This window comes from Lissotriton helveticus, chromosome 5_1 (genome assembly GCF_964261635.1).
Source record: "Lissotriton helveticus chromosome 5_1, aLisHel1.1, whole genome shotgun sequence".
Lineage (NCBI taxonomy): Eukaryota > Metazoa > Chordata > Amphibia > Caudata > Salamandridae > Lissotriton > Lissotriton helveticus.
This window is the reverse complement of record NC_136065.1, coordinates 491993013-492065101: the sequence shown is the minus strand read 5'-3', so window position 1 is coordinate 492065101 and position 72089 is coordinate 491993013.

The following is a 72089-nucleotide window of genomic DNA, read 5'->3' as shown; positions in this document are numbered from 1 at the left end:
CTGCGTTACCGAAAGAGCCGGATGATGTGCCAGTGGAAGTGACGGTGCATAGAGCGGTAGGCTGTTTGTTGCTTTGCCTATCAGCCTCCATGCCTCCGAAGTAGTATTAACTGGATTGATGTCACGGTCATGTTGTTTGGTGCGTTTGTGTGTCAATATATTGGCTAGTGGGATTGGGTCCGTGTCGCCTGCTTCCACGGCCACGTGTGTCAAGAAGGGCACCTCGTGGTACCAGAAATGTGCGTACTGCGCTTGCGCGCATAAGTAATATAGGTAGAAGTCTGGCACCTTGAAGCCCCCCCTAGCATACGGCAGTGTCATGGTGCGTAATTCCATCCTCGCCTGCTTCCCCGCCCACAGCAAATTGAGGACCAGTGTTTTTATATTACGGAATACAGCTGCCGGCGGTTTTATAGGGATATTGTTGAATAGATATAGAAACTTCGGCAGAAGCACCATCTTTACAATTGCCGCTCTGTCCGCCAACGAAAGTGGAAGTCTGTTCCATCTCTTAATCTTGTCTTCTAGGGATGATATGGTCCGCCCGTAATTCGTTCTTATCACCATTTCCGGGTCTCTGTGGAACCATATGCCCAGATATTTCGTGGGTTCCTCCTGCCACTCTAGTGGATAGTCTAATTTGGTCGGGCCAGTACTGTCTGTTAGGGATAGGACAAGGGATTTATCCCAGTTGATCTGCAGTCCGGAATGTTGGCCAAATTTTATGTACTCTCTTAGGAGTGGATTGAGGTGTTGCTCAGGATTTTTAACATATAGCACCATGTCATCCGCGTATAACGAGATATGTATGGGTCTGGAGGGCATTTGAATCGCCGAATAATGGTGATGCTGTCGGATTTTACACGCTAGCGGTTCAAGCACCAACGCGAAAAGCATCGGCGAGAGCGGGCACCCTTGTCGAGTGCCTCTGCATATTTGAATAGGTTCTGATATGTACCTGTTTACTCTGATGCGTGCCGTCAAGTTTGAGTATAGCATCGCTATCCACCCCAAAAATATCAACGGAAATCCCATACGCACCAGTACTGCTTGGATAAAGGGCCAGCCGATTGTGTCAAATGCTTTAGCTGCGTCTAGCAGCACTGCCACCGCTTTTGTCTCCGGTGCCAGGTAGTGAGCCAAAGCAAACAGCGTACGAGTGTTATGTGTGGTGGCCCTGTCGGGGATAAATCCAGACTGATCCGGCCTGATCAACAACGGCATAAGTGGTTTTAACCTGTCTGCTAGCAGACTGGCTATGATTTTAGTGTCCACATTTAGTAATGAAAGGGGGCGGTATGAATCGCATTTGTCTACCTCTTTACCCGGTTTCAACAACGTGATGAGAAGGGCTTCCCTCAGAGATGCTGGCAGCATCTGGGCTTCATGCGCCGCCCCGTATAGCCGTACCAAATGTGGAGCAAGGAGGTCGGCGTATTTTTTATAGAATTCTGTTGCGAAGCCGTCCGGCCCCGGTGCTTTTTTATTAGGTAATCGTCTAATGGTGTCGGTAACCTCTTCCACTGTAACCGGGCGTTCTAAATATTTCCTGTGCCCGTCGGCCAGCCACGCCATTTCTATATCCTCCATATATAGCAGTAATTCTTCCTGTGTTGGTGTTGGGCGTGCCTCATAAAGTGTGCCATATGTAGTCATAAATTCTTTCAATATTCCCTTGGTGTCTGTGATCACCTCCCCAGTGTTTGTACAGATGGATGCTATGTTTTGCGGTGTTCTACCTGCGCATATCTTCGCGGCCAGTTCCCTTCCCGGCCTACCTCCTTCCCCATATCTTCTCGCTGTCGCACGCTTTGTCACATAGTTAAGTTCATCCGTCGCGAACTCATTGTATTCTGTTAATAGTACCTGGATTTCCCCCAATACAGCAGTGTCTCCTGTCTGGGTGTATGTTTGCTCCAATGTTTGAATGGCCTTCTCTCGTGTGTGTAATTGTTGTCGGATGTCTTTGAGGATGCCCGAGGTTGTACTGATACAGACCCCCCGAATCGTGGCCTTAAAGGCCTCCCATAGTAAACCAGGGTCCTCAGTGGTCGGGCCGTTGAGATCGAAGTAATCTACTATCGCCCTATGGATTGTGTCAACATATGTGGGGTCCTGCAGTGCAGTTGCGTTGAAGCGCCAAGTGAAGGGTGGAGGGTCATAATATGGTATGGCAATGTCTAACATTACTGGACCGTGATCCGATAGTGTACGTGGTAAGTGTTTGATATCCTGAACCCATGAGAGTACCTCTTGTGTGCCCAGCCAGTAGTCTAGCCTAGACCAGCTGTTGTTTGCCGCATTTATGTGTGTCGCTATTGTCAACCCTGGGTTGCGTGTCCTCCAGATATCTACCATACTGAGGTCTTCCATGGCGTCCCGCAGCATTAATCTGGCATTTCCGTGTTGTTCCAGCGTATGCGCAGCCCTGTCCAGCGTGTCACGCAAGGTAACATTGAAATCCCCTCCCCATATTACGTGAGCTGTCTGCATGTCAATGATAGTGTGCCATATCTTACCAAAAAACCCCGGGTCATTTACATTAGGGCCGTACGTGTTCACTAAAAGTAACTTCTGCCGTCTAACCGTGCCAGCAATCACTACGCTCCTCCCGTCTGTATCCCTGTGTATGCTTGTAATCTCAAATCCCGTTCCCTTTCTGATCAAGATGCTCACCCCTCTAGAGTAAGACGAGAAGCTCGAGTTGGTGACAGACTCAGCCCATTTAGCACCCAGGGTGGATGGACTATCACGTTCCAAGTGCGTCTCCTGTAAAAAAACGATGTTAACTTGTAGTCTATCAAAATAAGCAAATAATCGCCTAATCTTTTTCGGGTTGCCCAGACCTCGTACATTCCAAGTTAGAAATTTCAGCGTATTATGTCCAGCCATGAGTGTGTATTTGGATATCGATGATGTGCGTCTGATAACGACATCGCTTTCTATAGAGTGCGTGCGGGTTGATACATATAATAGCGACTGAAATAGATTGTGGTATTCGTTGTACATAAGCGTCATTCGCACAATAAACCATGACTAAGGAGTTCGCCATGCTTCTCAGACACAGAGATTGCAGTTGGATACATTCTGAAGTTCCCACCCTCCCCCCACCCACTTTAGCACCCAAACTTTGCCAAAGCCATCCCTGAACAACCCTTAACAGTGGTAATGAGCATGTAGTGGGGTATACCCTCATGGGGGTGTCACCAGGTTCACACAACTCCATCCACATAGTGGATGTGGACAGTCGCATGCGTACGCTGCAGTATGAAATACGTGCTGGATTCCCCCCAACCCCCCAATCCCCCCAATTCAAGCAGTCTAGTCGAAGTGGCACGATGACAGTCCACCAACCACCCAACTATTAGGTGTGCCAGTGCATCCGTTAGGCGGAGCCGTGTCAAAGACAATGTCTCTCCTGCCAGTCAAAATGTTTTATCAACATGCCCATCCAGGGTGCCAGTCACCAGCCAGCGGTCTCTCAACCCCATCAACTGGCCAGCAGAGCTTGCCCCAATGCCCTCTTCACTATTGATACTCACATCCCGATTGTCTCTTCTGCGGCACACCTCCATCAAGGTCCGTACTTACAGTTAGTTCGTAAGTGCCTTACCGGTCCGTCATCTGCTACCTTCGTGAACGCCGAGTCGTGTCGAAGTGTCTACCCACGGTAGCAGTGCCTGTTATTTGCGTCGCACATGTGAGTACCGTAGTGCAGATCAGCCCGTCTTCATTCAACTGCAGTCATTCCACATCACTGGTAGCATCGTTCCGATCTTGCTGCTTTCGCCGTTTCAGTTGTTGCCGAACATAGTCCTGCGCCGCCTGGACTGTTGGTAGTATGACCGGTTTCCCGCCAGTGAAGATTTTGAGCTTTGCCGGATACAGCATGGCATACTCTTGACCAAGATCCCTCAGCTTTTTCTTCACTGGAGCGAATTCCTTCCGAGCCAGTTGCACCGCCATAGTGTGGTCTGGATAGAACTCCAGCGAATTCCCTTGATGAGTGATTTTACCCATTTCCCTGGCCAGCCTTAGTATCGTGTCTCGGTCTCGGTAATTAAGCATGCGGGCAATGACCATGCGTGGGGCAGCGCCCGGCTTAGGTACAGGCGCTAGCGAACGATGGGCACGTTCTACCAGGAACACTGAGGACAGTTTCTCGGGACCAAAAATCTCCTTCACCAGAGCTTCTATGTATGTTTCCATCTTCCCTGTGTTTGTGGATTCCGGCAAACCCGAAATCCGGACGTCATTGCGCCTGGACCTGGCTTCTTGGTCTTCCACTTTGGCACGTAGGCTCTCTACAGTCTTTTCTAGGCCACCGCAGGACCTGGACATGGCTATGTGGTCATCCTCTACTTGGGAGATCCGTTGTTCAGCTTCCGTTATGCGCCCATCGTGCTGTTCAATTTTCGCCGCCATGTTGTCCACCCTCTGCACCACGTTATCGAGTTTTCCGTTCATTTCCTGCAGGCTTTTTTGAATCGCTCGCAGTACTGACTCCATGCCCGTTCCGTCCGATTGTTCCTGGTTCCCTTCCACTTCGGGGTCAGTTGTGGCGTTTTTGCCCTGCTTTTGCGCTTCAAACTGGAGCTTGGTTTGCTGCCGGTCCGGTTTCCCCATTGCAAGCTGCTGTGGTGTGGTATGCCCTGACGATTTAGGGCTGCCAGCCGTTGTGCTACTGGTCTCAGAGTTGGCGCGATGTGATGTCGCTGCAGCCCCCCACCGAGCTGTACGTGTAGTCATCAGCCAGCCACTGTGGTTGTAAATAGGGTCTTATATCGGCGGTCAGTGTTATTTATTTATTTTTTTTTTTTTCTGCACACCCCTAGCCTGCCGTGTATTCCGCAGGTTGCCTCACCTCACCTCGCCGGCATCATGGCTTCAAAGTGCATGCACGCGGTGCCTCACACAGCAGCGGAGCGTGGGTGTGACATGGCTCCAGAGTCAATATTGCCCTGCAGGCTTAGCAGTTGTTGTCGTGCGTGGATCCCTATGGGCGCAATTTGGGCGTCCCGCCACTCTTCTCCCCTCTGTGTAGGAGTTATAGCCGCTGTATTGTTCGAGGAGCCAGAGCGGCCCTATGGGGCAATCCGCCACTCCCGCAGTGCAGTCGCAATCACTGAAACCCGCTGGCTCGCACAGTACCCCCTTTGAAATGGCAACTTCGCGCTCTTCTCATGGGGACCCAGTCCCCGGTTCGCAGTTCAGGTGCACAGTGCGCAGCTCGGTCATCAGCGACGGCCGGGAGCCCCCCTCAGATACCGACCTCCAATGCTATAAGTAGCCGCCGGGCAATTACCGTGGTTCACCTCCTGCAGGACGTATTTCGTGGTCGCTCACCGCCGTTAGTCCCGTGCGTTTCACGGGCGCCGCCATCTTGCCTCTGGTGGAACGCATGGTGACTCTCTGCGTTTCGTCGACTTTCTGCCGTCCTCGGTCTCCGCTTAGTTCCCGATGGTGTTAGGCATCCCCAGACCCTGTGGCGCCAGTTGCGTTCTCAGGTTCAGCCTACCTGGTCACCCCGCAATCACTGACCCGCCGAACATCGGGAGCGGCCATTTTGTGATGTCGCTGGTCAGTCTCCGGTAGTTGGGCTGGATCTGCCACACGCTGCCCGTTTGGCTCCCGATCATTGCAGGAGAGTGTCCGCCTCGGCCTCCGGCTGCTAAAACATCGTTCACTGCCGCATTATGTGGGGTTAAAGGGGGTCAAAGGCCGCTAATCACGCGACCGTCCGGCGGAGCTGACACACTAGTCAGCCATCCCGCAGTGCGCCCTCTAGCGCCCCCACAGTTCTTATTTCTTTGTCTCTCCCTTTCCCGCTGTGTATTTTTTATCCTCTTGTTTCTTTTCGCTGCCCTATATTTAATTCTACTCACCTTGCTTACTTTGTTTCTCCATTTCTCTTTTGCCTTTTATTCCTTTGTTTGTCTTTTGCTAGCCTTCGTTCTCTCTGTTCTCTTGTTCTCTTCTGTTGTATCCATTTCCGTCACTCGGTCCCTTTCTTTTCCTCTCCTCTTTCTTCCTCTGTCTCGCCTTATTTTTTTCTACTTCCGGCTCTCTACCTCCCCCCACCCCTATTGCTGTCAGTGTCAGTGTCCTTCCTCCTGTGCATGCATGTGCTGCATGGCTAAACACTTAAATGGTCCCAAAGGCGAGACCTATTGGCTATGCCAATGCTTGTTTATATTCTTATGTGTTTCAGTTCTATGTAAATTCAGACATTAAATGCAGTAATTGTGTTCCCAATCTGGAATTGTATTAGATTAGGTATAACAAACATAGGTTCAGGGGGGTAGATACATGCCAGACTTTCAGTGTATACAAAGAAAACAATGGTTCTGTCAGGCATGAAGCCTTTTCAAAATAACTACTGAAGTACCCGCTGGCAGCAAGGAAGCCCTGAAACGCGAGTTTCCACGCTCAGGAGTATTTATAGGTCAGAGGTGTCTAGGAATGAAGAACCGGGTTATTTAGGACCCGGCGGCGCCAGGGGCACGCCCAAAGTCTTCGGGTATCACCTGTCTTAGAACACAGAGACACGGAAACTTCTTGGTGGCGTCAAAGATCGAATTTATTGGCTGCAGCCAGTAACAGAAGTCCTAGAAGTCAACACGGTATGAGTTCTCAGGAGACTGCTCAATTTTACCAAGCAAGTCATCCCTTTTTATGCCAAAAATCACATTCCAGACAAATACCATACATTTACAAACTGTCCAATCACATGTATCCACACCAGAGGTATCGCATGACGGTAAAACCCACTTTTCAGTTGCCCAGCCCATGATCAATCATTGGTCAAACCCAACATTCTTCTTCAGACAGGTCGAACGAACCCATAATAAAAAAGGGCACATCCCCATCGTAAATAGACCATAAAGAGAGGAGCAGAAACAGGTGAGAGTAGGATAAGGCATATTTGTGTGCAATAAAGTTTTACGATGTCCTGTGCTTTGATCCTCAATCTTGATCAGCTACTGGGAAAGGAACTGGCCTAACAAGTTTGGCTTCAGGCAAGATGGTCAGTTCGCTCAGGTCATTCAGAAGTCAGCTAAAGTGTACGTGTGCTAAAGACTCGTTCGGCCGTGGTCATCGGCCTATGTGAAGGCAACCACAAAATGGCTGCCATACACAAAATGGAACCCAAGGGTTCAGAACGAAATCCCTAAATACGTAGTGAATCCATCGGTCTAGCGCGACGAAAACACTCATACTTGCCGCACTAACTAGTTACGGTTCGCCAATATCAAATTCGTAACGAAACCATGACCTTTATGAAACGGGTTCAGAATTCACGGAACCTCAGCCCTCCTTTTGCCCTTACATAGGCAATAACCTACACTCACGTCAATCTGAGTCCAGGTCTATATTCATCAGATCATCAAGATGTTGCTGGAGCATAATCCTATTACTTAGTACCTCTACTGGGGCAGGTCTCCTTACACACGTAGTAGCACAGAGGCCACATATAGCAGGAGCGCACTGCACACAAATACAGAACAGGAAAAGAATCGCTAAAGCCATCCCAATGATCATCAGAATCTTCCATCCCCAGGTCAATAACAGTTCCCAGAACCATCCAATCAACGACCAATCTCCTTTATCCACATGAGATCTTATGTAACTTGGAAATGGCCTGGTATACTGTCGGAGCATTGTCTGGAATGAAAACACAGCAGCTCGATTGAATCAGTTTACATACCCCTCCTCTATCTGCAAGTATGACATCTAACGCAACTCTGTTCTGGAGAGTCAAAAGACGATCCGACTGGAGCTCAGCAGTCAAGTTACTAAGGGCATCGGCAGTTTCAACTACGGTGGACTCAACCACTCTCGTTAATTGCCATATGTTCCTGCTGTTAACCATAGGTCCCCAAAACGGCAGAAAACCCTTCAAGAAATCTCCTAATTCTTGTCCTGCAGTATCTTCCTTACTGAAGACACCTCTAACAACTCTCGTCTTGTGGTAATCTGCCGCAGCTGTATAGGTGGGAGGCAACAGGAACGAGACAAAACAGGTGCCAGAGAAATCAAGGGGCAACCATGTGTACGCTCTATCGTAGCAGACAAAATAGGTACCCTTAGCTGCTAGAAACGATGGGGAAGTCTGGGATGCAAAAACATACGTCTCAGTGCAGATACTCTTCCCTAACTGAGCTCTCGGATTCTTGCCATTACCTTGCAGACGAAGGTGACCCTGATGGGGTACGATCCAAATCGGAGAGGATCTTTTCGCTCGCTGGTTCTCACTCAGACTAACTCCATATCCAGTCACGTTCCATCCAATATATGCTAGTGTCTCATCTCTCGGGCTCGTCTCATAGGAACTAACTCCTCTAATCATGTCGACTATACCCTTAACTAGAGCGCTATTCTTTGGATTGTCCTTCACAGAACGTAGGGGGTAGACTTCACGAGCATAGATGAACATCGTTCTGTATGCCCACACAGAACCATTATAGCTGAATGGCAGGACCAGGTAAGGAATACCTTTATCAGTAGTATGAGGCATAAGACCACACACCCAACAGTTAGTCGTGCTTACTACTAGCTGGTGTTGGTGCAGGAGCTGAACAAAGGAGTTATTAACAAATTCCAATCTTCTAATGGATCCATGTTCAGGCAGAGGATGAAAAGAATGCGAAGAAACAGTAGAAGAAGGTATGGGTTGTGTAGTGGGTGCAAACGTCACTTGAAAAGAGAATATAATATATCCCATCAAAAACATCATCAAGCTAAGTAACATAAAAAGACATAATATTAGGAAACACTTTCTACTCATAATTCGACACATTTTGCTCTTAAAACTCATTTCTTCAACAGGTCTCTCCATCTCGAAAAACTCCATCCTCTAACCGTACTGTTCGCAGCAGTTGGTTCTTCCTGTGCTAAGGAATGCGTCTGTCAGTCCAGGGAACGCCCTAGGACCAACCAGAACCTCGACCTTGTGTCTTCGGCTTACACTTCCAAGTCTTTGCACCGCGACCTTACAGCTGAACCCGGATGGCGGTTCGAAAAACAAAAATCGGTTAAAACAGTTTCTCAGATGGGAGAGCTGAATTTAAAAAAATAGCAAAACGAATTTTTACTTTATTTGTCCCACGATTCTTGGTCGCAAATTATAACGGCCTTTATCAGGCAATGTTTGATCACGAAACAAGAGTTCAGGCTCAGTAGTGTCCAGTCGAACTGACGGTGGCACAGCTTCTTGCAGAAGATCGTCGGTTTCATGCTCAGAACTCGTCCCAATTAAACGTGCATCGCTAAAAGGCAGAAAACGAGGCACAGTGTCAGTTTCTGAATCAGGAATACCCTTCTGGACCCACCGGTCGTACGGTAAAGGCAAAGGAGCCCTCTTATAATGTACGCCGTGGATCCAGTTTTTCTTTCCTTGCACTCGCACTGCAGATCGTGTAGACAATAGCACCAAGTAGGGACCAGTCCAGCGGGGCTGATCATTCTTTGTCCGCTGGAAATTCTTCACGAAGACCCAGGAGCCAGGATCGATAGCATGTCCTGAATCTTCAGAAGCCTGAGACAATGTGTCATGAACCTGTTGGTGTAAGACACGCAATTTAGCTGTCAAATCATACAGATAGTCAAGCAATACAGGGTGTTCAATCTCGCTGAATTTCGTCGGCCCCGGCACTCCCCATATGTTTGCTGGGCGACCAAAAACGATCTCATATGGACTAAGTCCTATTCGAGAATGTACAGTCATCCTAGTTGACAAAAGTGCTAATGGCAAAGCATCAGGCCATTTAAGACCAGAGCTTGCCTGTATCTTGGCAAGTTTTAACTTAAGAATGCCATTATAGCACTCCACTAGACCAGCTGATTGGGGGTGATTTGCAGCGTAAAACTTTTGTCGAATTCCTAAACCCTCACACACTCTCTTCATCACTTGACCCACAAATTCACTCCCATTGTCACTCCAGACCATTCTCGGCAAACCATACCTAGGGAAAAACTCCGTAACAAGGGCTTTAGCTGTGGAGAAGGCAGTATTATCTTTTAGGGGATATGCTTCTACCCATCTCGAAAAGGCCCAAACAACCACGAGTACGTATTTCAGGTTGTTGCATCTCTCCATATGGATAAAATCGAATTGCAAAACCTCAAACGGATATGTCGGAGGCGCAAAATGACCAGCTGGAGTTGGAGTTCCCTTACCAGGATTGTACATCAGACAAACCATACAATTCTTGACCATATTCTCTGCACACTTAGGAATGCCAACATTTTGCCATACTGGAGCCAACAACTTACAAATCCCTTTCGCACTGATATGAGCCATTCCATGCGCCATCGTAACCACTGCAAGTACGTACGCATCAGGTAACAACCATCGCTGATGCTCTGACAACTCAACCCAACAACCATTCGCATCCAATTTACCCGTACTCTCTCTCCATACGCTCAACTCTTTCTCTGTAGCTTCAGCTTGAATAGACTTCACACTTTCTATCGTATCTTCACACATTCCAACATCACCAATCCATCTTGCAGGGCCTGAAACATACATTCGACTCATCACATCCCTCGCCACATCTTTCGCAACTTCATCCGCAAACGCATTACCATGACCAACGTCATCGGTAACCTTCTTATGTGCACTGCATTTCACAATCGCAACTTGCAACGGCAAGGTAAGTGACTCGAGAAGCTCATTCACCAACTGACCATGCTGAATTTTAGTTCCATGAAAAGTAAGGAACCCACGTTCCTTCCACAAGCGTCCAAAACTATGAGCCACACCAAACGCATACTGGCTGTCGGTATATACAGTCACTCTCTTCCCTTTCGACAACACACACGCTCTCGTAAGTGCAATCAACTCTGCTGCTTGAGCTGAATTATGTGGGATACGTGCAGCTTCAACAATCGTATGCAAAGTCGTAACAGCATATGCCGCAGTCGTATCACCATTCGGAAGCTTGAAGCACAAACCATCCACCCATAAGGTACCATCACACTTCACAAGAGGAGTATCCCTAAGGTCTATCCTTCCTTTCGTTTCCTCTTCTGTCCTAAGAAAACAATCATGCTGTTCAGAAACATCTGTCTCTACTGAAATCGGCAACAACGTAGCTGGATTCAACGTATTGCATCTCTTTATGTGCACATGACTCGCTAAGAGTGTCAACTCATAACCTGACAATCGAGCACTAGTTAAGTGCTGTGTCTTGGTCCTGTTTAACAAGGTATCCACTGCATGTGGAACCATCACAATCAGCGTATTATCCATCACCAAGCCAGCAGACTGTCGAATGGAAACAGCTGCTGCCGCTGTGGCTCTCAAACAACTCGGCAACGCTCTAGCTACCAGATCCAAAGTCGACGAGAAATACGCACATGGACGTTGCTTATCGCCGAACTGCTGTGTCAAAACTGACAATGCACATCCCTCTCTCTCGTGCACATACAACGTGAATGGCTTGCTATAGTCTGGAGTACCCAACACAGGAGCCGAACACAATGCATCACGTAATTCCGAAAAACTTTTCTGACAATTGTCAGACCACGGGAGGGGATTCGGTGTATCTTTACAAGTCAATGCCAACAGAGGTTTGGCCAGCAGAGAAAAATTTGGTATCCATTGTCTACAATATGACGTGATACCCAAGAAAGCACGTACCTCTTTCTGCGTATTTGGCACAGTCATTCGCGCAATCGCTTGAATTCGTTCTGGGGTCAACCTTCTTCCCTCCTTTGACAAGAGATGACCTAAGTAGGTCACTTCTTGTCGACAATACTGCAACTTAGAAGGTGACACTTTATGATGCAAGTCCGGCAAATGTCGCAACAAAGAAAGAGTAGCTTTTTTACAAGTTTTCTCATCATCAGCGGCCACTAACAGATCATCCACATACTGAATAAGAGCTGCACTAGCAGGCAACACAAGAGTATCAAGCTGAGTCTTCAAAGCCTGACTATAAATAGAAGGACTTTGGCAGTAGCCTTGGGGAGCTCTCTTAAACCGGAAGCTTCGGCCTCCTAAAGAGAAGCCAAAAATATCTCTACTCTCCTCAGCAATTGGAATGCTGAAGAAAGCATTCTTCAGATCTATAACCGAAAACCAGGCAGCTGAAGCAGGAATCAAAGTCAACAAAGCAGTAATATCCGGAACAACTGGAAACTGTGGCACGACGATTTTGTTAACCTCTCTAAGATCGATCACGAACCTGTAAACAGGTGGCTGAGAAGAGTCAGTGCGTTTCAGGACAGGCAAAACAGGACTGTTGCACACATTACCTCTCGTCTCTTCAATCACATCTTTCTCAATCAGATCATAGATGATCGCTAACAGCGCTCTTTCACCATCGCTAGAAATCCGATATTGGGGAATGCGTGGCAATTTAACATTTGCTTTAAGCGTTACAACGTAAGGTGGAATCTCCAAAAGACCCACATCATTAGGACCAGTAGCCCAAAGAGTATCAGGGAGAGAACATGATTCCGGTGGAAGCCGATCTTTAGACAAATACATCGGAGAGATCACTTTCTTACCCAATGTAAGCTGTACTCCCGAAGGAGAACAATGTAATGTCGCATTCAACCTTTTCAACAAGTCCAAGCCCAACAAATTCTCGCCACAACCTGTCGTTAAAATGAGGGGTGCTTCCAATTCACAAGGTCCTATAGAAAGAGACAAAGGACTAGAAACTGGATTACGAACTGGGGCGCCGGAGAATCCTACCGAAACATTTGTTAAGCCAGACAAAGGTGCGCCAGGGAGTTTAGAGTGCATGATAGAACTCTTCATCGCACCAGTATCCAAAAGAAAAGGCTCTACTACACCCGATGTGGCTACTGCAACATAAGGCCCACTCTGATCTACTGGAACCGACACTACTCCCTCTCTTTGTCTATGGCTGTCCTAGCAATCATTATAGTCAGCATTCTCACTCTCAACATAATAGTCATCAGTATAGTACTGAGTCGATCGACCAGATGTAATCTTCTGCTGATCAAAGCGATTCATAGAATTTTGTGGAGGAAAGGAACGTTCATTCTGAGGAAATGCACCTCGTGCTCTACCCCTAGGCACTTGCTGAAAACCACCACGACCTCTCGGGGCCAGCAAACCACTCGCACGTTGTCGCAACACAGGGCACTCATTTTTATAATGACCTTCCTCCTTACAATACGCACCCTGATTCAAACCCAAGGGTGGCCTTGGAGGAAAATACCCAATGTTCTGTTGCGGCCTCTGAAATGGCGGAGGTTGCTGAAACTGTGGACGTTGCTGTGATTCTTGCTGATTCGAGCGAGGCGGATACGCCTGTTGCAAAAGAACCTTTGTCTTTAAATCTTTAGTCTTTTTCTCTACTCTATCTTTCTCGTCCTTGTCCCTATTCTCGTAGTACTGTGCAGTCGCTAATATCTGGGCTGACGAGGAAACAGCCCAAGAACTTTCAGAATCTTTCAACTTATTACACAGTTCAGGAAGTAAGTTAAAGACAAACTTATCTACGAACAATCTTTGCCCACCTTCCGTACTCATATCCTGACCACTATGGTCCACGAACGTCTCTTCGAACCTAGTGAAGAAGTCAGACATACTCTCGTCTTTCTTCTGCTTGCATGCTGCTAACTTGTCCCAATTCACTCGCAAAGCAGGCATCATCGTCTTTATAAGATTTATAATTTTGCCAGGTAGTTCTGCCACTAGAGCCTCAGGCTTAGCACCACCAACCTGTCTAGCATCTGCAGCAGCGATATTCACCCATGAATCACCTAACTCAATCGCGTGATCCTCATGACGAATTTTTGCCCACAGAGGTTGAGGTACCACGTTACCCAACAGCATATCTATATCGGCTAAATTCATGATGCATGCGTCAACTGTCTGAGACAACTCCTTGTAATAACCAGCCGGATTGTTACGGGGGTCAGGTAAAGACTGCTTAAGAGTCAAGACCTCTGCTCTCTTCCATGGCACATGTACCCATACTCGCTGAAAATGTGCTGGTATAGCTGGGGGAACATTATTCACACCAGCAGCTACCGCGTCGCGCCATACTGGAGGAACTTCTCTCATCGGATACTGTCTCACTTTCCTCCTAACTGCGGAATCAGGCTCAAACAGTCGCTGAGAGGGGAAATCGTTCCTTAAAGCAAGTACCATCGCAACTGCATTCTCAATTCCGGGACCCACTATCGTCCCTTTTGCAAACTCAGACTGGACATTTAGCAATTCTACGGGGACTGAACCCAAATCATTATCTTCCCATTCCTCACGAAGGAAAGTACACATAACTTCAAAAACATACCTTTGCTTGGGTGCTTCACACTGCTGGAAAAACATCCATAACCGACTCTAAGTTATACCTCGAAACATTCGAAACCCATCTGCGACCCAAGAGATCTAACACTGCCCGTTCTTCGGGACCAGGTAGCTGACTACGCATTTGTTTACGTGCAGAAACAGGGGTCATACTCAATGACCCAAAGAAAGAAGACAAAAGACCAGTAACAGTATCAGTCATTTGTTGTCGAGCAGAAGGAGAAGCTGTCATAAGGACAGGAGACCGAGTATTTTGAGGTGATAGAAGCGTAGGGTTAGTAGCAAGAGAAGTTGAAGGTACAGGAGAATAAGGCAAAGTAGTTCCAGACAAAACCGATAGCAAAGTCGGCGGCCCCAGAGGAGGCTGCGCCGTAGGAGGAAGAACCAGCTGAGGAGGAGCCGGTGGTTGAGCAGCAACAAGAGGTTGTGCAACTGGAGGTTGCGGAGGTGCTGTAGCACTCTGTGCATAAGGGGGTGGTAATCTCAACAAATGTGACATTAAAGGGTCCTTTTCAGGGTCCTTTGTCGCCTTCTCAAAGAGAGGTGGCAATGCTGGATAACATTTATCAATAGCCATATTATGTTGCCTATCTGACACCTCAATTGCTTTATCGTCTTCGTCTTTCTGAAACTGCCTAGCAGCTTGCATTATCGACAACCCTTTTTCTCTCTTATCTCTTTTAGCTTGTTTTATTTCTCGTTTTCTAGCTTCTTTACGCCAAAGGCGAAAAGAGTCAAACATTGCCGGCCGGGCTTTCTTTTTAAACAATTTCGTTTCTAGATTATCTAAAATCTCAGTATCAAAACTACCATGTTGGGGCCATCGTAAGACACCATCTTTCCTGGTGTAGCGAACCCATACTTCATTAAACGTAATGGGGCCCACGCCGTGTTTAGAATAGAGCTCATAAGTCGGAGTTCCAACCGGAGGTATCAAACACGAATCCTCCAATCGGGAGTCCCTGTTGCAACCACAACCAAACCAAGTACCAAATTTGCTACGATTAGGCATCTTCGCTCACTAATCGAGCTTCAAACTTCAAGGGATTATCTCTACAGATATACTCGTAAATATACAAGACCCTCGGCTTTGGAAATTGCAATTTTCAAATCAAAACTAAGGACCAAACAAACTAAGAACCAAAGGACCAAAAAACTAAGGACTGGGATCGACCCACTTATACTTAACTGAAGTATCAGTCACGCCACCAGAAGATCCGTCTATCGTCTCGCCGTACAAAGCATCACAAATGGGTCCAAGACAGAGCGACAGTCAGGGCAGCAGTCCTTCGTAGCCGTCAGGAAAGTGGGAAGCCTCGTAGAAAAGACCTTCAGTCCACATTCGACATGCCGGGGTCGATGAAGTGGTGGTCGTCCTCCAGAATTTCCTCACGAAGCTCCTCACAATCTTCAGGCTTGGACCGGTACCGCTGAAGTCGCCCTACGTTGGGCGCCAACTGAAGAACCGGGTTATTTAAGACCCGGTGGCGCCAGGGGCACGCCCAAAGTCTTCGGGTATCACCTGTCTTAGAACACAGAGACACGGAAACTTCTTGGTGGCGTCAAAGATCGAATTTATTGGCTGCAGCCAGTAACAGAAGTCCTAGAAGTCAACACGGTATGAGTTCTCAGGAGACTGCTCAATTTTACAAAGCAAGTCATCCCTTTTTATGCCAAAAATCACATTCCAGACAAATACCTTACATTTACAAACTGTCCAATCACATGTATCCACACCAGAGGTATCGCATGACGGTAAAACCCACTTTTCAGTTGCCCAGCCCATGATCAATCATTGGTCAAACCCAACATTCTTCTTCAGACAGGTCAAACGAACCCATAATAAAAAAGGGCACATCCCCATCGTAAATAGACCATAAAGAAAGGAGCAGAAACAGGTGAGAGTAGAATAAGGCATATTTGTGTGCCATAAAGTTTTACGATGTCCTGTGCTTTAATCCTCAATCTTGATTAGCTACTGGGAAAGGAACTGGCCTAAAAAGTTTGGCTTCAGGCAAGAGGGTCAGTTCGCTCAGGTCATTCAGAAGTCAGCTCAAGTGTACGTGTGCTAAAGACTCGTTCGGCCGTGGTCATCGGCCTATGTGAGGGCAACCACAAAATGGCTGCCATACACAAAATGGAACCCAAGGGTTCAGAACAAAATCCCTAAATACGTAGTGATTCCATCCGTCTAGCGCGACGAAAACACTCATACTTGCTGCACTAACTAGTTACGGTTCGCTAATATCAAATTCGTAACGAAACCATGACCTTTATGAAACGGGTTCAGAATTCACGGAACCTCAGGAAGATAAATAAATGCCCCACCTGAACTGTCACAACAAAAGGTCGCACAAGTGTTTAGGCGCCCCAACTGCCCAAATGGGTATCATTAGGCTGTCATCCTCCCCCACCTATGTCCTGATGAAGACCTGCACTGACTTAATAGTAGTGCAGATCCTGGGTTGAAACGTCAACAATATCCCTTGGACCAGTCCTAAGGCTCTGTGAAAAAGACGTATTCATTCAATTTGCAGAATCATTGATTTTCAATACCTGATTCCTGGCCATCAAATTTTCTTGTACATATTTTTAGTCACCTTGTACATATTGTGCACCATTACTGTATCACTGAGCACTAGATGTCACTTTTGTCACATATCACACCATATTTCACTTTGTGTTTTGACAGCCTTACAAAATATGTTGGAGTATTTATAAATGATGTAATTTATAAAAATTAACGCAATACCCCATATGGTCTTCCTGTGTGTGCCTTGGATTAAAAGTAAACGTTTCTTTGAATAACTCATTGAATTTTTCGGCTGTTGAAGTAATATGTGATGCCCGACAGAACTATTGATTTCTTTGTATACGATTGCCCAGGTTCTGAGGGATACTGGGTTACCCCATTGCTACTAAATCTAGACTTTCAGTGTAGGCACATAAAAAACAATAAACCTAATGGAGCTCAAATACATAGTTAGCTTTTAATCTGAAATCTGGAATGGGTTCAGTCCTCCTTCACATTTGATGGGCACCCCTGTTTTAGCTCAATTTAGCAGGAAAAAAGTCAGTAATCAGTTATCTTTGTTTTATCAACTTCAAGAGGATGAAAGGCTGGATCAGGCTTGTCATGAATGATCTGTGTTATGAAAGTTACACACAGATTTCTGGAGCAGGCAAACTAAACCATAAAACAATCTTGCTGAAATTAGAGCTTGTGACCTATAGACTGCATACATCTGTGCAGTACATGCAGAAATCAATCGAGCTACTTTATGAGTATATAAACCTGTCAATAACAAACTTCACACATCTCAGCAGCGAGCACGTTAAGTCACTGAGCTATCTAACTGGCATTGAAACACATGAAAAACAGATTTTATACAGATCACTGCAGCATAGGTATGTTCTCTTTGGTAGTGAGTAAAAAAAAATCATGCTCCAAAGGAGTTTGTGATAGTTGTATGGCCCTACAGTGTGAGCGAGTGTGCATCGCTGGTTCTTGTCATAAGGCCTATCTGAGTAGGCTGTTAGTATGCTGGACATTGATTAGGGAAAGAAATTAGATGTTAAGGGAAGATATTTAAATGCTCGCTTTCTACCTGAGTCACTTCATGGGGCTACTGAACAGAGTCAATATGCGGTTCGACAACAGTTGAGAAGTCAGCTTTTGGGGAAAAGCTACACCCTCAAGAGACATTGGAAGGTCGTGGCCCTCTTGCTATTGTGACTAGAGGTGGGCAAGGTATTCCAGAAAAGTGATGCTACCCACAATAAAGCCTCATTCACCGTACTCCAATTTCACTGAGTTGGGTAACACAATACACATGTTATTCAGAGCCTGATGCCCATGGGTGAATGTGTGCTTTAAACTATATATTATGTGGAATTTAAATCCATTTTAAGTGTATTACAGCATGCCCCTGGTTGTTTTTAAGTTTGTTTCAGGACATACTTTCTGTTTTCATTTTCTGTTCATGTGTACACTCAATAGAGTCCACTTCTGCCTTCCTTCAGACTAGGCCCTGGTTTGAGCCTAGGCCAAAATGTGCAAACACTGGCCTCTTTCTGCATCCGACAGAACAAACCTTCATTCGACCTCCTTGTATTGCCCATGGCCCTTAATCTTTTGTTTTATAGCACATTCAATGAGACCTTGTACGCAATGTTCTGCAATAGGCCATGATCTAGGCTCCGAGCCAGAAGGTAAAATATATTATTTATTCTCTCATTAGAGGTTCTGTTTCACAAAATGCCTCCATTGTGAATCTTCGAGGGAGGGTGAATTTTAGATGTGCTCTTTCTTTTTGTCATTATAGTTTCTATTACTGACCTGGCTAATCCCACTTGGATTGTGTACTAGAGTTCTGAAATCTGATAACCAGAGCTGATGATATGGTTGATGCCATGTGCAATATAGTGAGGCTGAAAGTAAGCATTCGGTTTTCAGAGATGCAGTGTTTCCAGTCCATATCAATGTTATTGGCCTTAAAACCCTTTAAATGCTTTATTTACAATCGATTTCTCCAAATATTAGCATTCTGATACTAGCAAAGCAATATTTGGTGAAAGGATGTTATCAGCATTGTGGGTTTATTTGTTGGGATGCCGAGGTCCAATTTTGGTCCCTGGCCGACTCTGCCCCTGGATATTTGGTAGTCGACGTCAGTGGGCCTTCTGTACTCCAAGCTATGCCACCCCAAATCTATCAGTGCTCCCATGCAATAGGTTAAACCGTCTGGGAGTGCTCTAAAGCCAGCCGGGGCCAGCTGCTACTCACAGGGCCACCGTGAAATGGCTCCGCATGTTCCTTCTCGCTCCTTCCCAGTCATTTGTTTGCCTCCATGAACTTTTTAATGACATTGGTGACAGCCTAAAGTGACTTTGAAGTGTTATTATACCAATGTGTGCAACGCAGCGGGATTATGGCGCGGCCTAGAGCCCCAGCGCATGATGGCAGCCGCGGCTCTGGGAATCCGGTTTTCGGTTACCTGCGTGTTTTGGATGGCTTCGTCAACGGCTTCCCGCTGGCTTGGGGCGGGAGGCGCCTCTTGTGCCCTTGGTTCAGTCATCTGACGCCTTTGCACTTTCTTGGCCCAGCACGCCCGCCTTCTATAAATAACCCGTTCAGACTAGCACGCACCCGTCGGGAGGCTGCCAAGCCAGAGAGGCCAATTAATCAAGGCTATAATGGCGATCAGGGGTGTGAAGGGTCTTCTGCGAGTGCCCGGCTGCGTGCCCACTCAGCTGCTCCGCAGCTCGCTGTCCTGAGTCTTATTAAAATCCCACGGTGTTGAATGGTGGTTTATCAATGCTTTAATGTAGCTGAGACGTGCCTCCGACAGGTTCCAAGGGTACAGCCGTGTGACGCGGGAAGGGTGGAGGAGTGTCGTGCTGAAGATGGCACGCTCCGTTCCTGCGTTCAGAGTGTACAGTGCTGAGGGTTGAGCGATTTGGACAACGAGCTCACGCCTTAATAGAAATGTTGTCGACTGTCAGACCGGCCTGTCAATTTAAGGCCTGTGGGGATACTGTCCAAGAGGAAGACAACGTTTCTATGAAGCTGGGATGTAGCTATTAATAGTACTGCATGTGCGCGGGGTGCCGGGGATGTGAGGGGGCCCGGGCACCCCAGATGTAGCTGTTTTTTTCAGTACTAAAATATTGGATGTAGCCCGTTTCCCTGCTTGCCTTGTTGCGCGTGGCACATTTGCTACACAATATCGCGAGACTCCCACAATTGCACTGGCTGCACGACACCAGACGGAATTACTAGCATTATGGAAGGGTTACCGTTGTGAATGCCCAGTGCATTCTGCCAGACGGTTATTTGTCACCTGGATATATACGTTTACAGCAGTTACTTTCCGTGACAAACCATTCGTATCTCGGTGCATGCAGTACAATTTGGATCACGATTTTAATTCCTAGACGGCATAAAGGTTTGTTAGATGTCCAACAAGTCCAACACATTTACATTTACATTTACAGATGAGAACCCGGACTAGGACACTTTGGCGGTCACGTGACATGGGCCCATAAAATGCACAATTTTTGGTTTTCTCCTTAGGGTCCCCTCTTCCGACTACCAACCAATAAGCCTCCCAAACCTTCTCTATAAGATATTTGCCTTTGCTTTTCCCCAAGCACTGCATTCTGAATCTTCTTATAACCCAACTTCGTCTCCTGTTACAATAAAATCTCGCTTTTCTGTCGACCCAACTGTATTTAAGCAGGGTCGGACTGGTCTATAAGCCAATCAGGCAGTGCACGACGTGCTAGTCTGATAGGTCAGTGTGTGGGCTGTTTCTTGGCTGTTTGTGGGCATGTTTTACGGCCTGCTAGCCCGATTTTTAGGTCTTACTTCAGACAAAGCTCATGCGCTATAACTTTCAAGACATACTATACACAACAGCCACGGCCGGTGGTAGGTGTAACTGCAGGGCGGTGATGTAGGGAGGGGGAGGGGCAGGGTGGGGGGTTGTAATGTATGGATTACGGACTTTAACAGGTAAGTAAACATATAAATTAATAAAACGAATTTTGTTGTGTGCACTGCATCACCAAATGCGATGCAGTGCGCGCAACAAAATTCGTTTTATTTATTTATATGTTTATTTACCTATTAAAGTCCGTAATCGATACATTACAACCCCCCACCCTGCCCCTCCCCCTCCCTATGTCACCGCTCTGCAGTTACACCTACCACCGGCCGTGGCTGCACAACAAGGGGCTTGAAGCCCACCCATTCCTTACCATTTGTTGACTTTATTGTCACTCTTCTTTGCTGCCTGCTATTTGGCCACTACATGTCGGCCTCAGTTGCTCTTCTTTCATGTGGAAGGTGAACCTACTACCGCTTGCTTCATCATGTAACTGTTGTTCCGCTGTTCGCTCTGTGTTAGAATACTTTTTCCTCTGCTGAACTTGTATGTGTTTCTTCTTCCCCTCCACTCCCATGTCTGTGTTGTTTCTCCCTCTTCCACACCTGCCCTTGTTACTTCTTCCCATCCAACCGACAACCTTTTTGGTTGCTTTTCTTCTCACCTTCCCCTTCTCCATGTTGTTTCTTCCCTCATACCCCCATTGTTCGCGTTGCTTCTTCTCTCTCACACCCCTTTGTCAGTGTTGCTTCTTCCCTTCTGTTGTCATATTGCTTCTTCCCTTTCACCTTCCAGCCTCCTCTTATCCATGTTGCTTCTTCCTTCCCACCTTCCCGTTGTCCATGTTCCTTTATTCCTACGCCCCCCTCTGCCAAAGGCCCAAAAATGTGCTATGAAACGGACAGCGCAGGCTGCATCATAGGCTTTTTTTGCCTGCAGCAAACTCTAATTCATGCAATCTTCCATACTCTGCAAAATACTTATATTGCATATCTTTACAAGTTCAAAACTGCGCCAATTTGCAAACAAGGGTCAGTTTTGTAGTTATCGAATTCACTTATAGTGGCCATTTTTAGGTCTTGCCTTAGCCAGCGCATGCGCTGCTCTGGCGAGACATTTAGTAAGTGGGTTTTCAAAGTGCTACCACACTCTTTTGCTGGCCTCAAGCTTGGGGTTACGCACGCGGGCACGTGCACAGCCGCCATCTGGCTTTCCTCTGTCATGGGTCATTAAGTGCATCGCTCGCAGGCACCCTTACAGCGGGCGGCCGCGTCACTTTCACGGCCGCGCGGCCGATGCTTGTTTTTTTTTAAAACTTTCAGCGCGAGGCGCCGCTTGTGTTTGTTGTCAAAATGCCTCTCAGAAAGATTCACCAAGAAATATCGTGATTGCCTTTTGTGTTGTGCTGCCATCTAATGGCTCCTAAACAGAACACACCACCTCAGCTCCGGCTGATATATACTAGGATAGCTGTTTACAGCTCAACCCGTAGGTAAAAAAATCTAAATACATGTCCGAATAAAAGAGGTAATATCCTCTCTACTCTACTCCACCACTGGAGTCAAGCTATCCAGGCTGATGAAGGCTGATAGCCAGAAACCGGTGCTTGGATGCTTGATTCCGGTCTGGGAAAGACATGGCTTGGTAGTTCGAACTGGACTGTTCCCATGAGGCACAGGGCCAGAGCTGATTTGCATATAGCCAGTGTCTAACCCAGGGTGGTGTGGAGTGCAAAAAAACAATGGATTTAGGCCCAGATCCTTGTACTGGGGTGAATGTATGACATTGTGTTACATTCTGTCCATCAACTGTGTTTTTTGCAATTTTCACCCCGACTGGGCTGGGTATGCTCAGACGTGAGTCCCACGCTCTCCACACCACTGGAGTCAAGCTATCCAGGCTGATGAATGCTGATAGCCAGAAACCGGTCCTTGGATGCTTGATTCCGGTCTGGGAAAGACATGGCTTGGTAGTTCGGACTGGACTGCTCCCATGAGGCAGAGGGTCAGAGCTGATTTGCATATAGCCAGTGTCTAACCCAGGGTGGTGTGGAGTGCAAAAAAACGATGGATTTAGGCCCAGATCCTTGTACTGGAGTGAATGTATTACATTGTGCTACATTCTGTCCATCAACTGTGTTTTTTGCAATTTTCACCCCGAGTGGGCTGGGTATGCTCAGACGTGAGTTCCAGGCTCTCCACACCACTGGAGTCAAGCTATCCAGGCTGATGAAGGCTGATAGCCCGAAACCGGTCCTTGGATGCTTGATTCCGCTCTCGGAAAGACATGGCTTGGTAGTTCGGACTGGACTGTTCCCATGAGGCACAGGGTCAGAGCTGATTTGCATATAGCCAGTGTCTAACCCAGGGTGGTGTGGAGTGCAAAAAAACGATGGATTTAGGCCCAGATCCTTGTAATGGGGTGAATGTATGACATTGTGCTACATTATGTCCATCAACTGTGTTTTTTGCAATTTTCACCCCGCGTGGGCAGGGTATGCTCAGACGTGAGTCCCAGGCTCTCCACACCACTGGAGTCAAGCTATCCAGGCTGATGAAGGCTGATAGCCAGAAACCGGTCCTTGGATGCTTGACTCCTGTCTGGGAAAGACATGGATTGGTAGTTCGAACTGGACTGTTCCCATGAGACACAGGGTCAGAGCTGATTTGCATATAGCCAGTGTCTAACCCAGGGTGGTGTGGAGTGCAAAAAAACGATGGATTTAGGCCCAGATCCTTGTACTGGGGTGAATGTATGACATTGTGCTACATTCTGTCCACCAACTGTGTTTTTTGCAATTTTCACCCCGAGTGGGCAGGGTATGCTCAGACGTGAGTCCTAGGCTCTCCACACCACTGGAGTCAAGCTATCCAGGCTGATGAAGGCTGATAGCCAGAAACCGGTCCTTGGATGCTTGATTCCGGTCTGGGAAAGACATGGCTTGGTAGTTCGGACTGGACTGTTCCCATGAGGCACAGGGTCAGAGCTGATTTGCATATAGCCAGTGTCTAACCCAGGGTGGTGTGGAGTGCAAAAAAACAATGGATTTAGGCCCAGATCCTTGTACTGGGGTGAATGTATGACATTGTGCTACATTCTGTCCATCAACTGTGTTTTTTGCAATTTTCACCCCGACTGGGCTGGGTATGCTCAGACGTGAGTCCCAGGCTCTCCACACCACTGGAGTCAAGCTATCCAGGCTGATGAAGGCTGATAGCCAGAAACCGGTCCTTGGATGCTTGATTCCGGTCTGGGAAAGACATGGCTTGGTAGTTCGGACTGGACTGTTCCCATGAGGCAGAGGGTCAGAGCTGATTTGCATATAGCCAGTGTCTAACCCAGGGTGGTGTGGAGTGCAAAAAAACGATGGATTTAGGCCCAGATCCTTGTACTGGGGTGAATGTATTACATTGTGCTACATTCTGTCCATCAACTGTGTTTTTTGCAATTTTCACCCTGAGTGGGCTGGGTATGCTCAGACGTGAGTTCCAGGCTCTCCACACCACTGGAGTCAAGCTATCCAGGCTGATGAAGGCTGATAGCCCGAAACCGGTCCTTGGATGCTTGATTCTGGTCTGGGAAAGACATGGCTTGGTAGTTCGGACTGGACTGTTCCCATGAGGCACAGGGTCAGAGCTGATTTGCATATAGCCAGTGTCTAACCGGGGGTGGTGTGGAGTGCAAAAAAACGATGGATTTAGGCCCAGATCCTTGTACTGGGGTGAATGTATGACATTGTGCTACATTCTGTCCATCAACTGTGTTTTTTGCAATTTTCACCCCGATTGGGCTGGGTATGCTCAGACGTGAGTCCCACGCTCTCCACACCACTGGAGTCAAGCTATCCAGGCTGATGAAGGCTGATAGCCAGAAACCGGTCCTTGGATGCTTGATTCCGGTCTGGGAAAGACATGGCTTGGTAGTTCGGACTGGACTGCTCCCATGAGGCAGAGGGTCAGAGCTGATTTGCATATAGCCAGTGTCTAACCCAGGGTGGTGTGGAGTGCAAAAAAACGATGGATTTAGGCCCAGATCCTTGTACTGGAGTGAATGTATTACATTGTGCTACATTCTGTCCATCAACTGTGTTTTTTGCAATTTTCACCCCGAGTGGGCTGGGTATGCTCAGACGTGAGTTCCAGGCTCTCCACACCACTGGAGTCAAGCTATCCAGGCTGATGAAGGCTGATAGCCCGAAACCGGTCCTTGGATGCTTGATTCCGGTCTGGGAAAGACATGGCTTGGTAGTTCGGACTGGACTGTTCCCATGAGGCACAGGGTCAGAGCTGATTTGCATATAGCCAGTGTCTAACCCAGGGTGGTGTGGAGTGCAAAAAAACGATGGATTTAGGCCAAGATCCTTGTAATGGGGTGAATGTATGACATTGTGCTACATTTTGTCCATCAACTGTGTTTTTTGCAATTTTCACCCCGCGTGGGCAGGGTATGCTCAGACGTGAGTCCCAGGCTCTCCACACCACTGGAGTCAAGCTATCCAGGCTGATGAAGGCTGATAGCCAGAAACCGGTCCTTGGATGCTTGATTCCTGTCTGGGAAAGACATGGATTGGTAGTTCGAACTGGACTGTTCCCATGAGACACAGGGTCAGAGCTGATTTGCATATAGCCAGTGTCTAACCCAGGGTGGTGTGGAGTGCAAAAAAATGATGGATTTAGGCCCAGATCCTTGTACTGGGGTGAATGTATGACATTGTGCTACATTCTGTCCACCAACTGTGTTTTTTGCAATTTTCACCCCGAGTGGGCAGGGTATGCTCAGACGTGAGTCCTAGGCTCTCCACACCACTGGAGTCAAGCTATCCAGGCTGATGAAGGCTGATAGCCAGAAACCGGTCCTTGGATGCTTGATTCCGGTCTGGGAAAGACATGGCTTGGTAGTTCAGACTGGACTGTTCCCATGAGGCACAGGGTCAGAGCTGATTTGCATATAGCCAGTGTCTAACCCAGGGTGGTGTGGAGTGCAAAAAAACAATGGATTTAGGCCCAGATCCTTGTACTGGGGTGAATGTATGACATTGTGCTACATTCTGTCCATCAACTGTGTTTTTTGCAATTTTAACCCCGACTGGGCTGGGTATGCTCAGACGTGAGTCCCAGGCTCTCCACACCACTGGAGTCAAGCTATCCAGGCTGATGAAGGCTGATAGCCAGAAACCGGTCCTTGGATGCTTGATTCCGGTCTGGGAAAGACATGGCTTGGTAGTTCGGACTGGACTGTTCCCATGAGGCAGAGGGTCAGAGCTGATTTGCATATAGCCAGTGTCTAACCCAGGGTGGTGTGGAGTGCAAAAAAACGATGGATTTAGGCCCAGATCCTTGTACTGGGGTGAATGTATTACATTGTGCTACATTCTGTCCATCAACTGTGTTTTTTGCAATTTTCACCCTGAGTGGGCTGGGTATGCTCAGACGTGAGTTCCAGGCTCTCCACACCACTGGAGTCAAGCTATCCAGGCTGATGAAGGCTGATAGCCCGAAACCGGTCCTTGGATGCTTGATTCTGGTCTGGGAAAGACATGGCTTGGTAGTTCGGACTGGACTGTTCCCATGAGGCACAGGGTCAGAGCTGATTTGCATATAGCCAGTGTCTAACCGGGGGTGGTGTGGAGTGCAAAAAAACGATGGATTTAGGCCCAGATCCTTGTACTGGGGTGAATGTATGACATTGTGCTACATTCTGTCCATCAACTGTGTTTTTTGCAATTTTCACCCCGAGTGGGCAGGGTATGCTCAGACGTGAGTCCTAGGCTCTCCACACCACTGGAGTCAACCTATCCAGGCTGATGAAGGCTGATAGCCAGAAACCGGTCCTTGGATGCTTGATTCCGGTCTGGGAAAGACATGGCTTGGTAGTTCGGACTGGACTGTTCCCATGAGGCACAGGGTCAGAGCTGATTTGCATATAGCCAGTGTCTAACCCAGGGTGGTGTCGAGTGCAAAAAAACGATGGATTTAGGCCCAGATCCTTGTACTGGGGTGAATGTATGACATTGTGCTACATTCTGTCCATCAACTGTGTGTTTTGCAATTTTCACCCCGAGTGGGCTGGGTATGCTCAGACGTGAGTCCCAGGCTCTCCACACCACTGGAATCAAGCTATCCAGGCTGATGAAGGCTGATAGCCAGAAACCGGTCCTTGGATGCTTGATTACGGTCTGGGAAAGACATGGCTTGGTAGTTCGGACTGGACTGTTCCCATGAGGCACAGGGTCAGAGCTGATTTGCATATAGCCAGTGTCTAACCCAGGGTGGTGTGGAGTGCAAAAAACCGATGGATTTAGGCCCAGATCCTTGTACTGGGGTGAATGTATGACATTATGCTACATTCTGTCCATCAACTGTGTTTTTTGCAATATCCTCTACTAGTACATGCGTATGTTTGGCATTATACATTTTGCAGATTAGTGCAGGATTTAGGCTGTATAAGTAAATTACCAAAGCATCATTAAAATTGGACGGTTCAAGCTTGCTTGCTGACAGAACATTCTTGGATATGTGGAAATGGGGATATGTTTTATGGAAAAATAAAAACCTTTTGTAAGATAAAGTTGCACGGCCCTACTGTGAACCTTATCTGCCTGCTGACACACAGTTAGAACAGGGTATCCAGCGTCAGTTATGATGTCACACACACCAGTCACACAAGGCAGATGTGTGGGAATGGCACCCCTTGCCAAAGCACTCCCTATCCTCTTGTTGGGGAGGGATCCAGTATTTATGCCCTGGAGTCTCAGTGTCCCCTCTGAGAGAGTCCACAGAGTATAGGGAGCCACACACAGCGGAGGTGTGGGAACGACACCATTCCCACTGGGATAACAGTTCACCGGACGTTGGACACTGTTTTTCCGTAACTCCCGGTTAAGGTGCCTTCTCCCTCCTCCACCCCTTTCCCCCCTTTCATACTTGTTCTGCCTCTCCCCCTCCTATCCTCTCTCCCCTGAATCTCTCCCCTTGCCTGCTTTTTCCCTTAAGTATTTGTATTTAACGCATTTAACTGCGCTCCAGCAACTGGTAACTATGCTCTGAAATTATGGGCCCGATGTAGGTAATTCTTATTTACCACTTCTTAAATACCGAATTTTACCGATTCGGTATTTAAGAAGTGGTAAATATGAAGGGGGGAGATGTAGGTATTTCCAGATGTGGAAATACCGAATCTGTAACATTCTGTATCTACCGAATCTGTAAATACAGATTCGGTATTTCCCATTGATTCCTATGGGCTTTGAAGCCCATAGGAATCAATGGGAAATACCGATTCTGTATTTACAGAATCGGTAAATACCGAATTTTGCAAGGGTGCAGGGGGTGTCACTTTGACACCCTCTGGCACCCCACAAATAGGCATGTGTGCCATGTGGCACACAGACATGCCCTAAGCGTATGTCTGTCTGTCACATGGCTAGGTGTGCATGCACACATGTGCATGCACACCTGAATTCTGTATTTTACCACACAATAGGATTGTGTGGTAAAATACCGAATTTGTAGGGCCTTTGGGACTCAGAAGAGTCCCACCTACATCTGAGATTTACCGAATCGGTATAAATACCGATTCGGTATTTTACAGAATCGGTAAATTTACCGAATCGGTAAATTTACCGATTCTGTAAAATTAAGGGCCCTACATCTCAAAATCCAATTACCGGTCGGTAACGGCCGAATTCGGCCGTTACCGACCGACCTACATCTGGCCCTATGTTTTTTTGTAACGATGTAACTATGCTATGAAACAATGCCCGTCCTCATGTAAAGCGCACTGATGCCTCCGGGTCTAGCCAGCGCTATATAAAACGTTTCAAATAAATAAATAAATTAAATAAATGTGTATGTACTTTCAGGCCACCGTGTATTTCTGCCTTTTCGTGATCATTTTCAAACCCTTCACTACGTTTCGCTTTGGCACTTCTGCTGTGAGCTGCTCCTGGCATTCAAATAGCGTTTTCCGTGAATTTGTATTTCTATTAAACGCCTCTCAATGTTCAGGGGTTGAGGTGCATTCAGCAGTCGAGGTGCATTTACCCATGAAGGGAACATCCCAGATGTACAACTGGGAAGCTGGGCCTGACACAGCTTTCCAGGTGTTAACCTGGAAATGGTGTTGAATCGGAAAAAGTAGCAAAATTACGTTCTGGTGGATGCAGAGACGTGCTTCGTTTTTTGTCTAGTTTTTGTACATCAGGTTCACTGGATCTACAAACTCAATCGGTCAGCAAAATGGAACAGATGGAAGAAATGCATTATACATTTTTACTTATTTAAATACAAAAGCATGTGGTTAATGCTACTTTGAGATTCCTGCTTGTAAACCCAGAAATATATTCAGTGTTGCGCTAGTGTATCAAAAGTAAACACAAAGGGCCTCATTAGGAGCCGTGTTGTAATCCTGCCAGTCAGGGTTAGAAAAATTCACACTCACATACACTCTCCTCCCACGACCACCATCAACCCAAAACCTTTGGTTCTATAGTTTTGTCTGGTGTAAAGCTGTCCTGGTATGTTAGGTCGTGTAATGTGCTCAAAGTTTCATTCAGTCAATTTGAGTGGATAGAAATTGGAGTTAGGATGCAATTTACCAGGAGTTAGAGAGTGAAAATAAGTTTAATTTGGAAGGGGCATTGTTTGTTCTGTGTCAAAAGTGCCATTTTAAATTTCAATCAAATGCATTTCTTATTTTGTAGAAGGGTGGATTTGGTATGTGAAGAAACACATTTTGGTAACTAGTTTAATATTTAAAATGTGTTGCAAACTCATAGCATCAGTAGAACAAGCATTGGCATAGCCAATAGGTCTCACTTTTGGGACCTTATAAGTATTTAGTTATGCAGCACAATATCGTTCGTGCAACAACATCAACTGTTGCATGGCTAAACACTTATAAAGTCCCAAAAGCGAGCCCTATTGGCTATGCCAACGCTTGTCATTTTGGTGCCTGGGCCTTTTTTCTGTCCCAGCCGGACCCTGGTATAATGGGTCCTGCAGTTGCATATGTCTCTCTTCCTCATCGTATGCATTCTACAATGTAGATTCCTGCAAAGAGCATTTTTACCTTATTTCGCTCAACCGGCAGCTCTCGTGTCTGAAATGCATTTTAAACTCATTTAAACTGGAAATAAACCCCGCGTGACCCTCTTATTATACCTCAGGTCCAATGCAGTTCAAAGAGCATGTGAAGTTGCAACAGCATTTTATCACGAGTGGAACTCAGACGATAAAAGGATGAAATGTGTGCCAATGCAGTGCAATGAGCACCCCCAATTCTGCTCCCACCCCCCTGTCCAAAGCTCCGGTGTCATTGGTGTTTATATATTTTTATATTGACGGTGTTTTATGCCGTGTGATTAATGAGGACCTCGGTCGGGCCCTCTCCCCTGGGGCCATCTGAAGCGTGCACCAGGCAAAGTTAGCCTGGCTGGTTATTTCCGTCCTGACCTACAGCTCCCTGCTCTGATGGTGTAAACATTACTACCTCACCCCCCCATCTCTTTCCAGTAATTACCTTTTAAGGTGGGACACCTCCCGAGACTGACTCCCCCACTGACCCTTTCCTTTTTTTCTGAACAAGCATTGCCAATGTCAATCGTGTTGGCGTTTAAATAGTGAAAATATGTTTGCAAGCTTTAGCAGTACATACATCGATATCAATAGATTTGCAGATTTCACAGACACCACAATTACAAGTTCCCCATTAATTATGCTGGAGCTGGTGACGCCTCGAACCAGCTCCCATTTGTAGTGCAATGTCCGTGGTAAATTTGTGGACCAGTGGTACATTTGTGGACCCAGTGTTTTTCACTTGGAAACTTCAGCTGCTGACAGCAGGTGAGCCCTTGCAGTGAGATTCTGGGGGAAACATAAAGAATTCCCAGGGCTACTTGATGTAAAATTACCAATTCACCTGGTATTTCCCCATGTTTAAGGGAACCTTCAGGCTAGTGAAGTGTGTTGAAAACCCCTTTACACCTACAGTGAAACTTGCACTGCTTGTTCTGGACCTATGCTGCATCTTAGAGAAGCTTGTTGAATACCCTTTCACACCCATAGAGAACCTTGCACTGCCTGTGCTGCACCGGTGCTGCACATTAGTGAAACTTGTTGAATATCCTTTAACACCCACAGTGAAGCTTCCACTGCATGTGCCGCACCCGTGTTGCACGTTAGTGAAGCTTGTTGAATACTCCTTTACACCTATAGTTGAAACTTGAACTGCATATTCTGCACCAGTGGCGGCTCCTCTGCAATGGAGGAGGAGCGTTGCCCCCGCCAGCAACCACAAAAATATAAAATAAAATGATAATAAACCCTTGTTCTATTTGTGCTCTTGGAGTCCTGGGGGTGAGGCCAAGGGGGTGACAGGCACTAGGGGGAGGGTTTTGCACTGTTATCACTGCTTATGACCATTTAGCTGGCTGTCTCAGGACAGCCAAACGGTCATGCTCACTGAAGCTCTCTTCAACCCAATCTGCGTTGCCGGGTAGGAGAGCCCAAATCGAGGCACTCAGGCCAATCCTAACGCTGGCCTCATGCTACAGCAGTATGAAAGCAGCGTGAAGCTTGTTGAATACTCCTTTACACCTATAGAGAAACTTGCACTATCTGTGCTGCACCTGTGTTGCACGTTAGTGAAGCATGTTGAATACCCTTTCACACTTATAGAGAAACTTGCACTGCTCATTCCGCACCTGTGTTCCACGTTAGTGAATCTTGTTGAATACCCTTTCACACCTATAGAGAAACTTGCCCTATCTGTGCTGCACCTGTGTTGTACGTTAGTGAAGCATGTTGAATACCCTTTTACACCCACAGTGAAGCTTCCACTGACTGTGCTGCACCGGTGTTGGACATTAGTGAAGCTGGTTGAATACCCCTTGAGACCTATAGTGAACCTTGCACTGCCCAATCCACACCTGTGTTGCGCGTTAGTGAATCTTGTTGAATACCTTTTCACACCTATAGAGAAACTTGCACTATCTGTGCTGCACCTGTGTTGCACGTTAGTGAAGCATGTTGAATTCCCTTTCACACCTATAGAGAAACTTGCACTGTCTGTGCTGCACCTGTGTTGCACGTTAGTGAAGCATGTTGAATACCCTTTCACACCTATAGAGAAACTTGCACTATCTGTGCTGCACCTGTGCTGCACGTTAGTGAAGCATGTTGAATACCTTTTCACACCTATAGAGAAAATTGCACTGTTCATGCTGCACCTGTGTTGCACGTTAGTGAATCTTGTTGAATACCCTTTCACACCTATAGAGAAACTTGCCCTATCTGTGCTGCACCTGTGTTGTACGTTAGTGAAGCATGTTGAATACCCTTTTACACCCACAGTGAAGCTTCCACTGACTGTGCTGCACCGGTGTTGGACATTAGTGAAGCTTGTTGAATACCCCTTGAGACCTATAGTGAACCTTGCACTGCCCATTCCGCACCTGTGTTGTGCGTTAGTGAACCTTTTTGAACACCCTTTTATAACCATGTTGGAGCTTGCGCTGCCCATGCTACACCTGTGAGGCGCATTAGTGAAGTTTTTCAAGTACCTTTTTACACCCATAGTGAAGCTTGCCCTACTGGTGCTGCACCTGCATGCACTTTAGTGAGGCTTGTTGAAAACCCTTTTACATCCATAGTGAAGCTTCCATTGCCCGTGCTGCACCTGTGTTGCTTATGTTAGTGAAACCTGTTGAACACGTTTTCACTACAAATAGTTAGTGAGTTGTGCATTGTGGAGAAACTTATTGGGAGAAGGTGGCATGAGGAACAAGTCAAATAGGAAGGGATGGGAAGAGAAAGAGGGTGGCAGAGTGGCTAGAGTGGAAGAAGAGGTAGATTAGGGGAGAAAGGAGTGATAGGAGATGGTGGAGTGGGTAAGCGGGGACAGCGGTGCAAGTTGAGAGAGGTTAGGTGAGTGGAGTAAGAGGTTGTTAGCATAGGAGCGGGCAGAGGCTAGAGTGCAGAGAAAGTCTAGTTGACTGATTTACAAAGGTTTTGCGCCGGTGTGCATTACTTTTATAATGCAGAACCGATGCAAAATGTTTTTCAGAATTTATAAACCAACGCAAATTGGTATTTGTGCTAGTTTGTAACAAAAAGTAACACAAAACAGAGCAAAGCAATGCCTTGTGTTACTTTGCCTCTTGGGGGCGTTCCATGGGTGGTACATGGGGTTTCCTGTCCAACACCTCTTGAAAGCAGGCATTAAAAAGGAGAAATGCATTTATATCTCCTAACTTTTTCCACTTGGCATGTGTGCTTCACTGTGCAGCACACATGCAAATTAGGAAAAGTTTTAATATTAGTCTAAGCATAGTATTTTGTACTGGGGAGCACCCTTCCAGTTTAAAATCTATTCTAGACTCACATAGACACCTTTGCACTATGGTGCAAAGGTGTGTGGGTGGCGCTAGGCAGCATGATAGTGCACCAGCCTTAGGGAGAGCAGGGAAATGTCATATTTCTGTAGATTTAGCGCTTTCCTGCTTTCTCCATGTGTTGTGTGACAGGGTCATTCAACTGGCCCTAGGTGGTGAATAGTGAAAGAGGCAAGAAAGGAAGAGGGAGAAAGAAGTAGTAGGTGGGTTGTGAAGGACAAAGGAAGTAAAAATCTGGGAAGTGGGAGACCACTGAGATCATTGGGTTAAAAAGTAGGGTTTTCTTCTTGTGAGCCACATCGTAGAACTGGACAAGAGCAGGAATCTGAACACAACTTTCACTATCACCATGTAAACGAATAACATGGAGTCCATACAGGACTACTAGACGGATGCTCCAAGCCCACCATCTAGCTTAACATTTCTAAGCTCACCTGGGGACAGAGCCACAAAGCCACCAGGAAGGTAAAAGGCAATGCAGCACACCTAGACATGCCATAAACACAGCCAACAGGAAGACACAGATTCTTTTTATTTTTTTATTTATTTATTTTTATACAAGAAAACATTGGCAAACAGCTGTTACTAAAGCCACTAGATAACGGTCCGAAGCATTTTAGGCTATTTGCACTGAAAATAGAGGACTTTAAAAGTCGATTTCGCTAAATCATTTTTTCCAAATATGGAGCGGTTAAACCACATTTTCAGGAAAGCAGATATTTTACTAAAAAAACGGAATAAATGCTGCTTAGGAGAAGCTGAAGTTCAGAGGTGCTTCTTCCTCTGGTCGAGAGATTTTTGGAGTACTAGTCAAAATAATTTGTGCTGTTTGGTTCTCTCTTTCCCCCAATAAATAGGCAATATTTAAGCATTTGTTGGCGTCTTGGGCCTTCTCGTGGCCATTCGTGATAGTGCATAAGGCATTAGACACATCAACGTGTTAACTTTCCTCAGACACCTATAAACAATTTCTGTTATGCTGTTTAGCATAGCCCTTGCCCTAGTCACCAGTTCAGGATCTTGTGTCCAACAAGAGACCACAATTACACACATGCTGCCCTCGAGACAAACAGGAGAACAGCCAATGCTTAAAGGCGGATTTATGTAGGGAACAGTCATGGAATGCCCATTATGACGCATCCGTATGGCTGTGAAGTGGCAATTCTCAGTGATGGCAGTTCTGCGTCCCATGATACTCGGGGCGGTCTGTCTTTTTTTGTATTGTTCTACTTGATGTGCGATTTCATTTTACTATAAATATTACATCCTTAGGCCCATGTTTTGTTTCATATTGACCATTTATCAGCACGGGATCTCTAACATAATATCGATCCTACAAATAATGATATACACATATATCGGACTTTTAATATATATTACAAAACTATCACCTTCCTATACTTAACAATTAATATAATTAGTATAGAAAGCACAAACATCCTTTAAAATAAAATAGATTTTTACATATATCAAAAACAAAAATATAAGGAAAACTAAAATTGTCTCCATTAAATAAACATATAGCATATAAAAAACATTGATTAACAAAATATCGATAACAATATTATCACCAACATAACTAATAAATCCTTACAAATACATCCAAAAAGACACATTTACGGTAAAACAATTTCGTTGACTAAACTCAAAACTTCTAATAAACAACTATAACAAAAAGAAACCTATTACATTAACCACAAATGTAACAAAATCCCTTAAAATCCTAAACCTAAAACACATATATTTAAAAATACAAAATAATTCTTATTAATAATATATATATGTATATAAAAAAAAAAAATATATATATATATATATATATTCACTGAAAAAACATAGGTTTCAGACATGTTATAGTTAGGAATTAGCAATTAAAAAACCTCAGAAATTCACTGAAAAAAACACAGGTTTCAGGGGTGTTATAGTTAGTTGGACATTTCACTCGTACAAAACCATTGAAATTCCCCTGTTATAGTTAGTTGTACTAACTATAACTCAGGCACCCGCAATCCACTGCTGATGATGTCACAATTTGGATGTACGTTGTTACATCACATGCTTTTAGCACGCATGCTGAAACAACGCGGTTTTTATAACGCATTCTTTTACAACGCATAACAGAAAGGGGTGTTGGATAGTTAAAATTTTAATTTACTATTCCAACACCAGTCCCCGTTGACACTACGGAAGGTGTTGGATAGTAAATTAAAAGTATTCCCTATCCTTGAGCGCCCCCCAGAGTCATGCGTTGTAATAGAATGCGATTTAAAAACCGCGTTGTAATAGCACTGCGTGCTAAAAGTTGCGTCGTAAACGACGTTCCCCCACATATTACATCATTCATGACATGGTCAGTGACATCACTGATCACATCACTGATGACATCTCAAATGACATCACGTATGACATCACTGATGGCATCATCCAGTGAATGTGGTTTGCTTTGATATTTAAATAAGTATTATATATATCTAGCAATCTGCCTTGAAGTCTGAATTGATTTATAAGTGTCTGAATGGAGAATTTAGTAACAGAGTGAATGACTATCTAAGTAATTAATTTAAAGTGTCTCACTAAATATATGAGATACTGATTAAAATTTGTGAATAACTGTATTACTCTGTTTCTTGATGTGTAAAGTACTACATAAGTTGGTTACTAGATATATGTGAAGGTGTATATTATAACTTAATTAGTTAAGTGATTATTTGTATGTAATAGTGAATTAATGTGTGTGTGGTTGGGTGGGAGGTGTGTGACTGTCCAAAGATGTGTAAATAATTGATTTAGTAGGTATATGAGATTAAGACTGTTGAAACTGTTGTTTGGGTGAGTGAATCTCTTTATGGGTGTGATGATGAGTAGATATATTTCTCAATAATACATGTCCAACAAACTAGAAATAGAAAAGGCAGTGTATGTGACAGTTGTTGTATATAAAAAAGTATACATAAGACTCAGTGATTGCATGAGTGTCATTTACAGAACTCACTCCTGAGGCGGAAAGCCGGGAGATAGCAACCTTTTATTGTGTATAACGTGATTTTAATCTTTGTTATTTGCAACTCCTCTCGAGCGCGCAGACTGCCGCCCAGCCGATTAGAGGCTGACGCGGTCGACTGTTGCCAGGGCAACGCCGCCTTTCCTCTGCTGAGGGCTCGCCCAGCTACGCTGACCACGCCCCCTTACCGCACTACATAAACGCTCGCTGACAGCAAGCGAGGCGTTTACAGAACTCACTCCTGAGGCGGAAAGCCGGGAGATAGCAACCTTCTATTGTGTATAACGTGATTTTAATCTTTGTTATTTGCAACTCCTCTCGAGCGCGCAGACTGCCGCCCAGCCGATTAGAGGCTGACGCGGTCGACTGTTGCCAGGGCAACGCCGCCTTTCCTCTGCTGAGGGCTCGCCCAGCTACGCTGACCACGCCCCCTTACCGCACTACATAAACGCTCGCTGACAGCAAGCGAGGCGTTTACAGAACTCACTCCTGAGGCGGAAAGCCGGGAGATAGCAACCTTTTATTGTGTATAACGTGATTTTAATCTTTGTTATTTGCAACTCCTCTCGAGCGCGCAGACTGCCGCCCAGCCGATTAGAGGCTGACGCGGTCGACTGTTGCCAGGGCAACGCCGCCTTTCCTCTGCTGAGGGCTCGCCCAGCTACGCTGACCACGCCCCCTTACCGCACTACATAAACGCTCGCTGACAGCAAGCGAGGCGTTTACAGAACTCACTCCTGAGGCGGAAAGCCGGGAGATAGCAACCTTCTATTGTGTATAACGTGATTTTAATCTTTGTTATTTGCAACTCCTCTCGAGCGCGCAGACTGCCGCCCAGCCGATTAGAGGCTGACGCGGTCGACTGTTGCCAGGGCAACGCCGCCTTTCCTCTGCTGAGGGCTCGCCCATCTACGCTGACCACGCCCCCTTACCGCACTACATAAACGCTCGCTGACAGCAAGCGAGGCGTTTACAGAACTCACTCCTGAGGCGGAAAGCCGGGAGATAGCAACCTTCTATTGTGTATAACGTGATTTTAATCTTTGTTATTTGCAACTCCTCTCGAGCGCGCAGACTGCCGCCCAGCCGATTAGAGGCTGACGCGGTCGACTGTTGCCAGGGCAACGCCGCCTTTCCTCTGCTGAGGGCTCGCCCAGCTACGCTGACCACGCCCCCTTACCACGTCACTTGAATTGATGATAAAGTATGCACGGCAACCGGAAGCGCAGCGGACGAGCGCAGCGGGCGCGTCGAAAGCGCGCCGAAGGCGCGCATAAGGCAAGCTCGTCTGCGCTCGTCCGCGCCGAGGACGGGCTAAGGGCCACCTCCCCTGCCGCTTCAACTCCACCACGGGCGGCAAACCCGGTAAGATACATCTATACCGCTGCCGAACTGCATAACTTCAGACACGTAGCGGAACGGCCCCATGTACCTCCTTGTTTCCGGCATTCCAACCCTCTCATGGGCCCTCACCACTGCCCTACGTGTACTCTGGACACTCCCAAACTGACCAATACTGCCTCACGTCCAATATTAGCAGCGCTTATAAATGCAAGATCACTTCCCAAACACAAGCTCGAAATTGCTGAATTAATAGACACTTACAAACTGGATCTTCTGTTTATCACGGAAACCTGGGGGGATGCAGCCTCCGGTCCAGACTTCAAAGCCGCCACCCCTATCAACTTCAACGTGTGCAGATTAGACAGACCCAAGAAAAAAGGTGGAGGTATAGCCATAATGTACAGAGACCACTTTAAACTCTCTACGGTACAAACTACATGTCCCGAATACGAGGCCCTCCTTTTTACTTTAGGCCTCTCTGCTAAATCATCATTTAAGGGCATGCTAATTTATAGACCTCCGGGATCGAGATCTAAGTTCTTAGCTAACTTAGGAAACATAATCGAAGGGACTGCAGGCTCCCCGTATTTTACCTTACTGGGCGATCTTAATTTTCATTTGGAAAACCCCAATGACCCGGATACTACACAGCTAATCACGGATCTAGCTGCCGCCGGTCTGTTGCAAATGGTGGATTCACCCACTCATCAAGCGGGTCACACCTTGGACGGTCTATTCACCAACAACCCCCAAATAGCCGTTACCCAAGTAATCCCTCTGATATGGTCGGACCATTCAGCAATCTGCTTCTCTATCGAAGTAAGCCCCACTAAACCCCCGCCTACATCTGTTTCCGAATCCACGTATAGAGACTGGAAACATATCAACCTATCTCAGCTAACAGAGATAATGCAACAAACCCACATCCCCATCGAGCAGGACCCTACGCTGTCTTCCTCTAACTATCTAAACAACTTAACCACGGCCTGCAATAAACTAGCCCCAATTAAAAACTCACGCCGAAACAGGAAATTACCATCAGCACAATGGTTTACAGAGCCCCTCCGAATTCAGAGACAGCATTGCAGGAACCTCGAAAGGAAGTGGCGCCGGCAATACAACCCTATAGATAAAACAAATTATAAAAACGCTCTTTCCATTTACAAAAAACTCATAAACTTAGAAAAAGGTCGCTACTATACCGCTCAAATCAACCAGGCAAAAAACTCAGCAGGAGAACTGTTTCAGGTGGTTACTCTTCTGTCCAATCCACCTGCCCCACGATTAGAAGGCTCACAACCCCTAGCAGACGATTTAGCTAGCTTCTTTGAGGACAAGGTCAGCTCCATCTTTCTGACTTTCTCCCAATCATCTTCTATCCCCTCCTTGACATCACCTCCCATAAACAATAATGTCAGTTTTACTTCTTTCAACCCGACGAATCAAGAACAAATTCGGCATCTGGTAACTAGCACTAAATCGGGATCCCCCCTAGACCCATGCCCCCCAGCTATTCTGAATCTTATCCCAGAAGCCATTTCCCCCGCGTTATCTACCATCTGCAACGCCATGTTCTCTACAGGCATTTATCCATCGGTCTGGAAAGAAGCAATTATTAAACCTCTCCTCAAGAAACCAACGCTGGACCCTCTTCTCCCTGCTAGTTATAGACCCATCGCCTGCCTTCCCTTCCCAGCTAAGATCTTTGAGAAGGTAATGAATACCCAACTCTCCAAATACATCAATGACAACGACCTTCTAGACGACACTCAGTTCGGCTTCAGACAGGGCCATGGAACGGAAACTGCACTGCTCAAGGCAGCAGATGAAATCAGAACAGCTATGGACAAAGGAGGCGCAGCGGTCCTAATACTACTGGACCTTTCCGCTGCATTTGACACGGTCGATCATGTCACTCTGATCGACCGTGTCTCAGCCTTAGGCATAAGAGACAAGGCCAAAGACCTTATCGCCTCATTTTTAGCCAACCGCCCACAAACAGTCAAGATGGGTAATTTCACCTCTCATACCTTCTCCCTTCCCTGCGGAGTTCCACAGGGTTCCTCGCTGAGTCCGACACTTTTCAATATCTATGTGTCGGACTTAGCGAGAGTAATAAAATCCCATGGAATTGCCCTCACAACGTATGCTGACGACACCCAATTAGTGCTATCAGTGCACAATGACGGAATATCTGTCGCAGCAAACTTTCAGGAAGGGATGAAGGCGATAAGCTCCTGGATGTCATCCAACTGCCTCAAGTTGAACTCCAACAAAACGGAGGTGATGACATTCGGGAGCTTGCAGCCGGCCTGGTCCCCCCAGTGGTGGCCATCACAGATGGGCACGCCCCCCCAGCCAGTGGTCAAGGTACGAAATTTGGGAGTCACTTTTGACAACAAGTTGACGTTCCTCCACCACGCCAATTCTGTGGTATCCTCGGCTTTCTTCATCCTAAAAAGAATAAAGAAACTTCTCCCCTACCTGCCACAATCCGCTGGTAAAACATTGATCAGTACCCTAGTGTTCTCTAGAACAGATTATTGCAACTCCCTATTGCTGAATGCTCAGGAAAAGGTACTTAATAAGCTCCAGACAGTGCAGAATGCCGCGGCTAGAATTCTTCTATCCATTCCCAAATTTACTCCCACCTCCCCGTACATCAGAAAACTGCACTGGCTCCCCATCAGGAGCCGAATAAAGTTTAAGGCACTCTGCATAGCCTATAAAACCTTGAACAATCCCGGACCTTGGTTCCTGAAAAAAGCTCTCTGCCCATTGGAACATCAGAGAACACTACGATCGGCATCAGCCCACCTGTTAAAAGTCCCTCGAACAAAGAAAACCAACTGGGGAGACAGATGCTTTACCATCGCAACTGCCAAACTATGGAACACTCTGCCACTCCACATTAAAACTGCCCCCACGTTGCTAAAATTCAGAAAAAGTCTCAAAACCTGGCTGTTTACCTCCTAAATCTTTTCCCCTTGAAGTGACGAGCTGTAACATTAGCGCCGAGACACCCGTAGGGGTATTTGATGCGCTTTAAAAATTGCGATAAATAAATAAATAAATAAATAAATATGCATAACTGCATACTTGTAATAGTGATTTTATAACACACTAAGTATGAGTTACTATCTACATGAATAAATAAAGTGGTCTTTGTGTATGTGTGCACCTTAGTAAATATAAGTATGATTAATTGTTTCCATAAGTGAGTAGCATAACTGAATAACTGGATATGATGTAAGCTGGTGTGTAATGTTGATGTAGGTATATAAGTATATTTAATAGTGTTGTATTGATCTTTTTTACCATGTATGAGTGAATCTATAGGTAAGTAATTAGATGTATATGTAGGTCTAGGAATCACTATGTGGCTTTTTAGAAACTTCTATTAGTGTGTCAATGCTTTAAAGTATGGTACTTCATATTTTATAATAAGTGTTAAAAAGTTATACTAGTGAATGATAAAATGTATCAGATTGTCACGTGGATGATCTCATCAGTGTGTCATTTGAGATGTAATAAGTGATGTCATCAGTGATGTCACTGACCATGTCATGAATTAAGTAATATATGACATCATCAGCTGTGGATTGCCAATGCGTGAGTTGTAGTTAGTACAACTAACTATAACGGGGGAATTTCAATGGTTTTGTACGAGTGAAATGTCCAACTAACTATAACACCCCTCAAACCTGTGTTTTTTCAGTGAATTTCTGAGGTTTTTTAAATGCTAACTCCTAACGATAACATGTCTGAAACCTATGTTTTTTTCAGTGAATTTCAAGGTTTTTTAAATGATAATTCATAACTATAACATGTCTGAAACCTATGGTTTTTTAAGTGAATTTCAAAGGTTTTGTAAATGACAATTTTAAAATATATTTATTCTCATATTTAATTTTTTTATACTGATTTACTAATTCTTTTTTAAACTATTTATTTTTAGATATTTGATTTTTAAAATTACATTACATTGTGTGGCCCCCCTTCCTTTTACTTTTTTTGGGCCTTGGACACCATCCCCTAGAGCCTGATCCGCAAATCTTAATATATGAATTTTTTTTTATAGGAAAGGGATTCCTATGGAAGAAAATACAAGTTACTTGTGAGTATACTTAGAACTACTATTCAAGGTCAGTGCTGGGCTAAAAGATGCAAAACACACAGGATGACGGACAGAATGTTGCACAATGGCAAAACATTCACCCCAGTCACAGATCTGGGTTTAATCCATCGTTATTTTGCTCACCAAGCCACCCCAGTTCAGACATGGCCTTATGCAAATCAGTCTTGACTCTGTGCCTCATGGGAACAGTCCAGCCTGAACTGCTAAGCCATATCTTCCCTGGACCGGAATGAAGCATCCTATGACCGGTTTCTGGCTATCAGCCGTCTTCAGCCAGGATAGCTTGACTCCAGTGTCTTAGTGAGCACGGGACCCACATCTGGGCATACCCTTCCCACATAGGGTGAACAGCAAAACACACAGGATGATGGATAGAATGTTGCACAATGGCAAAACAGTCAACCCCAGTCACAGATCTGGGTTTACTCCATCATTTTTTTGCTCACCAAGCCACCCCAGTTCAGACATGGCCATATGCAAATCAGTCTTGACCCTGTGCCTCATGGGAACAGTCCAGCCTGAACTGCTAAGCCATATCTTCCCTGGACCGGAATCAAGCATCCTAGGACAGGTTTCTGGCTATCAGCCGTCTTCAGCCAGGATAGCTTGACTCCAGTGGCTTAGTGAGCACGGGACCCACGTCTGGGCATACCCTTCCAACAAGATGCAGCACTGGTTTCTCTCCTGATAACAGGTGAGTAAATGAGAATTCGTTGTTCGGATGATTTTAAGTGAATATTTTAAAGTTCCAAAACTCCACACTTAGAAGAATTTGCAAGTGAAACCAGTCAATGTTAGCCTATGCAAGGAAATTCACTTAGCAGGTAGATGGTGTTATCGTTACCTTTTCTTACTCAATGGTGCATCCTGCATCCAGCACTGCTGCATCTCCTCTAAACAGTTGAAAGAATGCAAATTACCAAAGACATGCGGAAGCCCACGTCTTTTTTTTTGTTTTTTTAAATAGCTCTAGAATGCATGGATCATACGCGCACCACGCGATTTTACCAAAGGGATCAGGGTGTGTCTACCCGCCCCTTTTTCACATTTGAAACACACATTTCATACTCTTCTTTAGCCTCCCTTGTACCAAGGCATAAAATGGCTGCCAACAGTTCTAGTTTCGAATGTTGACAACCACTTGACAGCCATTTAGTCTTCAGCGCGTGATCAGAAGGGTGCGCTTATGGTACGATGACAATAAGCAGAGTATTCATATTCAATTTTTTTATGGGAAGGGGGCCGCGTGGCCCTCCTCCCCTGGCCAATTCCGGGCACCGGGATCCCCAGCCCTCGGGGCATGGCTAATTATATATTATTATTTTATGGAGGAGGGCTGCATAGCCCCCCTCCTGAAGCCACTTCAAGGACCTAGGGACCCCATTCCCCTGGGATGGCCTTTTTCTTTTATTTATTTTGGCCGTCACCGTTGGGGACCATAGGAGGGTCTTCAATTCCCCCAATGTCCCGCCAACTCCCCGCCTCCTGCGGGAGCCGGTGTTCTATCGACATTCGAACTCAGCGTCGGATTGGTAACGTGGGCACTCAGGCAATGCCCGAGGGGCTGATGTCCAGTTCCAGCTGTGGGCTGCCTTTTTGAGCAGCCTTGGGATGATGTGGCAGTTTCTGCGTTATTCGCATGCTGCCAGCGGCCCAGTGGGTGCCTGAGGGGCCTTTCTGGAGGCAGATTAGCCTCAATTACTTCTCTTTTATCAATGAGCAGAGGTGTCATTCCCTTTCTCTAGCTGGGGCTGGCCCATTAAGATATGCTTATTAAGCGGGGGCAGGGAACATGACCAATAGCGGCCTCACTTGTATACAGGTGTCTTTCACCAGTGCAAGCTAATCCGTGCATTTTTCTTAACCCCCCTTTTTTTTTATAAAGCTTCGCCGAAGCAGTGTTTGCAAAGGCAATATGCAAATGTGGGCCACTTTTTTTTATCGTGCCAGGGTAAATTTTTAAGCCCAATCCAACCCTGTCCGAACTCCATCTGTGTATGTATCCCCTAGGAGTTGCCTTCACTTTGCACATGCATGTTTGTGGTAGCGCATGCGTGTTAATGTTACGCATGTGCACAATACATCCCACCGTCTGGCTATGTACACCTAATGTACTTCATTTTGTTTGCGCATGCTCAATTACACAATGCCCAATCACAGCTCTCACACCCAGTGACATCATGCTCAACTAATCATCCTTCAGCAAAGCATTTATAAACTGCCAACCTTCTTGAACTTTTCCTATTCCGCTGTGACAGTCATTGATAGTGTTCGTATCCTCGTCTTCGTAGGTGAGCATTTAAATTAATTAATCTGAACAATCTTTAAATACAGCGTGAATGCAAATTTTTGTTCGATTTGACAACGTTGTTTTTAAGCACGCTTTCCTGCTTTTTTATATCGTTCAAGTTGACTTCGTAAATTTTGTTTCTGGGCAAATCACTTAATCCTGTTGCGTTTCTCTAATTTGGCAAGCGCCACGTGGCCGTTCCCGCACCAGTGTGCTACGTGCTATTCAAGTTAATGCGATGTAGTTTTTCTCGTGTAAGTAGTGCGTCACGTGCCCCGTGCATTGCAAAAGTGATTTTTTTTTGGCAATAGTGTATTTTAGCACGATTTCCAGTTCTTATACCTCCAATATCTTGCCTTGGTAGGCGATGTTTTCGGGCAAATCACTTAATCCTGATGCCTTAACTTTTTGAAAGTAGTGCGCCAAGTGCTGCTTCCTCTCCATGCACTGCACATGTAATCGATTGGTCAATGTTGTATTTTAGCACGCCCTCCATGTTTTTTAATAACTTCAAACTTGATTTGCTATCCTTTGTTCTGTGCAAATCACTTAATCCTGCCACGTTTCTTTAATTTGGCAAGCGCCACATGGCCGTTCCTGCAGCAGTGCACTACGTGCTGTTCAACTTAATGCGATGTAGTTTTTCTCGTGTAAGTAGTGCGTCATGTGCCCCATGTATTGCAAAAGTAATGTTTTCGGCAATGGTGTATTTGAGCACGATTTCCAACTCTAATACCTCAAATATCTTGCCTTAGTAGGCGATGTTTCTGGGCAAATCACTTAATCCTGCCGGCTTTAATTTTTGAAAGTACTGCCCCACGTGGCTCTTCCTCCCCATGCACTGAACATTTAATCGATTGGTCAATGTTGTATTTTAGCATGCTCTCCATATTTTATAATAACGTTAAACTTGATTTGCTATCCTTTGTATTGTGCAAATCTCTTAATCCTGCCATGTTTCTTTAATTTGCCAAGCGCCACATGACCGTTCCCCCAGCAGTGTGCTACGTGCTGTTCAACTTAATGAGATGTAGTTTTTCTCGTGTAAGTAGTGCGTCACGTGCCCCATGCATTGCAAAAGTAATGTTTTCAGCAATGCTGTATTTTAGCACGGTTTCCAGCTCTTATACCTCCAATATCTTGCATTAGTAGGCGATGTTTCTGGACAAATCACTTAATCCTGCCGCCTTTAATGTTTTAAAGTAGTGCGCCACGTGCTACTTTCTCCCCATGCACTGCACATGTAATCGATTGGCCAATGTTGTACTTTAGCACACTCTCCAAGTTTTTAAATAACCTTAAACTGGATTTTCCCCTGTTCTATCTCATTATACAGATATCTCAACCATGGGACGTACTGGTCACCACAAGCTGTTTATTCCAGCCCATGCACTATACCAGATGATGGTCAACCACTCGACATACCAGATCCACTGACTGCTCTCCATATGCTATCAGCCGAAAATTGCAATGGTCCTAATGGAGTAATCAGGTTTGACTTTAACATTTCATGATTGAAAAGCATTCTGAGATAAGCATTTGTGTATTTCATGTGTTTGCAGACAGATAACTATGCTGTTCTCATGTTTTCGTAGAATTAGGGGGCATTCTGGTATCAAGAAAACAAATAAAAACATGTACTGCCAATTTCATTGGCCAAATATGTCATTTGAAATTGAACAATGTGTGTTATAATTTTTCTTGCTTCTATAAATATTTTTTGTAAAATGTAAATCTCCATTGTGATAGTCTTATAGACGTTTGTTTCTGAAACCCATATGTTTCTCATTTAAATGCTCGTTACACGTTTTCAGCCTGCACATGAGATACAAAGTGAAAATGTTGTTTTGAATTTTTTAATTTGAAGACGTGTCTTTCAATTTTTCTTGATGTTTATTTCTCAATTTCTAGATCATGGAAGACCAAAAAGGGTTCTATCAGATCAAGGCCAGGAGTTTGTAAATGAAGTGAGTGACCGATCTCGGCCTAACATTTTTATAATGCAATGCTATTTCCTATTTTGCTTGCCAAATATAACCTTTGATGATTGCTTTTTAACCCCAATCCTATTGAGAACAAATGTTTTTATGCACATTAAAATTAATCTTCGACATATGTACAACATATACATTTTTAACTCTTTTTTTTAATTTGCAGAATGTTACATAAATCAGCAGCAAATTGCAGAGGTTGAAAAAAGTATATCCTCCTGTTCCAGCTGATTACACCGATGTCTCAAATATGGCATGACTAGTTGTCTGAAGCCATACAGATTCACAAATTTTTAACATATAACGTTAAGGTAAATACTCTCAATATGAGTATTTGACAAAGTTAAAAAGTAACAGATATAAGCACTTGTGGGGTTTTTGGTGTCAGATAATGTCCAATTCACACTTGTATGGATGAGTCTGATATAGGGTGGATCTCTGTATAACTAATGGATGATTAGGTATTAGGATGGCATACAAAGCTCCCAACCTTCTTACTTTTTCTCTTAAAGGGTTCCAAATTGGGGACGAATATTAGGCTGTGCAGTAGAGGTTGGCGGTGTTGCTCCACTGGTACTTGGGCCTTCTCATGAAGCAGAAGGAGCCTCTCTCAATATCCTTTACTCTTCCCTTCCAAAGTTGACCGGATTCTTAGTCTGCAAGTCCTTCCGCATACTTGCAGTTCCACACCAGTACTCTTTATTGGGGTCTCCTCTTGAAAGCCGTCTTGCATATGTGGCAAGTAACCAAGCAAAGTGGAGTTCAAGTTGTGAACTCTGTTGGCTACAGTGTTTACACAAGGCCTAGATATATAATACCTCCAATTAAATGCATTAGACAATAAAGAGCTTATTTACAAACCCCTTGCGCCACTTTTTCGTTCATTTCAACATGAGAAAAGTAACACAAAAGTGGCACAAGAGTTTTGTAAATAAGCCCTAAAAAATATTGTTCTGCATAATGACTTCATCTCTCACCTAATTCTGTCTCATCTGTGAATCATTTTAAAGACCTGTTCATCTGTAATATAAATATGACGCAGTAGGAAGTTCTATACAGACAGGTATATTGCACACATTAAAAAAATAGAAAATATCGTCAAGTGTTACTTTGACTTGTAATGTGTGACCTCATTTAGGGCCAGATGTAGGAAGGCAAATACCGGTCAGTAACGGCCGATTTCGGCCGTTACCGACCGGTATTTGGAGTTTGGGATCTAGGGGCATGTTAAAATACCGAATCGGTAAAATTACCGAATCTGTATTTTGGCATGTAGGTAGCTAAGCATGGGCGGATTTTGTGAATTGGCAATCCGTGAAATTGCGTATTTATAGATTCGCAATCCGCAAAATCCGCGAACTCTCGTGAATTTTGCGGATTCCTTTTTTTTTGTGTTCGCAAGTGTTTCTGCCATTTCGCAAGGGTTTTTTACCAGTTCGCAAACGCGAACTTACTTGTCGGGTAGAAACAGTCGCGACCATGATGTTTCTATGTCTGGTTCATCACAGCACCCTCTGTTTCACCACTGCCACCCTCTGTTTCACCACTGCCACCCTCTGGCTCACCCATGCCACCCTCTGACTCACCCATGCCACCCTCTAGTTCATCACTGTAGATTATGGGGGGAAAAGCACACCTGCCCTGCCTCAACTGACATGAATGAATTAGGGGCTGATTAATGTGTCACTGAATTTGAACTTCCAGGCTGGCACATGCTTCCTTATCTGTAATTGCTTTCTGTTGCAGTGCAATTTTTTTAACAGGACCTTTGTTGTATACTTGTAGCTATTCTCTGAGCCTGCTGTGAGGGTCAGAGCAGGTTCATAGAATAGTTGCAAGTAGGCAACTGAACTCTGAAGGGGCCCCTCAGGAAGCACTACAGGGAATGGTTACTAATGATAAGATTGAACTTTTGCACCTGCTGAGTGCTTTCAGTTTTGCAAACATCCAAATATCCAGCAGCATCCACAAAAAGTAATCCTTCCAGGCACTCCAGGGAATGGTTACTAATGATAAGATTGAACTTTTGCACCTGCTGAGTGCTTTCAGTTTTGCAAAAATCCAAATATCCAGCAGCATCCACAAAAAGTAATCATTCCAGGCACTAGAGGGAATGGTTACTAATGATAAGATTGAACTTTTGCACCTGCTGAGTGCTTTCAGTTTTGCAAAAATCCAAATTTCCAGTAACATCCACAAAAAGTAATCCTTCCAGGTCAAGATCCAAATCAAAGTGACCAGCACATGAAGAAAGCACTGGGAGGAGCCTACTGGACAGGAACGGGAAGTTGGAGACTGTGGGGCACTTCCTTCCTCCCACCGTCCCCCCACACCCCCCCAAAATGGACTCCTTGTAAAAAAATAAGTGCAGACAAATGTCAACCTGAGGAGTTATTCTGATAAAAATCATAATTTTCAAGGTTTATGCTGCCTGCTGGTGGATTTCTTGTGCGAAATTGCAAATTTTGCAATCTCGCAATTGCGAGATTGTCGCTGCCCGCCGCATCTACGTGTTCGCAAGTGTTTACTCCAGCGAAATTGTATAGTATTCTAGTTGGCAAGTGCGACCAAGCAAAAAAATCCGCTTCGCACGGATTTACGAATTTTCGGTAAGTTCGCGAGAGTTCGCGGATTGCGAATTTGCCAAAAATCCGCAAAATCCGCGAGCGGAACGGATTTTACGCCCATGCTTATAGGTAGCACTGTAATCAGTGCTACAGGGGTTTAAGAATTCATTATTTACCACTAACTAGAAGTTGGTGGTAAATAATGAAAACCCTTTAAAAAGCATTTCTTTTGCTTTTTAAACAGTGCCATGTTGCATACATACATGCCCTAAGTGCATGTATGTCTGCAACATGTGCACACATGCACAATTGAGGGGTGCAACAGTGTGTCAAAGTGACACCCTGCCACCCTTCAATGTTTCCCCCAATTACCGAATCGGTATTTACCGATTCGGGAATTGACATTCATTCCTATGGGCCTCCAGGCCCATAGGAATGAATGGCAATTACCGAATCGGTAAATACCGATTTGGTAATTACACAGATATAAGCACTTGTGGGGTTTTTGGTGTCAGATAATGTCCAATTCACACTTGTATGGATGAGTCTGATATAGGGTGGATCTCTGTATAACTAATGGATGATTAGGTATTAGGATGGCATACAAAGCTCCCAACCTTCTTACTTTTTCTCTTAAAGGGTTCCAAATTGGGGACGAATATTAGGCTGTGCAGTAGAGGTTGGCGGTGTTGCTCCACTGGTACTTGGGCCTTCTCATGAAGCAGAAGGAGCCTCTCTCAATATCCTTTACTCTTCCCTTCCAAAGTTGACCGGATTCTTAGTCTGCAAGTCCTTCCGCATACTTGCAGTTCCACACCAGTACTCTTTATTGGGGTCTCCTCTTGAAAGCCGTCTTGCATATGTGGCAAGTAACCAAGCAAAGTGGAGTTCAAGTTGTGAACTCTGTTGGCTACAGTGTTTACACAAGGCCTAGATATATAATACCTCCAATTAAATGCATTAGACAATAAAGAGCTTATTTACAAACCCCTTGCGCCACTTTTGCGTTCATTTCAACATGAGAAAAGTAACACAAAAGTGGCACAAGAGTTTTGTAAATAAGCCCTAAAAAATATTGTTCTGCATAATGACTTCATCTCTCACCTAATTCTGTCTCATCTGTGAATCATTTTACAGACCTGTTCATCTGTAATATAAATATGACGCAGTAGGAAGTTCTATACAGACAGGTATATTGCACACATTAAAAAAATAGAAAATATCGTCAAGTGTTACTTTGACTTGTAATGTGTGACCTCATTTAGGGCCAGATGTAGGAAGGCAAATACCGGTCAGTAACGGCCGATTTCGGCCGTTACCGACCGGTATTTGGAGTTTGGGATCTAGGGGCATGTTAAAATACCGAATCGGTAAAATTACCGAATCTGTATTTTGGCATGTAGGTAGCTAAGCATGGGCGGATTTTGCGAATTGGCAATCCGTGAAATTGCGTATTTATAGATTCGCAATCCGCAAAATCCGCGAACTCTCGTGAATTTTGCGGATTCCTTTTTTTTTGTGTTCGCAAGTGTTTCTGCCATTTCGCAAGGGTTTTTTACCAGTTCGCAAACGCGAACTTACTTGTCGGGTAGAAACAGTCGCGACCATGATGTTTCTATGTCTGGTTCATCACAGCACCCTCTGTTTCACCACTGCCACCCTCTGTTTCACCACTGCCACCCTCTGGCTCACCCATGCCACCCTCTGACTCACCCATGCCACCCTCTAGTTCATCACTGTAGATTATGGGGGGAAAAGCACACCTGCCCTGCCTCAACTGACATGAATGAATTAGGGGCTGATTAATGTGTCACTGAATTTGAACTTCCAGGCTGGCACATGCTTCCTTATCTGTAATTGCTTTCTGTTGCAGTGTAATTTTTTTAACAGGACCTTTGTTGTATACTTGTAGCTATTCTCTGAGCCTGCTGTGAGGGTCAGAGCAGGTTCATAGAATAGTTGCAAGTAGGCAACTGAACTCTGAAGGGGCCCCTCAGGAAGCACTACAGGGAATGGTTACTAATGATAAGATTGAACTTTTGCACCTGCTGAGTGCTTTCAGTTTTGCAAAAATCCAAATATCCAGCAGCATCCACAAAAAGTAATCCTTCCAGGCACTCCAGGGAATGGTTACTAATGATAAGATTGAACTTTTGCACCTGCTGAGTGCTTTCAGTTTTGCAAAAATCCAAATATCCAGCAGCATCCACAAAAAGTAATCATTCCAGGCACTAGAGGGAATGGTTACTAATGATAAGATTGAACTTTTGCACCTGCTGAGTGCTTTCAGTTTTGCAAAAATCCAAATTTCCTGTAACATCCACAAAAAGTAATCCTTCCAGGTCAAGATCCAAATCAAAGTGACCAGCACATGAAGAAAGCACTGGGAGGAGCCTACTGGACAGGAACGGGAAGTTGGAGACTGTGGGGCACTTCCTTCCTCCCACCGTCCCCCCACATCCCCCCCAAAATGGACTCCTTGTAAAAAAAAAGTGCAGACAAATGTCAACCTGAGGAGTTATTCTGATAAAAATCATAATTTTCAAGGTTTATGCTGCCTGCTGGTGGATTTCTTGTGCGAAATTGCAAATTTTGCAATCTCGCAATTGCGAGATTGTCGCTGCCCGCCGCATCTACGTGTTTGCAAGTGTTTACTCCAGCGAAATTGTATAGTATTCTAGTTGGCAAGTGCGACCAAGCAAAAAAATCCGCTTCGCACGGATTTACGAATTTTCGGTAAGTTCGCGAGAGTTCGCGGATTGCGAATTTGCCAAAAATCCGCAAAATCCGCGAGCGGAACGGATTTTACGCCCATGCTTATAGGTAGCACTGTAATCAGTGCTACAGGGGTTTAAGAATTCATTATTTACCACTAACTAGAAGTTGGTGGTAAATAATGAAAACCCTTTAAAAAGCATTTCTTTTGCTTTTTAAACAGTGCCATGTTGCATACATACATGCCCTAAGTGCATGTATGTCTGCAACATGTGCACACATGCACAATTGAGGGGTGCAACAGGGTGTCAAAGTGACACCCTGCCACCCTTCAATGTTTCCCCCAATTACCGAATCGGTATTTACCGATTCGGGAATTGACATTCATTCCTATGGGCCTCCAGGCCCATAGGAATGAATGGCAATTACCGAATCGGTAAATACCGATTCGGTAATTACCGAATCATAGCGATTCGGTAATTAAATCGCTAAAATTACCTACATCCCGATTGCCAGTTCTTAAATACCGAATCGGTATGATTCGGTATTTAAGAATCGGTAATCTGGGATTACCTACCTCTGGCCCCAGGTCACATCGTTCTAATTTTAAACACTAATTTTCTTTTTTGTTTCGCCGATTAACTACAGTACTTCTATTGGACTCCATATTATATGTTGCTTGTTATATTGTTTTGTTAAAGTTATGGTTCTAGTTATTTATTGTATTGTTGTCATTTAGTTCTATTTCCAGTTATTTATTGTTTTAATGAAAGTAACAAAAAAAATACATACGTCTTTTTTGTTTTTGGGTGTAGCAGTCCACAATAGAAATGATATTTATAATTTGAAGTATAATTCTGAGGCTTGCTCTTCACCAGATCTTTACCAGAGTGTATAGCTACAACTTACGGTTCCAATTCAAAAGAATAAAAAGTTAAACGCCATTAGCAACATAGTGTGGTGAACTTATAACCTCTGTGCTCAAGCAGAAACTAAATGATAACAATACAAAAAATAACTAGAACCATAACTTTAACAAAACAATATAACAAACAACATATAATATGGAGTCCAATAGAAGTACTGTAGTTAATCTGCATACGGATACTCCGCTTATTTACATCATACCATAAGCGCACCCTTCCGATCACGCGCTGAAGGCTAATTGGCTGTCAAGTGGTTGTCAACATTCGAAACTAGAACTGTTGGGAGCCATTTTATGCCTCGGTACAAGGGAGGCTGAAGAAGCGTGTCAAATGTGTGTTTAACACGTGAAAAGGGGGAGGGTAGACCCACCATGATCCTTTAGGTCTGCTCAGGGGGTCCTACTTGACCTCCAGGGCCCCTTTTTTGTTTTTAATTTTTGTTGGGTAAAATCGCGTGGTGCGCGTATGATCTGCGCATTCTAGCGATATTAAAAAAAAAAGACCTGGGCTTCTGCGTGTCTTTGCTAATTTGCATTCTTTCAACTGTTTAGAGGAGCTGCAGCAGTGCTGGATGCAGGATGCACCATTGAGCAAGAAAAGGTAACAATAACACTATTTACCTGCTAAGTGAATTTACTTTCATAGGCTAACATTGACTGGTGTCACTTGCAAATTCTTCTAAGTGTGGAGTTTTGAAACTTTAAAATATTCACCTAAAACCATCCAAACAACCAAATTGTCACTGACCATGTCATGAATGATGTAATATGTGACATCATCAGCAGTGGATTGCGGGTGCGCGAGTTATAGTTAGTAGAACTAACTATAATGGAGAAATTTTAATGGTTTTGTACGAGTGAAATGTCCAGCTATTTATAACAGCCCCGAAACCTATTGTTTTTTCTGTGAATTTCTAAGGTTTTTTACATGCTAATTCCTAACTATAACATATCTGAAACCTATGGTTTTTTCAGTGAATTTCAAAGGTTTTTTAAATGATAATTTGTAAATGTATATTTTTACATATTTTATATTTTATATTACATTATATATTTTTAACCAGAACAAGGCAAATAATTTGGAAATGCACTAACCTTTGCTCGTGCTTCAAACCCCTATTCACAGTAAGTAACTTTTCTCTCAGGTTAATGCCAGTGAATATCTGTTTATTGCAAATACTGTGACAATGGGTTGTACCGACAACTCACAACCATTTTGCATGTGAACTCATACCTTGCATCGCTTTTCCTTGCCGATGACTTCTTAACAAGACGGAAAGGAACGGCAGATTACACTGATACCAAAGCTTTGCAAGAATTTGAAACCCGCTTTCCCCCGTCATTGGTGGGTATTTGGTTCACAAGTACCTTGCCTGGCTTTTCCACGAGTGACTGCACTTTTATGAGGCATAGGTCCATCAAATTATACACACATGTAAAATCTTTGCAAAATTTGTCATTCTTGTGCAAACAGGGACATTTTAAGGATTCCTGGGGCCCTGGCCCAAAATATTTTGAGGGCTCCTGTTCGGACCAGCTTAGAATTTATGATCTAATTTCGTCTCTTTCATGCCCCCTGTGGCTAGGTCATTGGCAGTGCAAAGGAACTGTGGACCAAACTCTAAATGTATTTACAACTTATATTCAGGGATAGTGATGAGTTTTCAATTGTATAATACATAATCAGTGCGCTAATGTTATTGCAAATAATCTATGTGACCGCCCTCCTCACTTTTCTCAAATGTGTGGTACTGTTTTCATCTAATGAAAAGAATCAGATGTTGCATGGTGTTGAAAAAGAAAATAAAATCTCAGCAAAATTACTGTAATAGACTTCCATACAACATCCACATGAAAAATAAATGAATGGAAATTCGTACTTAAAACTATTTGAATTATTCAACGTCAACAGGGCAGGACTCTGCAGAACGTAGCAGGCTCGAGCAGCCCCTCCTTCCCCGCCCCTCAAGACTGGGGCCCCGCCCTGGGCCTGGTCCCACTTTGCCTTAAAACGTCTCTGCCAGAGACAGACATCTGAAGCTAGGCAGTGGCTTGTAAAATAAGGCCAGTCCACACCCTCAGTGAGCTGAAACCAAGTAGTGGGGGAACATCCTTTACAACGCAACTTTCACTCCTCACTACCTTTACGACACAGCTATTACAACGCAAGTCATTACAACGACTTGCGCTGGAGGGTGCTGTAGGATAGGAAATAGTTGAATTTTCTATCCAACACCTTCCCTACTATCCACGGGGACTGGAGTTGGAATAGAAAATTAAACTATTCCACTATCCAGCGCCCCCCAACGCAATTCGTTGTAACGACTTGCGTTGTAAAAACTGCATTGTAATGGCATGCGGAGTAAAAGCATGCGTTGTGATGTCATACATCCAAGTAGTGCCTCCCTTCCTGAAGTACGTACCCCAGTAATAACCATTTATGTAGTGGCCCAAAGATTGAATGAATAAATGAATGAAAGGATTTGCTGAGTGCTCTTACATGCACCCACGCGCACTCATACACACACACACACACACATACACACACATACATTCACACACACCCACACACACGCACACACACACACACACATACACACATGCACACTTGCAAACGCATGCACGCATACAAATACATACACTTTTGTTGCTCAACTCACTGAGATGCATCCTTGGCTTAGATATGAGAGCAATATTATGAATAACAAATGCTTCTCGGTTTCTCCCACCATGGCCCAGTGCCAGGCGTGTTCATACTGGAAACTCGTACGTTTGACCCCGTGCACTTCCCCGTGCTCTCGAACATGGCCTGGGAGCCACGAGCCTGCCAACCGGGGATGCTGCAAAACATGCAATATGTCAGGCCTTGAACCAGAATTGAGGCTGTGTAGTTATTGAGGTGAATGAGGAATGACATATGTCACCCTGACCCCCACTGTAATATGAACATATTACACAGATGTTCTGAGTCATGCCAGAAACCTCTTTTGATTTGGGGTCAAAGTTAACCCTGATTAACTCTCAGTGTTCTTTGGCGGGACTGTCCGTCCCCACACGCTGCTTGTAAAAATATGTTCGCTCGCCAAGTTGTGCTGCAACAGAGCACTGTACATTGCGAGGATGAGATCTAAACGCTATGCCCGACAGGAGAGGAAGGTTCGAGATGGTTTATGAGAGGAAGGCTTGGAACCCAGACTGCATAATCCTGCCAGTTCGAATGCCACTGATTGATTTAAAAACTATTTATAGCATAGAATCCTTCAGGGGACTGTGCTGAAAATCTGTGTATTCTATTAACATCCAAAAGAGGGCACAAACTGTACCTCTTGGGACGTTCAGCTTTTAATTGTGTGCCAGCCGTCGTGTCGGTTGCCTCTGCCCATGCGCGATGGAACTTGTTATTCCCTTGGTATTTCGTCGTCAATTGTCAATTGTTTACTTTATTCGGTTTCAGTTAGTAGAAAACCATAAAAGTACATACATATCATATTAATACATTTATCAGTCGAAAAAACATGAATTATTTCTTAAAATACATTAAGTTATAATACATAGCAAGAGATTAAAAAACATCAAACATCAGTTATAAGTTAGTTCTGTGGCGAATACAAAATTAAAAAAACCTAGCTATGTTTAGTGCTAGAAAATCAGACTCAAGAAGATGGAGGACCAGGAGAGCGGGACGACATTGGCAGAGCCCCAAGCTTTTTAAAATTGGGACAAGCCATCTCTTTCTGGGTTCTGAATAGAATTTACAAAAAAGGGTCAAATGTAAGAGAGATTGTAGAGAGATGCCATCACAGGGGCATCGACAAAGCGGCTGTGACCAATCATTAACAGTAGGAAATGTGACAAATCGATGAAAGGTGTTGAGCCTAAACCAGGTTAGCAAAAATCTGGTGTAACTGCTTAGGTTCCAGGGTAAGTATGGCTGGATCAGCAAAGAGGTTTGGATCAACAAAGAATGCCGGACCGAGGTTTTATTGGCTTCAACTGCCAAACTGAGTTCCGCTAAATGGGTTAAGCATTGATTTTTTAACATTTTCCTAGAGATCTGTTCCAATTCTGGTGGATTGTGATAAAATTTCTCTAGGCCCAGATCATAGAAGAACCTTTTAACGTATCGGAGCCAACCAATCTTGTTAACGTTTTCAAGCAGAAGACAATCCTTCAAAATACATTGGGTAAGAACTAACTTATTTGAGGTCCAAAGATGGTGCCTTAGGAGAATAGGCTGAATCTTTATGATGTCAGTGATGTAGGGCAAGCCTAACTCTAAATGGCAACTAAATGTTGATGTACCCTGGGGAACAGCAAGGAGGAACCTCAAAAAGCTGTTTTACACTTTTTGAAGGGCTTCTGCCTGGGCATAGCCCTACACCTCGGCCCCATAGATGGCAGTATTGATACATTTAGCCTGATAGATGCAAATCATCTCCTCGGGCGGTCTTCTTCCCAGTCTCTGGGTAAAATTTACTAGGGCCATGGTTGATTTTAAGAACTGCAGTTTTCTGGCCTCAATAGCTTTCCTCCAAGTGCCCTTTTCATCGATTAGGACTCCAAGATAGGGATAGGTAGGGGTGTGCTCTACCCTAGAATTGTTTATATAAATTACTCTCCCTTTTCTTTGTTTTGGGCCACAATACAGAATAAAAGTTTGTTTAATGTTGATTTTTAAATCTAGATTTGACATAAATGAGTTATATTGGGTCAGTGAGCGCTGAAGTTCGAGGGGAGTGCGGGCAATAATCACCACGTCATCCGTATAAAGGAGAGCGGGGATCGGACGATGTTGAATTAAGGGTAGGTCCTGGGACCCCTCCAGCATGGCTTCTTCTAGGCCGTTTGTGTAGAGAGAAAAAAGGAAGGGGGCCAGGACACAGACCTGTCTGACTCCCCGCTCAACCCTGAAAGGTGCTGTCAGCTCACCACCCCAAGCCAAATCTCACTCTGGCTGTGGCGTTGGAGTAGATTTCTCGGAGAAAGTTAACTAGCAATGGGTTGACTCCCATTTCTGTTAAGATATCCCATAGCCTAGAATGACCCACGCAGTCGAACGCTGCGGTAAGATCTACGTAGGCCAAGTGGAGACTCCCACCTTTCGCGTCCACGTATTTGCCTTTGAGTAAAGACAGATTTAGGACCTGCTCGATGGTGCCCAGGCCTTCCCTAAATCCATACTGAAGGTCAGATATAATCTTGTTGTCTTCGGTCCAAGTCCGTAGGAGTTCTAAAATGATGCACCCCATGACTTTTCCGAAGGAATCCAGTAATGAAATAGGACGGTAACAAGTTGGACTAAGTCGATCGCCCTTTCTAAAAACTGGAACCAAAATGGATTCTGACCATGAGTCTAACAATCCAACTTTACAAGTTGTGACTAGTACCCTAAGTAAAATTAGAGCCCAGAGGTCTGTTTTAAATTTGTAGAGATCAACCGGAACCCCTTCGGGGCCTGGAACCTTTCCCCCTTTACTAGCACTTAGAGCTTGCTCGACTTCAACTAAAGTGAAATCTAGAGCAAGTGGAAAGGAAGAGGGCCTGATACTATTGCTATTCGTCCCTGAATGTCACTGATCTAGAGTCGAGTTAACTGTTGCCCCAAATATTTGGGAAAAATGGGCAATCCAGGACGGTTCTTCAATTGTAACTTCAATTTTATTAGAATCTCTGGGGCCAGGCAGAAATGGAGTGTTTATCACCTCCCAGAAAGCGGCACTGTCATTTGAAAGACAACTTTTATGTAGTTCTACCCATAGTTCCTCTTTCAGTTCTGATTTTCTTGATCGTATGGCTTTGTTATAAGGTTTCCTGGGTTGAGTGATCTTTTTCCTGTCTCTAAGAGGTTTGTTAAGGGCTTTTTTAAGGTTTGAATACGCTTTGGTGCAAGTGGAGTTAAACCAGCCAACCTTGTTATTTCTTGCCCTTTAGGTTTGCTGTTTAAAGCTTCTTTGACAGAATTGGTCACTAACAGAAAGTTGTCAATGATCTCCGGCGGGGATGATAAGTCGGTCAAACAGGCGCTGATTTCAATCATGGAGTTCTTGACAACTTTTTCAGTGATCTTTACCGGGTCGACCTGGGCCCACTTAAGGGTGTAACCATTTAATCTGGTCATAGACAAATTTTCCTCCCCATAGAGATTCATCTGCTTGTTCTTTCCTCGTATCAACAGAAGGAAGAGGGTGATTAAGATGGGGAAGTGGTCACTAAATACACAGTCATGGGTTGTAAAATTAGATATTAGAGAAGAGGCCGTACTTGCTAAAAGGATGAAGTCAATACAGCTAGAGGCACCTCTACCATTAATTAGAGGAACTGTGGGTGATACTAATTTGTTTGCCAAGACTAATTGGAGGCTCAAAATCCTCTCATTCAAGCAGGCCCCGCTTTGGGAACGGATAAAGTGAGTAATGCTATTGTCATTCTCATCTAGAAGGTCACATGTGATATTGTCATTGTGTGCACAAAGAGACAGATTATAGTCACCTCCCCAAGTGGTGATGGGGTTTTTGCCATAGGTCCGTGCGAAGGTGAGCCACTCGCTTTGATTAACCTTTGAGTGAAGGCAAGCAATGTTCCAAAAGATAATTTTGAGTGGAAACCCTCTCATGGAGAATACGTCTGAGGAGAGAGCTGTTATATGGTCTCTAAATTCATTCACAAAGGTTCTATCAGTTTGGGTACCCAAATTAGATCTGGTCTATTGATTGAGGATAGACTCTGAGAAGAGGATTCATTGCCAGGTTTAACTAGCGGGGGTATCTGCTCCCGTTCAGATGGCACCCGGGTAGATTTGAAGGTTAAAGGCATGAAGTTTACCATCCTATCTACTATCACAGAAGATATAGGGAAGGGAGTTAAAAACTGAACCCCGCTGTGTCTCTCGTTCAAGCGAGGAGTGGTCCCGGGAACATATGTTGATTGTCAGTCTATTTCCTCTAGAGGGGATAGCAGCTCGAACCTATTAGAGGTTATAGCAGAGCCGTTCCCTTCTCCTCTGGGTCTTACGGTGGGTTTATAAAAGAAGCCCAGAGGGAGGGCCATGATACTTGGGTGTAAAGCGGGAGGTACCTCTTTGTGATTTAAAAGGGAACAAACCATTTGTGGCATCCTAAAGTTTACAACATTGCAATCGCCCTGAATAGATTTAGGTGAGGTGCCAACCCACCCAACTCTACGAACCATGAGTATTTCATTCATGTGGTCAGGGTTAAAATGCTTGTTTTTCGTCAGCCAATCCACCACTTTATTACGAAGGGAAGGTCAGGATTCGATCTGTCCCTGTTTTAATGTTGGAACCCCCGTTAGAATTAGGACATATGGACAAGATGCAGGTGGTAAATCTAAGTTGTCTGTATTGGGTTGGGTTGTGAAGTTAGTTTGATTTTCCCTATTGAGTTGCCTTTTTCTACTTTTCTACTCCACCCTGGGGATTGCCGTTAGCTTAGGCTCCACTGTTTCGTGTCTTATTAAGGTGTCTGATTGAGGTTCCCTTAAGGGGCCTGGCATAATCTCCTGGGTAGATTGCCTGGGGCCATCCTTTTGCGTGGAGGTGGAATCCCTGCCAAAGTGGATAGGTTTTGGGTTCTCTAGTGAAACTCTGATTGTCTCTACAGCCTCTTTCAGTTGGTCAATCTTTCTCTCTACGCTGCCAAATCTTTAATCGATGAGTGCGCTCATCTGGGTCATCATAGCCTTGGTGTGTGCTTCTAACAGTCCTCTAATAAGGTCTTCAATAAGAACGTTGGGACCTTGTGAGATGTCTTTGGTATTAAAAGTGGGTGCTTCTGGGCGCAATTCGTGATTACTGTGAGTTACCTCTGTTTGGGTTACTACTGATAGTGTTCCTATAGAGCTTGAACCATGATGATCCTTTTTCCTTCCATCCTTTCCCCCCTTTAGTCCCTTCTGTTTTGAACTTGTTACATGCCCTTTCTTCAGTTTTGTTTGTTTCCGAGTTTGAGGCCCTGACTCTACTGGAGAAAGATGTTCGATCTCACTATCATAAGTTGTGGGGGGTTGGGCTTGAGTGGCCAGAGGAGAGGTAATGTTTTTTTGTAGGATGTTGATCCTTGGAGTTAATGATCTAATAGTTTCTTCCTCCCTAGACAATGGGAGCAGTAAGGGATCAAGTGAGAGCCTTTGCTCAGTTAATTGGATCTCATGTGTGACAAGAGATTCAGCTCCAACCAGGAAAGCGTCTAAAGTACCCACAGTGCTCTTTCATTTGTCCATCATTCTTTAAATTAATAGAAGGGATCACAAATGAAAGATAAATACAAATTAGGGAGCACGAGAGTTTGAGAACCGTTGCAGATGAACACAAAATAAACACCTGGGAAAGCTCTAAAATGGAGTTACCAGTACCAGGGGGGACCACGTAGATGAGCCAAAGACTTCAGTGTTCTTACAGCGCGACTCATGGCAAAGTCCTCACCAAACACGAACCAAGGTGGGTAGCCCTGCCCTGTCCCTTTCTGGCCCTGACGGGCACAGACAGACCCGCCCTTGGCCCGGGCTTTGCCCAGGGCTCGCCCACGCGCGTCCAGCGGGGCGGGAGATGCTAATTGGTTAAATACTCCAGGTGGTGGAGGGAGGGGCTGCCTCTCTGCGCCGAGCCCCGCTGGTTCCTGGGGCCTGTAGTCCCGGTTGCAAACAGCCCCCTGCAGCCTCAGGTGAAGCTTCTCCCGCAAAGCGCGAGGCGCAAACAGTTTTTCAAGGTCCCGGTGATGGGGGGAAGGGCTGCCTCTCTGCGCTGAGCCCTGCTGGTTCCTGGGGCGTGTAGTCCCGGTTGCAGACAGCCCCCTCCAGCCTCAGGTGAAGCGTCTCCCGCAAAGCAGGAGGCGCGAACAGTTTTTCAAGGTCCCGGGGATGGTGGGAAGGGCTGCCTCTCTGCTCCGAGCCCCGCTGGTTTCTGGGGAGTGTAGTCCCGGTTACAAACAGCCCCCTGCAGCCTCAGGTGAATTGTCTCCCACGTAGCGGAAGGCGGGAACAGTTTTTCAAGGTCTTAGTCATGGAGGGAGGGGCTGCCTCTCTGCGCCGAGCCCTGCTGGTTCCTGGGGCATGTAGTCCCGGTTGCAAACAGCCCCCTGCAGCCTCAGGTGAAGCGTCTCCCTCCCAGTATCTTACCCGGGACTCCTGCAAACGGCTCCGGCGATCTGGTTCAGCGGGAATGTGGTGCTTCATGGGGCTAGCCTCTTGTGTTCCAGGCTTGATGTTTCCTCCCTCGTGGACTCGTCATCGGGGGTTTATTTTCACGCGGGTCTGTTATGGGACAGATAGAACTTCAGATGCTGCGTTGCTCTTCTCGATCCTACTGAATGTGATGAACGCTGGGTCCAGCTCGGGAGAGAACCAGCCCAAAGGCCGGCCTAGGTATGGTGTTTGTAATGGGAAGGAGCCCTGATGGCGACCTGTCCTATGTTGGAGTTCAACAGGTGCTTTCGTCGTGAGTACACCAGGATGCCATGCACGCCCAGGGGTGTAAGTTCCATGTGCTGTGTTCCTACAAAAATTAACCTGACCGCAGGTGGGCACAGGCAGGGTGCAAGTAGCGCTTTGGCAAATACTGACCTCCTGGCCTGGTCCGAACTACTATGCAGAAAGAATTGCATGGAGATTGTGAACCCATTAATTTGCGATAAAGCCCGCATTAACATTACAATGTGCAACGTTTGAGACAGATTACACTTATTGCTTCTAGAAAGTGAGACCCTATTTCCTCTAATGCAGGGTGCGAAAAAATTACATTTTGCCCAGTTTACTTCCGCGATTCGAGGCAGGTTTTCTAGCAGCAAATCCTATTAGCAAACATTTAAGATGTGCTCCAAGAATATAATCATGTTCTTGCGCAAACGGTGGTTTGCACCCTAAATTGTGAGCGGCAGTAGTTACCCAGTGCGTCATGGACCCAGTGCAAGGGATGCCACCTGGCTGCCGTTTGAATGATAAAACATAGCAATAAACAGGGCTCAATAGGCCACCCTTGAGTGTGGGGGGCTCAGGGGATTGCATTAGAAACAGAATCAGCGTCACAGTTGCAATTAAGAACTTGGACCTGAGAAATGTGCAGTTGAAAAGAAACAGTGCGGGAGTTCCGGTCGATGGACTTTAAATAAACCTCAGCGTGTGTAAAATAGCGCGTGGGCTAAGCCCCCGCTGCTGTGGTCTTGTACAGCCTGCAAGTTATCGATTTGGCTCACAGCAGACCCTCGAGTCGCAGCCTTCCGATTCTGAGATAGTATTTGTGATCGGTTTGGAGTAATTAGAATCAAGGACAACCAGTATTTATAGCGCCTCTAACTTACAATCACAAGTGAAAGAGTTCACAACGAGCCGTATTCCAGACCAAACGACTTGTTCCCGTTTGCTCTAGGTAGGCCCGTGGAACAAAGCACACTGAAAATAACAAACGGAGTGCTGGTAGGTGCTATGAGCGCCCAGGCCCCTCAGGCATCCTCCAAGGAGTTTTAGGAACTATAGCTCAAGGGAAGTGCGCACGACTACGGTAGTCATTTGTAACCTGAATGGTTCAAAGCAGACTCCGCCTTTCATCCTTTCTCAGGTCAATGGAATGAGAACACTTGAGCTTGGTAATTGTTGCTTCTATTCTGACGGCGCTGAGATACCTGGGACATTATTTCTGTTTAAAGGCAGGCGCTGGCACGCATCTCGCAATCACCCCCCCCCCCACACACACACACCACAATGCAGGAGGTGGGCAGAAGGAGGGTTATCTTCTGATGTTGCACGTCAGTAACAAGGAAGGAGGGCGCTGAGATGCCATGCAGTGCCTGCCCCTCTCTCCACTGCTTCTCCTTACCCCCCGCCCCCACCCCAGCTCCACCAACACCGCCCTACTCTCGTCTGGCACTTTTCTTCCCTTACATGCATATACGTTTCATTAAGTCTCTCGAGCAGGAAAAGCTTCCGAGTCCCAGGCTCACAGCCATATCTGCATGCGCACTCTGGACTCCTGATTCAACATGTGTGCTCCTGGGCAGATCGCGCTGTCTAGACCGGTTATGATATTGTGCTTCACCTGTTATTTCTCTCCTGTTTCTTTAACTTATGTTTTACTTGTGTCATTTGATTCTATGCTGACATTCTGTATTCTGGAACGTTTACTGTGATTTGAGTCAGTTGACTCTGAGCGTTTGTGGCTGAGGTTTAATAAAACCTACGCTTAAATCTACCTGATTCCTGTTTAATCATTTTCACATAAGAAGACACCACATAAATTGGCGACGATTGGAGAAGTATTATTTACCTCAACACGAAGGAAGAATGGTAGCTGAATTTCCCCTCAAAGTCTCTCCTCCAGCGGCGGATAAATTGAAGTGAAGCGTTGTCTTCCCTGCGGCTGAAAATCAGATCACATCTCCATGGTTAATGGAGTGAATGGTGAGGAGTATGGCGGGAGGATTGTTTATTTAATAGAAAAATCGGGAGGATTTTGAAGGAAAGGAGAAGGGAAAAGGACTCGAGCGCGAGCGAAGTTGGACGTTGAGAGCACGCGTAATCCTGCGTGTCAGTGACATTCTTTTGTTTCTCCTCTGCGTGTCAGTGACGAGGCACGTATTGTGATGTCTGCTCCGCTTGGCTTTCATCTGTAACGTTAAGCGCATTGTGACGTCTGCTTCTTTCCCTTCCAATTCTAATCTTTTCTCGGCGTTTCAAGGAAATTGACCTTGCGTTTCAGTGACGATTCTGTCATTGTGACAGAGGCTTGTGATTAATGAGCAGGACTGAAAAGAAAAGCTTTAAGTTTGTCTGCTCAAAAGGAAATATCAGCTTCAATCTTCTTACAGCAGACTTTAGCTGTAGTCTAAGCTCATAAAGAAGAGTCAAAAGGAAAAGTTTATTAATTTTATTTATATAAAAAAAAAATGTGATTTAACATTGTTTTTTCTGAATAATAAAATAACCATAAGTTATTCTTGAACAAAATTTTTAATTTTAAATCTTTGGAATTACATTACAAAAAAAAAAAGGAATACTGAATTTGAGTTTAGCTAAAGCAATTTTTAAAAAATGCAAAACGGTACTCAACCAGCATTTTTCTTAACGAGTCCTGGTGAACCCAATGGAAAATGGAAAAAATGGAAGAAGATTTTTGCAAATTATGCTAGAGTTTGTGGCACAAATTTAAGTGCAGAGCGTAAACATTCATTAATTTTACACTGTTTGGGTGGGGAGGGTCAAGAAGTTTTGGAACACCTACCTGAACTCAGTGCAGCGGAACAAAGAAATCTGAATGAATATGAAATTGCTATAGTTCAACTTGATCGGCATTATTTACCAAGACTTAGCACGATAATGGAGAGGTATCATTTTGGTTTAAGGGAACAAAAGAAGGATGAAACTGTCGTAGAGTATGTTTCAGTCTTAAGGAAGTTGGCTTCTTCGTGTAATTTTGGACAAACTTTAGATGAGAGAATAAGAGACCAATTTGTATTGAGATGTGTGCATGACAACATAAGAAAAGAATTGTGGTTAAAAGATGAACCACCTCTTGATTAAGTTTTAGTCATTGCAAAGCAAGTAGAACATGTGTGGAAGAATTGAAAGGAGAAAAAGAAAAGACATCTATTGCTGAAACAAAAACTGAATCTAAGGTTGAAGAAGTTGTTTGTCAAGTGAAGAAACAAACTAATGTTAATATGGATAAACAAAATTCAATGCCTTATGTCTCTAATACAAGTTCAGGAAATAGACTTTCTTGTTACAGGTGTGGCCAATTTAGCCATTTAGCCAATTCTTCTAGTTGCCCTGCTCTAAAAACTGTGCAATACTTGTGGTAGAAGAGGGCATTTTGCAAAGTTTTGTAGGACAAAAACGTTTAAAGGTGAGAGTTCCACTAAAATGTGGTCTCAACCACAAGTGAAAACTGTGACTTTTCAAGTCAATTGTAAAAACATAGAACATCCTTCTCATTTAGTTTCTGTTGAGAATGTCATGATCAATTTTAAATTTGATTCATGCTTGCATATTACTATGATTGATGAAGAAATGTTTTTAAGGAAATTTAAGAGTAAAGTTAAGTTATTCAGAAGTGATGTTACTCCTTTAGGTTATGGAGATAAACCCATCAAAATGTTGGGTTACTTCATTGCGAAAGTTGAATTGGGTAGTCGCATAACAGTTGGGAAAATATATGTGACAAAGAAAGGTGATTCTTTGTTGAGTTGGTTACATCAGCGTGACCTTGGTGTTCAACTCAATCCTAATGCATCTCCCCAAGTTATAGTTCAAGAGATATGTGACATGTCGTCCATGTTTTCTGAGAAATTTCCAAGTGTTTTTAAAGAAAGTTTAGGATGTTTGAAGGGATACAAACATCATATTAAATTAAAGGAGCATGCTATTCCTGTGGTAGCAAAGGTAAGAAGAATTCCATTATCTCAACAGGATAGTGTTCAGAAAGAAATTGAAAGACTTGTCAAGAATGAAATTATCGAATCAGTTGAGGCCACTGAATGGTTGGCACCAGTGGTCATCGCTAAAAAACCGAATAATGAGATTCGTTTATGTATTGATTTGCGTGCTTTAAATAAGGAGGTGGTAGTAGACCGCTTTCCTCTTCCTAACATCGATGAGATGGTTGGTACACTAGAGGGTGCAAAATATTTCACCACATTAGATTTGGCTTCCGCATATCACCAGGTGGAGTTAGATGAAGTCTCTCAGGATTTAACTGCCTTTATTACACCTATGGGTACGTACAAATTCAGGAAAATGCCTTTTGGCCTTGTATCAGCAGCCTCTGTTTTTCAACGTATTATGTCCAGGATCCTGAAAGGTCTTAGGGGTGTCAAATGCTACCAAGATGTTAATGTTAATGTTAATGTTAATCAGCATTTATTGAGCGCTCGTGCGCCCGGAGGCTTCATGGCGCTATAGAAAGGAGCAATGCGCGACAGTCAATTAGTGGAAATGAAGCAGCTCAGTAATGTGCCTGAGAAAAGAGCCAGGTCTTCAAGGAGTGTCTGAAGCTGAGGATGTTGTCGCTCAGTTTTAGAGGGAGGGGAAGAGAGTTCCAGTAGGCCGCTGCGAGGTGGTCAAAGCAGCTGCCTCCGAGACGCTTCCTCTTGAATGGAGGCACAATCAGGAGAGATTTGTGGATGGACCGGAGATCACGGGAAGGGCTATATCTTTTAAATAGGTCTCTAATAAACAGGGGACCAGTGTCATGCAGAGACTTAAAGATAATGCACCCAGCTTTGAAGGCCACACGTTGCTCAACCGGCAGCCAGTGTAGCTGTTTGAGGCCAAGCCTGACTGACTGCCTCCTAGGAATGTTCAAAAGGAGTCTGGCCGCCTGGTTCTGAACCAGCTGGAGGCGTTTAAGCTCTCCCATCTGGAGCCCAAGGTAAAGACTGTTGGAAAAGTCCAGCCTGGACAAAACCAGGGAGATGACGATCTGTGTGAGGGCCGCTATGGAGAAGAAACGAGCTATTTTTTTATTTTCTTCAACTGAAAAAAACTGGAGGACACAACTGCTCCAACCTGTTTTTTTAAAGAGAGGTCCTCGCTGATGAAGATACCTAAGCTCTTAACCGAAGATGATTTGGATGGGGGAGCGCCCATGCTGGAGGGCCAGAAGCTGGGGTTCCAACTAAGTGTACTCTGTCCAGGCAAGACCAGTTCGGTCTTGCCAGGGTTGAGTTTCAGATGATTGCAGCTCATCCAACTCAAAATGTGGGACATGGTGTTTTGAAATTCAACCACAGAGTCCTTGGTGTTTAAAGGAAAGATGATCTTTTGATCTATGGTAAGAACATTCGGGAACATAATTCTCGTGTGTGTGGTGTTTTAGAACATTTGAGTGGTGCAGGCATGTCTTTAAAAAAGGAAAAATTTAAATTTGGGTTAGAAGAAGTAAATTATCTGGGTCATCGAATTACGTGCCAAGGTGTGTTTCCAAAAAAAGAATTGGTTGACTCCATTGACAAGTTAAAGAGCCAGTTAACAAGGATGAATTACTTTCATTTCTTGGTATGGTAGAATGTTATGGAAAGTTTATAACCAACTTTGCAGAAAAGTCATACAATCTTAGGCAATTGACAGCAGAAAATGTCATGTATGAGTGGTCGTCTGAATGCAAAAAAGAGTTTGATTGTATAAAGAATGAATTAAAAAAAGCCCCTTCTCTTCATGCTTTTGTTCCTGGTCTTCCTACTAATATGTTTACTGATGCGAGTGAAAAGGGACTTGCAGCCTGATTCATCAATCTCCCGTTTTGCGAGCCCCTAATAGCGATTCATAAGGAACCGCTATTAAGGACTTGCAAAACGGGATTCATGTAGAAATTGCATAAAGAAATGCGATTCCTACACATTCCTTATTTGCGATTAGCTAATTGCTAATCGCAAATAAAGAAGAACTCGCCATGCATTCCTATGGGCCTACAGGCCCATAGGAATGAATGGGGAGTTATTCCTTATTTGCGATTAGCAATTAGCTAATCGCAAATAAGATAGCGATTTAAAGGGTGCCAGGGGTGTCCAAAGGACACCCTGTAGCACCCCTTAAATGCAAATTGAAACAGGTGTTGCGCACACACATGTCCAAAGGACATGTGTGTGTGCAACATGCAACTTAGAAAAATGCTTTTAAAAGCATTTTTCTAAGTTTTCGCTATTTACCACGAGGTTTGACCTCGTGGTAAATAGCGGGCCGAAATTGCGAATTCGCAATTTTTAAATGGATGATGAATTGCATTTAAGGAATCTCAAATAGAGATTCCTTAAATGTAATTCCTCGCAAAATAGCGAAATCGCTATTACCGATTTTTGCATTTGGGATGATGAATCCCAAATGCAAAAATAGCGCTCGCAAAGGGCCAGATTCTCAGAATCTGGCCCTTTGCGAGCCGATTTCGGCTTGATGAATCAGGCTGTTAGTTCTGTTCTTGTTCAAAAGAAGGATGGTAAAGAGGTTTTGATTTGTTGTTCTTCCAGGTGTCTCAGAGGCTCTGACTTAAATTATTCTGTAATTGAAAGAGAGTCTTTGGCGATTTATTGGGCACTAAGAAAGTTTAAGAGTTTGATTTGGGGTACTAAGGTTGTCGTATTTTCTGATCATAAGCCTTTGAAAGAAGTCTTCTTAAGAAAAGGTTTAGATTCTATTTCTTCAAGAATTCGGAGGTGGATTATTTCCTTACAGGAATTTGACTTTGAGGTACAATATATTCCAGGGGTAGCAAACAAATCTGCAGATTGCTTGTCAAGATTAGTTGACAGTGAGTGTTGTGATGAAGAAACTACATATGATATGGAGGAGGTTATTAATGTCTGTGAAGTTACTGAGGGTGCAGTTGAAGAATGTGAATGGAAAAGTGAATTGGAGAAGGATGATGAGATGATTTCTGTTATAAATTCTTTGAAGGGAAATGTACGTTTGAGTAAACCTCGGTCTCTTGTGGCTGATGAACTCTCTATTAAAGACGGTATGCTGACTCGAGGTACTAAGTTAGTTCCTCCTTTGGGTATTCGTAAAAAACTGTTGTCACATGTTCATAATGGTCATTTGGGTATTGTAAAAACGAAGGAAATGATGCGTTTGCAGTTTTGGTGGCCTAGTATGGATTTAGAAGTAGAGAGATTAGTCAGGGATTGTGTTGAATGTTGCGTGAGTGATAACATTCTGAAGACTAGGCAGATGCCTATGGTGTGTAGAGATTTGCCCAGTCATCCTTGGGATGAAGTTGCTATTGACATTTTAGGTCCACTTAGTGGTGTATCTGATACCCCGTACTTGATAGTTTTTATTGACTTGTACTCAAGATGGATTGAAGTGTCTGCGGTTAGAGACATTACCTCAAACTCTGTCATTAAGTTCTTGGAAGAAATTTTTAAAAGGGAGAGTTTTCCTAATAGTTTATTGTCTGATAATGGTCCTCAGTTTTGTTCTAGTTTGTTTTCTGATTATTTAAAAAAGTGTGGAGTTGTACACAAGAGATCTTCTTTATATCATCCTGAGTCTAATGGAGCTGTGGAGAGGGTGAACAAAACACTAAAGGAGTCTAAACAATTGGCTAGGTCAAATGGTTTAAACTGGATTGTTACTCTTCAAGAATGGATAAATGCTTATCGTTGTTCTCCTCATTCCTCTACTGGGAGGTCTCCTTATGACTTGTTCAAGGGTAGAATACCCAATAACTTGTGGTGTCCTGGTTGGATGAAACTGAATAAAGGTTTAGTTGACAATAGCATAGGAGAATGATGAGAAAGGGAGTTGAATAAACAGATGTTGAGAAAGATCTACTTTGATAAGAAGAAGTGTGTGCAATTTCAGGAGTTTAAAGTTGGTGAACTTGTTAAAATAAAAGCACTTGTTGTATGTAAATTGTGGTCTAAGTATACAAATGTCAGGCCAGTCATAAAGGTTTTCAAGAATGCCATAAAAACACAGGATGGGAGAATCTGGAATAAGAGTCGTGTTGTGCTTGTTAAATCTAATATTTTAGTCTCTGATATGTCTGATGATTTTTTTTAAACTGTATTTTCATTGCAGATTCACAAATAAGCATCAAGACAATTCAACCGTCTCATCTTTGTTCATTATAGGGCATAGTTCAGTAACGAATTTGCACACAGCCATTCAGCCCACATCCCGGAGGCCGGGCGGCGTTCATGCCCAAACCGTTAAATACTACAGAAAAACCACCTCAGAAGGGTGTCCGGTCAACAACACAATTTAGTATCTGCTTTTTTATAACGCAGCAACTGATATGTCTAATGATAATGATTCGTTTAATGCCATCAATTTCTCTTGAAGTGTCCCATCTACATCGTTTAATGCCTGCAAGAGGAGTTTGAGGTTACGTAGTGCACCAATGTACATGAAGGATTATGTCTAATCATTTCTTTATTTCTTTTTATTTATTTTGCTTTGTTGGGAAGGGAGATGTGTGATGTTGAGCTTTACCTGGTATTTCTCTCCTGTTTCTTTGATTCTATGCTGACATTCTGTATTCTGGAGCGTTTACTGTGATTTGAGTCAGTTGACTCTGAGCGTTTGTGGCTGAGGTTTAATAAAACCTACGCTTAAATCTACCTGATTCCTGTTTAATCATTTTCACCTAAGAAGACACCACACCGGTCTCTCTAAGAAGTGGGGTAACACCCTCTGGGTTGGAAATGTGGGGACTTTAACATTCAGTGTAAGCCTGTGCCCCCTTCCCAGTGGCTAAGAACATTGACGCGCTTACAGAAAGCTGCGCATCTCATGGTAACAATAAGGCTACGTTAAACTCACGACATATCCTGAACCTGGTGACAGGATGAATGATTAAGTGAACAGTTAGGCGATTCCCCCATACATGCCTCTAGAAGCAATACAGATTGCCAACAGAGTGACTGTGTGCCTTTGCCCTTAAGCGCCATAGAAACAATGGTTTTTGAAGCCCCCGGGGTGGCGGTCCCCGGGGCTGGGGGGGGCTGAGAGCCCACCCCACATATTTCAGAAAAGCCCCGGGGGTGGCAGTCCCCGGGGCTGGGGGCCCCTCTGGCCCCCCATTACTATATTATATTGCCCCCGGGGGCTAAAGAACAACGAAGCGCAGGAGCTTGCGCTTCATTTTTTTTGGGCCTTGGGGGTCCTTGTGGGACCCCCTGAGCAGGCTTAGGGGGTCAGGGTGTTTCTACCCTGCCCCCTTTGCGTGTTTTGCGTGGTTTGTTTTACTGCTTTCTTGTGCCTCGGTTCTACCGAGGCACAAGATGGCTGCCAACACTTCCTGGTTTGGAGTATTGACAGCCAATTAGCATGAAGCTCATGCTCTGGAGGATCCGTGGCCCTAGATATATATGTGTTTTTACTTTTGAGTTTCTCAGCAAATACTGAACAGATTTACACTATTTAACATAAAGACACCTTTCTGAACCAAGGGCTACCTCTTTGCCAAATTTGGTGTAATTCCCATTAGCAGTCGGGCTGTAGCCTTGGCTAAAGTTTCCTACGGAAAATTGCATAGGGAAAACATGTTTTGGGACCCCCCTTTTTTCACAACCCCGGATTGACGAATCACCGTGAAACTTTCAGGATAGGAGCGCACCGGAGCTGGCCCTGAGTTTTGAAAATTTCGCAGAGATTCGTCAATCGGCGCCAAAGTGATTGGGAATAGAATGTTTCGGATTTCCTATGGAAAATAGGTCCTAACTATAACTACCTACTGGCGACCACCAGTAGGTTATATATTATATTATATTATATATTATATATTATATATTATATATATTACCTACTGGCAGTCGCCAGTAGGTAATAATAGTTAGGACCTAGTTACCATAGGAAAATCACAACATTCTATTTCCAATAACTTTGGCGCTGATTGACGAATCTTCGCGAAATGTTCAAAACAAATTCTTTGTTGATACCAGCTCCTATGTTTGAAAGTTTGGGGGTCATTCATCGGGGGGGGGCAAGAGAAAAGGGGGTTCCAAAACATGTTTTCTCCATGTTAATTTCCATGGGAATCTTTAGACAAGGCTACAGGTCGAGTGGGTGAACGGAATTACCCCAAATTTGGCAGGGAGAGGAGTCTTGGTCTAGAAAGCACGCTTTTGTTTATGTGGTGTAAATCCTTTCAGTAGTTTTTGAGAAATATCAAAAATTACAGATATCGATATTTGGGAATTTTGCCATCTGATTGGCTGAGGCCTCACAAGCACGATCTTGCTGCTGATTGGCTGCGAGCAGTGCGGGCGGTTGCAACTAGGAAGTGTTGGCCGCCATTTTGTGATTCCGTTGAAGGGAGTAAGGGGAAAAAGGTGAGAAAAAAGTGGGAAAGAGGAGGGTAGGAGATCTGTTAGATGCAGCGTGGTTAGGGTGTGCTGTAGCGGGAGTGTGAAGCAAAGTATTTACCCCTACCGGTGTGAAAGTGCTGTTTTGCCCACTGCGAGATGGTGCTGAGGTGAGGTGCCGGTACACTCCGGGATGAAAGCGTGTGTGTAAACCGTGAGCTGAGTGCTGTAAACTGATGTGCTCTGGGCGCTGTAGCATACTGGCCGAAGCGAAGTATTTATCCTACCGTTGTG